Below are 72,089 nucleotides of genomic sequence, written 5' to 3' on the forward strand. Positions count from 1 at the left end.
CTCGAAAGGAACGACGAGAGAGGAAGCTTTGGAAAAAGAGAGGGAAATTACCATGAAGGCCAAAAGAATGAAGTTGGGACAATGTGATACTGTATCCCCAAGTGGCGTCGTAAGCCTTTTCCAGGTCAAAAAGGATGGCAACAACAGAAGTCTTTGCAGCAAAAGCAGTACGAATATAGACCAAGTTCACCAGGACATCTGTTGGGCTGCGGCACTTGCGAAAACCAAATTGAGAAGGGGAGAGGTGGTGATGGTGTTCTAAGAACCACATCAGACGAACGTTAACCATACGTTCAAAGAGCTTACAGACAACTCGTGAGGACAATAGGGCGGAAGTCCTTAGGGGACAGGGCATCACAAGCATAGCTCTCATCCTGTAACTACACTAGAGCAATAAATCTTAAAACTAGAAACTGAGCTGTTTATAAGATTGATGTAAACTAATATTGAATGAAATTATATATCACTACTGTTATAGATAACTCCTAAATTTTTTGTACTATGTTCACATTTCACTTCTACTGAATAAAGAAAGATATGCAAAGAACTGCATGGCAAGTACCCTACAGAGCCACCTGTCACTAAATATGAACAGCAATACTATACTTCTGTAACCCTCAAATATCCAGTGTTGAAAAAGTTATGTAATGCCTAAATGTCCACTCCAATGTGTTATTTCGTTATACTTTGTAGTTTGAGAATGAGTACTTATCAAAAGGCACCAAGCCTGGAAGACTGTTTGCAGTTTGTGGCATACAATTGCAGAATCAACACCATCCAGCACACATTTATAAGTTTCATTATTTATAAGATCACACAAACTGTATTGGAGGGGACCTAAACATTCCCTCTAATGTGTTATGTGTGGTTTCCTACGAGGCTAAGGGAGTCCCCGTCTTCCAGCCAGAGGTGGTACTCCCTTCCCTATTTATACAGTATAAAAAAAAAATTATAAGTTATATCTAAAAATTTCAATCTTGCTTCATACACATGTACACACGGCAAACAAGCTTGCATCAATTTGTTATTTTTAACTCAATAATTTAGGATTTAGAGCGCGTCATCTTCCCAAGAGAATCTGCCAGCAGGTAAACGGTAAATTCCATTTTGACAGTTTTAAAAGAAAGTCAATAGTTAAAAAGTTTTATAGATATATATACAGTAAACTTTCATAGGATGCACACATTAAAACATTAAATATCTTTAAACTTTATTCAAAAAATGACTTATATTTACCTCATCAGTATGATACTGGGTATTCATATCAAAGGCTAGATTAAGAGAATACAACCACCGAGGCTTGCCACTGCACGACTTCTCCGTACAACCTCAGTGCCAATGAGGTGAGCTATATCTATGTCCCCCTGCACTGCTTACATTGCCCCAGATGGATTGATATTTATATATTAAAACTTACTTTCCTGCCAAGACAAATTTAAATACAGTATACTTACTACCACACAAGGCAATAAAGTATATAAATAAATATATGTATGCTGTATGTATATATATTAATATATATATACATACACACATTATATATATATATATTGGTTTCGTGTAAGCTTCTACAAGCATTCAGGTAAGTATTTAAAAAAATAGTTTTAAGTATTTTGATTTATTGTTATACAAGTTCATAAATATTTTGTTATTACAACTATAAAATAATGTAGATATTAACATTATCATTCTTTAAAAAAAAAAAAAAAAAAAAAATGGGTGACTAACAGTCCTAGGTGCTTAGGAATATCTTTATACCAGCAATCTTTTGGATATTATCTTCCTACAAAATGAACTGTGCACGAATATGACTTGCAATAAAAATCCACGACAAGAAATAAATACATCAAAACCTTGTGCACATCCTGCCAAACTCCAAACAGCAACAGTACAATTCAGTGCCATGCAGGATATACTTCTTCACTTTTAATACTTTTTTTTGGTTTAGTACATCAAGAGAAAAGCACCTCGGAACCTTAAGATGATATTTACACAGGCAAGGGAATCTCCGTGATTCTCCGGAGACAAAAGTAAGCATGTACAGGAAGACCTGGGAGGACAGTGAAAGAGGAAGGTTGTTGCATAGGCACTGGCAGCACATACAATCTTGAAAAAAGCAAGAAAGCATCGTTTTGGCTAAATCTTTGTAATGCTTGAAGTTTCATTCCACATAATTAAGAGAAAAACATTAATCACCCCTCAGATCTCTTCAAACTATTAAATAACTGACTTATATATTACAACTATTCAAAAATTTTAGTATTTGCAAACTCAAAATAATATCCAGTATGGTACCACTTGTTCAGATTGGGGAAAAAAAGGTAAAGGTTACTATTCTGAATACAATAAACACAAAAGTGAAATTAAAATGGTGGGAAGACCTATGTAGGAACAAATATTTTGCATCATATATCCTTCCCCTGCCAAAACAATATATATTTATATAGATATATATAATATAAACATTAAAAGACCAGATCTACACCACTGTATCAGGAGCTTCTCAGGGAATCAAACTGTACAACACTAAAAGGGGGGAGGGGGATGAGGGAGGGGGGACTATACTTAGATGGTACAAATACAAATTTCAATATTCAAAATAGACTACCCATCAACCAACATATATTTACATTCGTAACAATGCTTGGCCCTAATTTAATCCAGAGCATTAAAGTGTGTAAAAATCTAATTCTAACTTCATTTCTTTACCTATATAAACTGCAAGAGAAGTAAGGCTTAGGGAAAACAAATTAAACTGGCAATGAAATCATTGTGCAGTTCATGAAAAATATCAATAAACAGCTAATCAAACCTTTACAAGAAAATTGGAATAAAGGCAAAATATCAAATTTCATGTGAATTATCAAGACTTGTTATTGTATGGTTCAGCACCATCTGAAATGGTTTGTATCACATTGTTCACACTAGTTAAAGTGTTTTGTATGCCACAAACTTCATTACAAACAAAATTACAATTAACTATTGCATAAATGGCATGCGAGACCATTCTAATTTCAAATATTCACCACATAAAAAATGCTACAATATACACGTCTATATAATCCAGAACGTGGCTAAAATTTTCTTACCCAAATGAGACACAGACGTCCCTAGATAACTCTCCATATACACTTCAGATTTGTTCATTTAATATTTATTAAACCGAGCTCTGAAATATTTTTAATGTTTCCAGTTAGCTACAATTTAGAATTTTTACTAAGATGTTTACTTTCCTGTTATAAAGCATAACACTGTTTAACATAAGCCTGTATGAAGTAGACAAAGAACTGAAGAGATGATTTCCACAGAAAAACGTGTGTGTGTTTGTATGTGTGTGTGTGTGTATGTGTTTGAGAGAAACTTGGTGTGCTAGTCCTATGGCATGTTTACAAATTTTCAAACTGGTCTACTCGTCGCTTTGTGTTGCCTTTGCGAATTTCCCTCAGCGTCTTGTACTTGTCTCGCCCCTGTCGAACATTCTCTTTGTGAATCTTGTCCATTGTCGTCTCCTTTTCAGTATCCCTCGTAGACTCGAGGTCGTGTTTCAGAGCCTGAGGACAAACATTTATTAAACCTTATAATCAAAGTCTCAACTGCTAGTCTAACACTGATATCCTGATGACGTTTATCAAAGTCATCAAAACAATACACGCAGTTCGGGGCATGACGCCACCACCGTCGCCCATTAATTTTTGCTTATTCATATTAGTGTATGTATAAACATTGCGAGTAAGAGTTTGACATTTGGTTGTGTGCTAAACGGCAAGGCCCGGCCTACCTTGCGGTGCGATGTGGGTGGTCCACCAGGCCCACGAAAGTGTTTATTAATAACTTTGATTCTTAAAATTATATAGATGTATCTTCCCTTTCATTGTATTAAACAAACGATTATTTTAGCCTGCTAGTCTTTACTTTTAAGTTACATTGTCACTTGAAATTAATGAAAGTTTAAAATCTTCCAACATGTCTTTTGTTCAATAATTATTAAACACCGACTTTAATAATTATCTTTTATGTTTTTGTATTCAACCCAAATGACATCACTTACACTCTTTCCTTAATCCACTTGCTGTTCAGCAATATTTTTTTCATGCAAAACCCCACTCCAATTTTTATATGTATGCATTTTCAAGATTGAATGAAAATTAGTCTAGCGAAGTAAATTGATACAGCAAGTAATTTCACATATGACCTTACAAAGGTGAATGAATGAAGCACAAAATATTCACTACCTCCACAAGCATCAATTACTCAGAATACAGACAAATTTAGGAGCCTTCCTTATTTACCTTAAGCTGATTCTGTAGCCGTTCATTCCTTTCAGCTAGAGTCCTCCTCTCCTCAATGGGGTCCTCGATAGGCTCATCACTAGTGTAGAGTTCTTTTGATATGTCTCCATTAGGTATATCATCATTTTCTTCAGTGTCCTCTTGCTCTGCAACATGATGATGCTGAGGTGTTGCCGTAGCGGCGATCAAGGCTGCATCAGCCTCCTCTTGTTTGCGACGTACCTCTTCAACTTCCTCCTACAATAAAACGTGCATGAAAATTTTTAATTATGGCATTGCCTTATTAAAGCTAAGTATTGGTATGGAAAAACCTGGGTCCATAATTTTTTTCATATTGCATTGCAAATACACACACAAAATAATTGGGAAAATAGAAAAATAAATTGAGAAAATACTGCACCGATATATTAAGTACACACAAAGAATGCATGCATTTTTACATATAGAGTAAAAAATGTTTAGAATGAAGTAGTAAGGGTTACGAAAAATAGAGGCGAGAGGAAAGTGTACAAGTTAAGAGGACAATTAAATGCTAATTCACAGCTCCAGATGTTTTGCCACATTTTACAAGCCAAGAAATGGAAGATTAACACAAGGGTAGACATGAGCAAAAGGAGTAAAGTTAGAAGGGAGGAAGAGTAGGGAAGAAATACGGTCTATGGGAGATCGTGGTTTAATGGGCAGTACAAGATATAATGTCATGCTAGACATTACACTTAAGACCCGGCTTTTAGGTGGGCCATTGTGTATTATCCAACATTTGACACGTCAAAACTAAACCAAACATTTTCAACAGTCTAAATCCATTACACTAGTTACCTTACCACCTACGCCTACTCGTGGTTGTCCCTCATGGAGCTCTTGCTTCAGGATCTTATTATGAAAAATTCCACAATAAGTAAGAAAAACAGACAATAAGAATGAAAAACACAGACAATAGCCTGATTATAACTTTTCCTAAACTTCCTAAACTAAGTGTTCAGTCATTAAAAAATCAATCATTATTCCTGGCAAAAACTTAATATTGGTGAAGACAAAAAGAAAATCTTCAGCATTAAAAAAAATGATTTAACAAAAAGGACCAATCCTGGAACACTTTGCTACCATAGTCGAAAAATACTATCACTCAAGATGCCACTATGAGAGCAAACAGGCCCGAGGCGTGCAATACCAAAAACATCTGATTCACAACAGACTCAAAGGGACATTGGAAGAATACTGCATTGAAAAGACCATTCAGTAAATGCACATTCTTCGATATACGGAAAGCCTAAAAGTACACCTCAGAACATTGAAAAGACTTTCTATCATGCCCACTACCATGATGAGACATGGTCCTACACTACTGGTTGTCCTCACAGACCATCTTCCTCATGGAAGGTTCATTACACATTATCCCATCAAACTATATACCTCAGATCATCACACATGTCTGGTGCACTAGTGTAATCTAAGCTCATTGTTGCTCAAATATTAATTTATTGAATTGCACAGAGGAGAGGGAGGAAGAGGGAGGGGAGGGGAGTAAGGGAGGGAAGTAAGGGAGGAGAGGGGAGAAAGGGGAGGGAGGGGAGAAAGGGAGGGAGGGGAGAAAGGGAGGGAGGGGAGGGGGGGGGGGGTAGGAGAAACAACGTACTGTACAGTATAATTCAATATCTAAGTTGTGAATGATAGTCTTTGACTAATGTCCTAGAGGTGTGGGATGTATTATTTTCTGAGGTTAATGCTCTATATTACATGTTATCAACTAGAGATAACTGTAAACAAGAAAAGAGTTCCATTCCTCATCTTAAAATATATTTAAATGTATGGTCACAGCTCTACCCACTTTTCTCTCTCTTACTAATCCTATCCTCTTCCCTAATTCTATCTGCAGTATAATCCTTACCTTTCATCCCTAATGCTACTTCAATTTTCCCTTTGCACTAAAATATCTCATCTCCCTTCCTTATACCTGCCTCTACCCCACTCTCACCCTCCCTCCTCTAGGCTGCTCCTCTTTACTCTTTCTCCTTTCATCCATATTATTCATCCTTCTATGCTTCATTACAATATCATTCCATTTTCTATATCCCCCCCCCCCCTCTGTTACAGAAGGGGTTTCCCATCTTTTATGGGCAGTTTAGATTACCCCATAGCCTTTCTAAGAGGCTATGGAGAAACAAGAACGGAATAACAGAGCAGAGGTAACAATAGCCACAAATAACAAAATTTAAAAATGACTGCAGATCAAGCAAAGAAATTAAACATCTCCACAGAAACATCAGGAAGAATAAAATTAGTCAAGTAACAGGTAACGAAACTGAGAAAAAGATAAGATACATTTAGAGAATGACAAGTATGTATATGAAGAACTTGACAAGAGCTTCTAGATGTTTACAATAGTGCAAGGAAACATGTTCAAAATGAGTGGGACCGTGTCAAAAAACAGAACCAGAGATGAAGTAAGAAGACATCTACTGGAGCTGAACCACTAAAGCTGAGGGTCTAGACAGAATCTTGCTATGGGTACTAAATAACAGCAAAATCCCTATGCTGGCCACTTACTATGATGTATGTACTATATAATTAGACACTGGAAACAAGAGAAAAATGTTGGAAGAAAACACAGATGGTTCTGAACTAGTCTAGTGTCCCTAACTTTAATATCTTGCTAGGAGAAAGAAGATCGTGAGAAAGAGGCTAGCAGTGAGGATATTTACAACACATTATCAGTGACAAATTATACAAGAGAGAAGAGTGGACAAACTGCATATTTGTGCATGTCAAAGCCTTAAACACAGTACTCAAAGACTGTTGTGCACAAGTTAAGTGCATACTACATGCCAGTATGAATAGAAGACTCAGAAGGGATTTCCAGAGTTATACATCACCCTCAGAGCTCCACAATGGTCAGTACTTTGACCACTGTAGACCATCTTAATCCTGATGAGTAAACAAACTTCCATAAGAAACAGACACTACTGTCTTAACATTTGAAAAGGACCAAAAAAGATTAAGATTATTAATAGAGGAAGACAACGGGAAACAAAGTTTACCTGGACAAATCGTACAAATAGTCAAACAAGTTCCTACTACAGTTGAACTTCAGTGCAAATAAATGATACTTAATGCTGGAAACACAAGGCCCATCAAATTGGAGGGAAACCTCTTAAGAATAAGAGAAAAACTGGGGGGGTTGGGGGGAAGAGTTGATATAACAATAACTGGTCTCCCAAATACCACAGTAACACTACAGCATTCCAATGGAGTGCTTTAGAGATGTACAGTGGAACCTCAGTTGGCAAATGTCCCCTATTTACGAGCTCAATTTTTTGTCAAATTTGACTCGGTATACGAGCTTTGCCTCCTGGCAAGTTTGTCAATACATGTATGGGTCGACCAAGAGTATAGTTCCTGGTGGCACTGGCGAGGCGTACTTGTTTCCCAGTGTCTCCCGCCTAGTGATGATCGTGCTTTAATTCTTTGTGAAGCATTTAATTGTTTTTGTGCTTCTGAACATAAAAGTAATTATTATACATCACACCATGAGTCCCAAGAAAGTCAGTGGTAAAGTTCAACCTAAGAAAATAGTTATAAGGAAGATGATAAGAGGAAAATCAAGAGATTCATATTGAATGAATGTGATGTCTCACTACATAAAAGTGTTAAAAATGTAGGAAAACAAGTGTCTTTACGCAGATTCTTAGTAGGAAAAGCAAGCAGTGAGCGGCAACCAGGTCTTAGTGGTATGCCTGCAAAACATAGAGAGTGTACCCCAGAACTGTCATCACTGCTGTTATAACAGAAGGGGACTCCCCTTCCAAACACTAACACCTTTTCTCCTCACCTTCCATAAGCCAACAAGTCATCATTAAAGGTAAGATATACTTGTACATACTGTAGTACAAAATATAAGTATTAGAATGTATAAAATGTGTTTTTAAGTTAATATTTGGGAGGGGGTGGAATGGATTAATTCAATTTATATTATTTCTTAGGAGAAAATTAGTTTCAGTTTATGAATTTTTTTTACGAACCGTCTCTGGAAACGGAATAAATTTGAAAACTGAGGTACCACTGCACATGATTATCCAGTCATCAGACCGATGACGACTAAACATTTCCTCCAATCTTCCGAAGATCACTTCCTTAAGCATATTATTAGCATCTTCAAGATCAAACTCTTTAAATACATAAACATAATAGAGCTTAAGCAACATGTTAGGTATTAGAACAACCCAAGGTCACCTCAGCTGAATACTTAAGACCCAAGTAATATTCCTAAAAATTTCAGGAGTCCTTCTCATCCTCGTCAACACACTGTGCTGGAATCATTTCTGACAGTGTAAATATGGTTATAGTGGATCAGAAAGAGAAACACAGTACAGTATATTGGATCAGTTGTCAAGAATGATAAAGCAATGAGAGCAAGAGGGCACAGCTGTGCTAATATGAGCCAACTCTTCCAAAAAGAAAGAGTTTGATTCCCATAATTTCCATTATAAACAAATTACAACATTTTTAACAATTGGAATGGATCACTAAACCAAATATGTATGCTGTTGTGTTCAACAGATTCCCCCTCTAAATTTCTAAATTTGAATAAAACAAAAGTTCTGATTGAAAGACTGACCTGGAGTTTCCTGGTCTCTTCATCCTTCATATTTACTTCCTCCTGGATTCGCTGTACTTCTTCTTGCTTGGCACGGATCTCTTCCTCAAGTTTGTACTTTTCTTCAGCCTCCATTTCCTTGGCTTGTTCTAAGCGCACCATCATATCATGTAGTTCTGTCTGCTTGGCCTCTAGTTCCTCCTTTGCCGCCTGCAACTGCCTGAGCTGTTCTTCTAAACGTCTAATTGTTTCTTGGGCATCATTAAGTTCCTTTTGCCGTCGCTCCATGTCCTCTTGCATTGACTTCAAGCGTTCCTCATATTCCTTCTGTTTGCGCTCTGCCTCTTCACGAAGAGCAATTTCACGAGCCAACTTCTCTCTGAAATGTATGCCATAGTCATTAATTTTTATTTTTAGGAAGAACCATTTCAAGACTACCAAAGACTTTATAAAGAAAATTATAAAAAAAATGTTATATAGCATCCATACAAAGTCTCTACACGACCTTTTTTCTGAAACAAGTCACCATACCATATCGTGTAACAATTAATTTAATTTTTTCTAACCAGAACATTTATTGTAGCAGGCACTCTAGACAGTAATTTCTTATTTAATTTTATGCACTGAAAAAAATGCAAAGCATTCAAACAAGAAAATGTATTGGAAATTTATAAGTTACAATAGCACATTTAACCTTACCTCTCCTGTTGTTTGGCCAATTTTTCCTCGCGTGCCTGTGCCTTCATTTGCTGGACTTCAATAGTATCTGGTTTTCGACGACGCATATAGAGTTCATGATTACCCATACATAGGGCCAAGATGCGCTTGTTGATGCGCAAGCGTGGAGCAAAGAATACAAAATCTGGAGCTTTCTTGTCAATGGGTTTGATAACAAATTTCCTATCATTGAAGGAAATGTTTCGTATTTCACACCAAGGAAAGCCAATTTTTGGAGTTAATCTGGAAAAAAGAAGTGGTAATACATAAATTCAGTATTTGTTAAACACCATTTTATTTCAGGATTATATAAAAGTGAAGCAGTTGACACTGCCTGACCGGTAACGCATAATGCGTCCATATATGAATATACACAGTACTCAAGTGTGTGCAAAAACGCAAGCTGCGTCCAAAATTAAAATACTGTACAGTATGTTAAAATTCCATTTATTGTTCGATTATTATGGGACTATTTTTAAAATGCGCACCTTTCAAAAATGAATGAAAATTAGCATGAAAATTGAGGTTAGAAACTGGAAAGATTATAAAAAGTTGAGTGCGGGGTGGGTGAACACTGCCTAACTTCGTTTGTGCTGCGGGTGGCGCACCGGGCCATTTGACCTTATATGATACCTGCTTGATGGGGTTCTGGGAGTTCTTCTACTACCCAAGCCCAGCCTGAGGCCAGGCTTGACTCTTAAGAGTTTGGTCCACCAGGCTGTTGCATGGAGCGGCTCTCAGGTTCGCAGGCCCACATACCTACCACAGCCCGGTTGGTCCGGCACTTTTTTTTTTTTTTTTTTTTAGAAAACTACAGTATCTAGTTTTCTCTATGTCCACGGTTGTTCCGGCAATATTTCTTACTCATTGGGAAGGTGTTGAACAATCATGAACCTCTGATTTTTATACAGTGTTCTCTGATTGTGCCTATGGCACCCCCCTGCTCTTCACCGGTTCTATTCTGCATTTTCTTCCATAGGGTTCACTGCGGTTCGTTGTTATTTTACTGTGTAGATTTGGGACCTGGTGCATATGCATACTGTATATCCCTTTAGAGAATTGTATTGCGAACAATTTGGTATCAAAATGAACGACATAGCCAGAAAATTGAGGTGGGAAAAGTGAAGAAAAAAAAAAGTATAAACATTTTAGTGGGGGTGCAAACTTAATGGGAAATGCTCAGTTGACCTTGGGGGTGTGCTGGGGGTCGTGCGCCGGGCCAGGCAAAGTGTTAACATGCCTATTATTAATGACTCTTGGCTGTTGGTAATAATCAAAATGAAACTATTTGCAGACAAGACTTTTCATGTTTACCCATTCATCCAATGTTTACTAAAGCCATTTTTTTAAATACCCAGATGTTAATTCAGATTGTAGGATAATGCCCCCATAGGGTTTATGTGTCAGTATTATTAATAGGTGCAATTTTATCTGGGAGAGGGGGAGAGAGGAGGGGGGAGAGGAGGGGAGAGGGGGGGGGGGGGGAAGAGAAGTGACTTGTTCTTCTAATTATTGGGTTACTGTGTGTTCCTGCTGCCTCTTTCAGTAGCCATGGTTCAATTTTTGGTATGTCCTATAACCTTTTGGTATCTCCTCCACACTCCTCACATCCTCTACTCTTCAGCCTGATGAATTTGCCTTTTAACCATAGACTTTCTTTGTACAGTATATAGCTGTGCATAAAAGGAGCATACTTGGAGGGTTTCAGGAGTTGGTCTACTCCACAAGCCTGGCCTAGAATCAGGCTCAACTTGTGATAACTTGGCCCAACAAGCTGTTACTTCGAGTGGCCCGCAAGCCACTAACTGTTGAAAATGGAAATGAACATTCCTAGTTCATCACCACCCCTTTTCCCCTTGTGCATGTACTGCTTTAGGAAGCACTTCTCTGTAGTGACCACCAATTTTGCTCCCCGTGTCTCTCCTTTTATGGATATCTGTCCCTATCCACTCAATATCTGGACACAATTCCGAAGAAATAGGAGTAGGGCTTTCACGTGCAGACGAGTCAAAGTGACTGAAGATACGATGACCAAGTCACACATCTGTCCAGGACAGACCAAGATAACATTGTCTCCATGAAAAAACCCACAAGAGCTGTGACGAGGATTCGAACCTACGTCCAAGAGCATTCCAGACGCTGCCTTAGTCGACTGAGCTACGACATGATAAAAAAATTGCAACCAGAAGTTCTACTGAACTTACTTGGATCCTGCAGCCTCTCCAAGACACAAACTAGAGTTTCACACAATTCCCCATGCACCCCGAGCTATGTCAATAGGCCGTTCTACCTCTTCGTCTTTACCTCATTACACACAGAAATCACAATAGCGTAATGCATCAAATGAACAAATCCACAAGGACCTGTGACGAGGATTTGAACCTATGTCCGAAAGCATCCCAGACGCTGCCTTAATCGACTGAGCTACAACATGGTCAAAAGAACTGCAACCAGAAGTTCTACTGAACTTACTTGGATCATGCAGCCTCTCCGAGACACAAACCAGGGTTTTACACAATTTCCCCATGCACTCGAGCTATGTCAATAGGCCATTCTACCTCTTCGTCAAATGAAGAGGTAGAATCACAATAGCATCACGCTATTGTAATTTCTTCTAATGATGAAGTCACTCCACCCTACACCTACCCACTCTCCCTCCATTTACTTCTTTAACCCTTAAACTGCACAACACGTCATATAACATGTTGAGTAACTTACCCAAAATTGCGCATCACGTCATATGACGTGTTAGAGTACTAAGCAAGATTTAAACGGCCCGCGGATACACGGGGTTCACCACACCTTCATCAGGGCTCTTGTAAACAGACGCCATTTTAAAAAAAAAATCGTGGGCCAAACTCCTGGGTGTTAGGGGCCTCAGTATTGAGCGAGCTACCAAGCCTGACGCATGCAGCATGAGCTCACAGCACTGCTGTTCAGCTTGTGACCACAGCATCGACTGTGATAAAACTGACCAGGGTTCTGATAATAGGAGGAGTGTGGTGATATTTAGTGCTGTGTGCCATGGAGGGAGGGTGGTGGCGATGTCTTCTGACTGTGTGTGGCCACCTTAGACCTAAAAACCAGCTTAGTGGTTCGCTATGGTGAACACAAATGTAGACACTTATATATAGCATGTGTATAGAGGGTATAAACAGCAAGAGGAGTAGGTTGGGAGCCGCCATTTTGGTGAGGGCGATGGTGTCGTCTGCACAATTTATCATGATGTTTACTGGTTACCACGATGGTCTTTGGGCACCATACCAGTTTACTTGAACAAGTATGGTGAATAAAACAGGTAGATATTTATATATAATGTGTGTATATAGCGTAATAACACCACAAATAGTATTGTTGGAGGAGAAATATTTGTGCATCTGACCTTGAGGGCGGCAGCCATCAGTTGACTGTGTGAGGTCCTACGTCTTTGTGCCTTTACTCACCATACAAGCTTAGATGTACAGTCATGGTGAACAAAACATGTAAATACTTATATATAATGTCTGTATATAAAAGCAAAAACAGTATGGTGGGTGGAGAATGGTGGCAAGTCAGGTGAGGTGAGGGAGGGAGTGGCAGCCAGTGGCGAGCTACCACTGCCACTGAGAATACCAACTTAGTGGTTCGTTATGGGAAACACAAATGTAAATACTTATATATAGCGTCTGTTAATGAATAAAAGCAAAAACAGTATTGTGGGAAGAGAATGTGGGTGAGTCAGGTGGGTGTACCTCACCTGACTCACCTTGAGGGAGGGTGTGAGTGGCTGGCTGGTACATGGCGGTCACTCCGCGTTACTTTTTGACTCTTAATAGCAACTTAGTGGTTCGTTAGGGTGAACAAAACATGCAGATCCTTGTATATAACCTGTGTATAGTGTAATAACAGAAAGTATTTGTTCACTGTTTGATGAACATAATTGAATCAACAATATGCACACCATATTTTTGAGTACAGCGATGATTCACTCATTTTATTATATAAATATATCACACTACACACTATTGAATATTGAATAAATATTACAGCAAAAAAACTACGAAAAATCAATCGGAGACATTGAAATAATTAGGTAATTATCTCTTTGTGGCAACTCTGGCCTGACAGCTGGCGATCAACAGACCGCCTGGGACGCACACCGAGTCAGCGCCTGTTTTTTGCCAGACTTCCCCACCCTATAGCGGGCAATATATGCCACTTACGATTTTTATATTATTTTTCCCATAATCAGTGAACACAAATTAACAGGTTATGAAGAAAAGAATTTTTTTTTTTTCAAAATTACATGCGCCTGTGGGGAACAAAGGATATTATACCCCTAGCATGTTAAGGGTTAATCACCTGACAGCCAATTCCTTCATCTATTCTCATATTCTTTTCAAATGCTATTTAGCGGAATCAAAAGTAAACTAAAGAAATATCACTGCGTGTGCACACAACGTTTGCTACGGGAGAGCAAGGTCAAGATCTTTATGGCCTACCTGGCCTACCTAGTTGTCTAGTTATACCCGTGTGATATTTCTAAATATGTTCATTAGATTACAACACCCTCTTCTTATTGTAAGGTCCATTACTGTGACGATTTTTAATTCCTGTTTGAGATATTGTTAATACATTTGTTTGTATTATTTCAGATGCTATGCTGTGAACCGAGTTTAATGAAGCTGCATAGAATTGTTCAAGAAGTTTATTTTGTCACTCGGTAAACTTGTTACTTTTTTTTTTTTTTACCAGGCCTCACTTTAATATTAAGTTTAATTTGCGCAGTGAAAAATACTTAATAGAATACTCCAGCAGAAGTAAATGCATAAGTTTGAAAAACTTTAAAGCACTGGTAAGGAATTTATGATGAAATATATAAATAAACAAAATTATTTAGCGAAGCAAACTATGCTAGAAAAAAAAGTCTTGCAGGACAAAACTCAAGTTACAAGATATTTCTTAATCTAAGGCATTCTTCAACTGTAAATCTTTAACTTACTTGTCATCTTTCTCGTAAATGTTGAGACCAAGAGCATCCACTCCCAACCAGAGCTCTGTCCCTTTCTTATTCTTGATGTCAAAGTAATTTACTCCATACATTTCCAAGTCCTGAGCCAACTTGAGGTACTCCATCATGGCATCTTCTCTATAAAATAATTAATAATTGCACTTGCATGTAAGAAAATTAAAACAATTTAAAATTATTTAGAACAAAAAAACAAAAATCTATATATAAAATGAACAAATTCTCCTACAGTAGTTTCTCCACACATTGTTAGCTTACCACCTGCCCCACTTGCCATTACCCATGATGTTCATTCTTCCAGTAAGTCCTTTTGTTCGGCTTATGCTACCATTCTCCTCACTTGTTAAACCCAACACCACCACTCACTTGTACAACCCATGTTACTAGCTAACATCTATAGTTTTTCAATTGAAAGTTTTTAATTACAAATTACTTGGTTTTCATTCGTATTGTAATTTTAAGACGATGGTCTACCAAATTTAACGATAGTATAGTACAGTAATTGTAATTTTAATATGCTTGGGCCACCTTTTAACCATTTTAACTACTTGTTCACATTCAAGCCGCCTTTATCTTCCAAGCCAAATCTTGACATCCTTTTCTACCTCACTTTGTAAAATTAGACATGAATCTTAATCTGACCTTAGCATTCCCTTGTGTTCATGGTACCACGTGATGATCCTCTCTTCCCATTCCTCCCGTGTCAGTTTGTGCTGGTCCATCACACGCTGTGGTAGAACTCGGTGATCATTGGCCAGTGACTTGTGGATGTCGGAGCTCTGGTCACCATACTTTGCTTGTACTGCATATGAAGCCAGAAGAACTGATGTTTCAGGGGGGCAGTATATTTCATCGCTAAGGATGGCATTCTTAACTTGCAGATAGAACAACCTCTGTAAATCATTTTAGTTCATTAACTTTTTCATTAGTGTCAGCTAACCAATATTCAAAAGCAAGTCCAGATACTTCATGCTAAAAGCATACATTTTCAAGACATATGTAGCAAAGATGGTAGCTAACAAATAGCAAGCTCATGTTCACTATGTACTTGGGATACACTATTTAGCTTCAATTAAATTTGGGTCATATAGGATTAATCTGATGGCCTACAAAAACATTGAAATATAACATTCAAATATCATTTATCAGTAATATGTAAGGTACTGTACATAGATCTAACAAAATTCAGATTGTGTGTGTACGTGTGTGTACTGTACAATATATTTAATAAAATAAAAAAATGCCTTTTTCCTACATTGATTTGTGTAAATTTCTACCTACAGTATTTCTAATTTACCATTTTTCATATTTACCATTAATCATTATAGCACTCTCGAGGGTCACCGAAGATTGAAATGACATCGAGGCAAAGGCAAGAGAATTTAAATTGTTGCAAAGCCATATACCATACAGAGGACAAAAAAGTATGAAATTATGTGATCAAACTAAAGATGGAGGAATACACTTGGACAAGGAAAGTATCAAACTCATGAAGAGGTTCCAGGAGGTCTACGAACTGAAACCAGATTGGTGTCCAAGGAGAGGTGACAAAAGACGAGTACAAACACCAGACCTTATTGAAATTAATGTAGAAGATGGCAAGACACCTAGAGGAACTGGATGTAGCACAAGCAGTAGGACTGGACCAGATACCATGGTTACTGAAGGAAGCTGTGGGGGGTTGTTTTACCCCTTGACCAAATTGCTCAATATTAGAGATAGGAGTGTTAACAAATATCTGGAGAATGCAAATGCAGTTCCATTACCCAAGAAAGGGGGCAGACATTAATTTAAGCACTTATGTATAGACCAATGTCAAACATGCATTCCATTCAAGATGTTGAAAAAAGTCAGAACTGTAGAACATTTGAGGGCAGTAAAGTTTTATAAGACAACACTAGTTCAGAAAAACACAATCATGATAAACTTACTGACTTCTATGTCAGGGTCTCCAAAATATGATAAGGATGGGTTGACTATCTTCCTAGACTGCCAGAAAGTATTAGATATAGTCCCCTCACAAAAAGTAACACACAAGTGGCAATAACAGAAAAGATATGAGAGTACCTAATGGACATGAAACCAAGTGTCAGAGAGAATGTTAGGTAGCAGAGGTATAGGGTTCCACAGATCTGGCCTGGGACAATTGCTCTTTCTAATTTATGTAAATGGCCCTCCAAGGGGGCGTGCACTCATACATGTCATTGTTTGCAGGTTATGCAATAGTTAATGAGCAAAGAACTGAAGAGAATAGTAGAGTTCTGCATGAAGACCTTGACAAACTTCATCCGTGGACAGAAATGCTGTTGGAATTCAATCCAAATAATTGTAATGAAAATGGGTAAAGGAAATAGTAGCATTGGGAACTAGCCAATAAAAACATCAAACAATCTAAACAAGGAACCTGAACCCTTGAACTGTGCATTGCTATCAGAGTGGTTTCTTCGATGGTGCCCACTGCAACCAGGGGTAAATTTTTAGGTAAAAACAATTCAAAACTCCCGCGGGTGAACAGGGCTGTCATCCTGTTAAGGCTCCACTAAACAGATGCCATCTTGAAAAAAAACAAAAATTATCTGCATCTCTCCTGGCTGTTAGAGCCTCAGTACTGAGAGAGCAACCAAGGTTGGTGCATGCAGCAAGAGCTCATAGCACCCTGTAATAATAATAAATAAAATAGGTAATAGGGATTATTTTGCTTTGATACTGTCATAGATGATCCTAACTGAGGAAGTCTGTGTAAAATGTTCAGATACAAATGAACACAATGCTAGTTATGATGTTCACAGTGTGATTAGGACAACCACAGCACTAAGCCATTGTTTTGTTCATGTACACACCATAGAAGGACCTCATGCTCCTTTAGAATATAACTTTGTGGAAATGCATTCATATTCAGGGTTTAGTGACAGGAATGTAATAGCAATATTCTATTCTGCGATACAAATAATACTGTATTACTAACAGCTCAATGCATCATTACACTTAAAAAAAATATGGTAAAAAATTTGTGAATAAAATATGACATTCAATATGCTCTATATGAGCGTATGTCTCACACGAACAAATGTGGGACTCGGCTGATAACCATTTGTAAGGTTATTACACTCACTAGAAATGCTTATTGGTTCATAATGGTGCATAAAAATATATAGTTATATAAAGTATGTATATAGTGTAATAACAGTACACACACTTATTGTCCAAATGATATGCTATATATATCATTTTTTAGAACTGTATATAAATGTTCCACATACAATACTGTATTTGATAATCTAAATTTCTCAAATTACACACTTTTGAATAATATTACAGAAAGGAAAAAAAATGTAAAACCATTGAGACAAGTGGAATAATAAATTATATTAGCAACAAATTCATTTTAACATCAGAAAGGAAACCTTTTATGGAAGTGGTTTTTCTTGTGCACCATGGGAGGGCCTTATGTGAAGGCTGTGTAGTACCAGGGTTAAGTTCCTATATGGCATATGCAAGACCAGCAGGGAATCCACACCTTGGGAAGCACCAAACTAAAGCAACTTGAAGAAAACTGGATTGTTTTCTTCAAGTGCCAGATCAACTGGGCTATGGTGGATGAGGGGGCCAACCGGCCTGCTGCAAGCAACATCCTGTTGGACCAAGCTTTCAAGTTAATGGGAAGAACCCCCAGAATCACATCCAGGTACAAAAGGAAGTTCGAGGCAGTTTAGAATTTTACAACTATATCAGTACCAGAATTGAGAGAGCTATGCTATGAGAACAGGTTGAGTGAAGTCACCCCTCAGTTTTAGAAGCGAAGAAAAAGCAGAGAGGATATAATCACTACATTCAGGATCCTGAATGGAAATAGACAAAAGTGGACAAATGAAGCTTATTTAAACTAAAAGGAGGTAGAACAAGAAAACACTGAAGAAAACTGGGCATGCATAGAATCTGAGAGGTGCGAAAAAAAAAAAAAAAAAAAAAACTTGTTACTTTATGAGCAGTTGGCAAGAAGAGCACTGAAGGAACAGGTTGTTGAAGACAATTCCATCCACAACTTCAAGAAACAAATGATGATAATGTTAACACTATCGCTTGCTTTGGACACCGATCACGTCCATTTTTTTTTCTCTTGGGTCCTAGCCATGGCCAGGACTCGTGTCCACTACAAAAATATTTGTATAAAATTAATTTTTTATCAGATCGACCTCGGGATAGTTTCAAAAGTAGCGCCTTTAGAATGTGCACAATTTGATATCAAAATGAAAGATGTAACACGAACTTGATGTCAGAACACTTGAAAGATTATAAATACGTTTTGGGTCTAAATTTTAAAATATTTGTTAAAATTTTATTTATTGTGCTATTATTATGGGACTAGTTTTAAAATGCGCGCCCTATATTGCGAACAATTTGATACCAAAATGAGCGATGTAACATGAAAATTGATGTTATCAAACTGAACGAGTATACACATTAGGTTGTGGTGTGTAAATTGGTGCGCATTCACAGGTAATTTTAGGCTTGCTGTGGGGAGTCTGGCCAGGTTTTTGGACATTATATGCATATACATCTGCAGGGAATTTAATTGTGAACACAATGATACCAAAACGAATGACGTAGTATGAGAATTAAGGTGAGAAAACCGAAACGAGTATGCGCATTTAGGCATTGCTGCACGCTCGCCCGCACCATTAGCCTCATGACGTTAAAAGTCTGCGGCGCTCTCGTGGCGCGCGCGATAGTGTTAATGTTTGAGAGAGGTACAGTAGTTAGTGTGCCAGGAATAAACTGCTAGGAGGCTAGGCATGGAGAGCTATGCCTCACTCTTTAGTTACTGCAGACCTACAGTACTGGATGGGGTGAAGTTTTCTTCACTGCCCACCAAATGGCTACAGATACTGTAATGACCCAAATTCCTTAAAGTCAAATGTCTGGACAAACTTAAATAGGATGCATAAACTATTTGAGTCGATTGGTAAAAAAAATCTCTTTCGTCACTATTGAGTATAGTTACCACTAACTGCCTCTAATTTTCCAATTCAAGTATTGATAACTATTGTAAGGAACTTTACGTTTTCATATTCACCTGTTAGCATTTCCCTTCATGCAAAATCTCCCCTTCCATGGTCTCGTTAAATCGATTAACTATTCAGCCTGAACCAAGCACTGTAAATTCAAATCTACTTCTAGTTAAGTGGCAGCCTGCAAGATGCATGTTAACACTTAAGCTTAAGACTGGGTAGTCTGCTCTTTACTCTCCTTAGAGAGAGCCACAACCACCAATCCAAAACTGTTGTGACTGCTTGGGGGGGTTCCTGCATGGCTTCATGCAAACATTGTTGTATTTAGACTTGGGGCATGCTGTACCAAACAACTTGCATGCCTCCCTCCCACTTGCTACACACTAAATGCTGATTTTTTATAGAGTATTATTATACTGTTAACTGATGTTTCTTACCATTACTGAAGCTATTGCATCATGCAAAATGGTTCTGATAGTGGGAGCTTAAAAGATATATAGAGCCTAAGCCCTATTTACCGCACAAAACAGAGTTTGCTTTGCAAAGCCTGACCTCATAATGTCGTGTCAGTGTAAAGTAAGTCTATATTCTTGGTAAATGAAACTAGTGAAAAAAAATTGGGTAAAAACCATCTTTAACAAAGCCTACCTAAAGACTTTCCTGAACATTTTGATCATGCCTATCAACCATAAAATTACACATGCCATTTAAAAGATTAATAACTGTATAGTACCTGTACTGTACACCTAATAGGCTACTTTAAACCTTAGCTTGTGGCTACATTTAAATATATAACCACTCATGTGTGGAAAAAATTAACTTTAAAAGTAGTTCAAAGTTAAATGAATTTAACGCAGTAGTGTATTTTAGAATTGTTATTGTTTCCATAGTGTTGATATGTCTCGTTCATACAATCATCCGGAGACTGATTTCAATTCTTTCCCATACTGTATGTTGTCAGCACGTACGCTGTGACACTTTGTACTAATTATTAAATATAGTTAATCAATGCACAGTACTGTACTGTAGTCAAATATAACATTTTGTTACCATTGAAGAATAACAATGCCATTATATTCACACTAAAGAATTTGAGCTCTGAGCTTTAAGAGCCATCTACAGTATTATATAGTACAGTAATACTGTATTATATCCTGCACCCTTCATAGTAAAAATATATTATGATCCCAGTGGTGTACAGGTTACCTATTCTACTTTAGTTCAGCAGTCTTTCTATTATTCCTTGGACAGCATCGTACTTGATACAAATTATTTTAAATGCAGTATAAAGGCAATTTGTCTGATATTAAATAAATTTCGACTTTAATATAAAAAGGCTGGGACCAAGTTGTTCATGCAGGCTTCTTAGTCCTTCAAATAATACAAGCAGCTTTCCCTATTAATAATGACATTTCCACAGTATAAATCGGTACTGCAAGATCCATTTTATTAACCATTCATTCCTGGCATGACTTATACAATGGCTTTGCAAACTAACAAAATGCTACAAAAATATTACAAGTCAACATTACTCACCAGTGTAATATCTTGTATGATTTCCTCGGCCACATCCTCGGGATAGAATTTGGCTCGGAATTTGAATTGGAGAGGAGTTTCCTTTTTCACATCTTGAGATAAAACCTGCAAAAATAAAAGCACTTAAAAATGAACTAAGAACTAAATAATAATTTAAATAAAAGAATTAATCATATACCAATTTGAGTAACTCATTTAATAAAAATTACTGGAAATTTACAGCTTAAAATGTGGGCAAGTTGCAAGTGCTGAAGTAAAAAACCAGCATTGAATGTAAGGAAACCCCATTTTCTAGGCAATTCCTGATGGCTCCCCGGTGTTATCCAGGCTGAATGGTGTATCTTTCTGGTATCAGTCAATGTATAGAGTTCTTGCTTACCGGGGACCATGAGCCAGAACCTGGCCCCTTTTAGAAAGGCACGAGGGGCAATGGCCTATAGACCCCCCCCCCCTATGGTTGGGAGTATTCTATGTCTGCCATCGACCAGGACAGGCACCCAAAAAGGTAGGTGCCCCAAAACAAAAGGGGAGGCAGAAGGGGAAGCCCCAGACCCACCCACCGGCAACCCAACCTTCAGTTCTTAGCCTGGATGTCAAAAAGCGAGAAAAACATCGCCGACCGGGAGGGAGGGAGGGATGGATGCCGGGGAGCCTCCAGGACTCACCCAGAAAATGGCGTTTCATTGCATTCAGTGCTGGTTTTCTAGGGGAAGCCCCATCGGCTCCCCAGAGCTACCTCACCACAGATAAGGAAAAGAGAGAAGGATACGGGAGGCAGATGCCACGCGCCCTAACATAAAACAAGACCACAGACTAAAAGAAAGGACCTTGCCATCGACCCGGGAGACCCGAACCCCAGAACAGGAAGGAGGGAAGTAAGGGAATCTGGGAAAACCAAAGTGCGTCCACAACCCCAGAGGCAAAGACGCGCAGAGAACAGCGAAGAGCCGCAACCGAACAACAAAAGAAAGCACCCCCAGCCTGACCAACCAAGCAGCAACCCTAGGACCCCTCAGGAAGCAGCAGACTCAAACATCACCCGAGAAGAAGAGTGCATCAAAAGAACCTACCACGAGGACGAAGCTGCCTGCACCTGCACATCATTATCAGTGGCTTGGGTGAACAGGAGCACGTACAGACCCCACACGTCGCACGACTCCGGATCAAAATAATCATCGACCCAACAGGCAGCATGGCGGAGGCAAAACAGGCGAGTGTCACCCTGAGACAAGGGAACAGAGCAACCTTCAAATTCCCAAGACGCGAGGGAGGACTCGGGTCACATCCATCGGACCATGTAGCCCCTGTGGGGTATTCCAGGGCCCTTAGCCATGGTTACACGCTAAGGGAAGCCCAGGCAGGGTACTGCAATCCGGCACCCAAGTCTACCAAACAAATTGCTAAACTGAACCCCCCCCTCCCCCGAGACGTGTCCACTCATGGGGGCCAAGAGGGGAGGACCACTAAACACACAAATACAGGTATACCTGTATAAATATATATACCGTACTCCAAGAATAGCTATGGGGGACCAAAAAGGCAGACCCCCACCGGGAAGAAAACAAAACAAAACATAACCCCTGCAAAAGGACAACGTACCCAGGCGGAACAGAGCCGGCTACTGTCATAGGTGAAAACTAGCTGTGCAGTACCCAATGCCCCTACCAGTGACGAAAACTACCCCCCTACCCAGAGACAAACAAGGGTAAGAAAAACCCCAGCTGACCCCAAGGGTAGCCAAATACCGAGCAGTAAACGGCACAGTGAAGATAGATCCCAAGGTGACTTGTGGAAGAAGGCCCCAAGCCCTAAGGACAGTACTTACAGGGCACCTAGGGAAGGGAACCCTAGGTGCATGCAGCTTGAGTACCATGGAATACGTCTCCCGGCTCACGCACCACCTGTAGAGCGCCCCCACACCACAAGGCACAGAATTTAAACAAACCGGAGCCAGAGGCACGACTGCACCAGACTTCCATCAGCTTAAGAACTGAAGGTTGGGTTGCCAGTGGGTGGGTCTGGGGCTCCCCTTTCCCCCTCCTAGGGAGGGAGGGGAGGGGGTTGGCAGACAGCGGCGCGGCGACATGATGACGTCATGCTAGTTTGCTAATTTTCGTTTTGGGAGTTCTGTCCACTTGTTCGGCCTTCTGTTGCAATAGTTTTACCAGAATAGGGGTTTGTTTTGGGGCGCCTACATTTCTGGGTGCTTGTCCCGGTCAATGGCAGACATGGAATGCTCCCAACCATAGGGGGGGGGGGGGGGGGGTCTCTATAGGCCATTGCTCCTCGTGCCTCTCTAGAGGGGGCTAGGTTACCTGGTTGATACCTGGTTGATGGGGTTCTGGGAGTTCTTCTACTCCCCAAGCCCGGCCCGAGGCCAGGCTTGAATTGAGAGAGTTTGGTCCACTAGGCTGTTGCTTGGAGCGGCCCGCAGGCCCACATACCCACCACAGCCTGGTTGGTCCGGCACTCCTTGGAGGAATAAATCTAGATTCCTCTAAGATGTCCACGGTTGTTCCGGCAATATCTCTTATGCTTACTGGGAGGACGTTGAACAACCGCGGACCTCTGATGTTTATACAGTGTTCTCTGATTGTGCCTATGGCACCTCTGCTCTTCACTGGTTCTATTCTAGGCTCTGGCTCGTGGTCCCCGGTAGGCAAGAACTCCATGCATTAACTGATGCCAGAAAGATATACATATCCATTCAGCCTGGATAGCTCCAGGGAGCTGACTGGGGCTTCCCTCAGAAAGAAATATTAACACTCGCTCGCTTTGGACACCGATCACGTCCACTTTTTTTCTTCCAAGTCCTAGCCGTGGACAGGACTCTCATCCACTCCAAAAATATTTGTATAAAATTCATTTTTTATCCGATCGACCTCGGGATAGTTTCAAAATAAGCACCTTTAGAATGCGCACTATTTGATACCAAAATGAAAGATGTAACATGAAACGATGTCAGAACACTTGAAAGATAATAAATACGTTTTTGGGTCTAAATTTTAAAATATTTGTTAAAATTCTATTGTGCTATTATGGGACTAGTTTTAAAATGCGCACCTTTAGATTGCAAACAATTTGATACCAAAACGAACGACGTAACACGAAAATTGATGTCAGAACACTGGAAAGATATAAATAATTGTGATGAGCGTCCAAAATTAAAACATTTGTTAAAATTCCAGTTATTGCTCTATTATTATGAGACTAATTTTAAAATGCGCGCCTTTATATTGCGAACAATTTGATACCAAAACGGGCGATGTAGCACAAGAATTAAGGTGAGAAAACTGAAACGAGTATACACATTTAGGCGTCGCCGCACGCTCGCCTGCCCATCCGCCCCACGACGTCAAAGTCTGTGGCGCTCATGCGCTACACATGATAGTGTTAATGGGTGTGGTGAATTTGCATGGGATAGTATTACTATCCCATGTAAATTCATACATACTGTACTGTATCGTACTGTCAAAATTTAAAAGTTATTGTGATTGTAACACAATAGAAATAAGATAATATAACAAGCTTAAGAAATAAAAACATTAGTTTAAGTGTAGTGAGCAAAGTATGGCAGGAACAAGGTAGGGCTTCATGGTTAAAATGGGTGTGAATATCAGATATTTCCACCGACACCGAGACGTTGATCCTCGGAACCATCACACAGTAAGATACCGCTCATAAAAAGGAATGGAAGAAAGAATGTAAGGCGTATATGGTATTTCAGGACTTGCAAATATCATTTTACAGTTATAGAGAACAGCACATTGGAAAAAAAAGAGAGTTTTTGGTACCTTGTATGGGGCTGTTACATTTCGTAAAAAGTTTCTACAGAGCATTACACAGTACAGACGGTACAAAAATAATTTTGTCCATTACAAGACCACTTATGAAATGACATGTGATTAATAGGAGTTCTTCATGGTATCAAAGAATATATGTAAAACGTCTAAGGCAGCAATCCTTATTTTTCGATATATTGTTCAAGGTCTTCCCCACCCACACCATGTTTTATAAAGCTTTAAAATCTGCCACCAAAGGTTACACAATCCAACAACAATAGGAAATTTGGGCCCTCTTTGCACCACCGTATGTAAGACTTAAAAGTTTAAAGCTGGCATACAAGTTTGTTTGTGGACACCAACACAAGTTATCCTGACCATGAATACCTAATAAGAAATACAGTACTGTATATACATATGATTATATACTCGTATATACCAGTAATTAACTACAGAATGTACAAGTATATAATTCTATTGAATAAAGGTTACATCTAGGCTTGCAAAAGCAAAATGTAATGCAATAATACAGAGAAGGGTCAACATTTACTACTACAGTACATTAAACTGATATACTGTATTTAGAATCAGTGCAATGCTGTGCAATTCAGATCAACTACTGGCTTACCCAGTGAGTATTAAACTTAGTTTTGAATTTAGTCCTTGGGAATCGCCACAAGTAGTATCCAATACGCCAGGATAAGCTCTGTTGACGAAGACAACTATTAGCACCACACTCTGGTACACGACTCTGAACTTTTAGCTCCTAGAATAGGATTTTACCATGTATATGAAGCCTGGAAAATGTCCATAATGCTGTGGAAGGATCAACAGCATTCATAATTATATTTTAAAATTTGTTTTATTTTTAATCTCTTCAGCGACTAAAGTTCATGGCACTTTGATTACACGCACTAACACACTTTCAATATTAAGATATACTCTGACTGTTGCTGCTAATTACAGTGGTGTGGCTAGTGGAATTAGCTCTGTAAATGTAATGCATTACATTTCAACTCCTATAATCTAAAATGGCAAGCTACAACCATGCTTTTGAGAACTATAGTTTCATATCTAATCAACAAATTTCTTTCGATAACTTCCTTCTTATGATTCAGCCATGACACAAGCCTCCAATGGCCCTACTGAACTTTATCGATATTGTTTCCTTTAAGCCACTCAGCTTTAGGTGGAGCCTTTTTATGTTTAAAGCTAAGGTGCTTTAAGCCACATCTCTCGTTTGCTGCTTCACTCTCCTAAGATTATATGTTGCCTCTTATCAAACTCCCTCATTATTTTACTTATAAAATCATCCATCACTGTTCACATACTCAATTGCAAAGTAAGCCTTCATCTTTTCACCTTAACCTCAATAATTTGTATTATTACTTAGCATTCCTCTAAAAATAAACCCTTTAAATCATAAGGATGCTTAATTTATACAGTGCATACACAGTGCAATAACGTAAGTTCTCTATCTGGTTCTCATAGCTCATGGCTGGAAGGTCTATACTCCGCTCATATTGTTATCAATACTGTCTTTACTATAAAATAGATTTTCTCCATTTTAACTGTTCTCCAGCACAAGAATACAAATTAGGCATTGCTAACACTGCACAGCACTAATCTCAAAGACATAAAATAAATTCTCAGACTTCTATGAATAACTCAGTCAAACTTCCCTGGCAATATTAATCTGCAAGGATGTTACTGGTGACACAGATGCGCAGTCATCACAGACCAGTAATTGATTTGTAGTGCAAGGCCTACTAAATATTTATATTAATTTTGAATTCAATAAGCAAAACATACATTTTTAGTTAATTGAGGTAAAACAGTTAAAACAAGTATCAACAGCTTTTTTTGTTAAGAGATCTGTTAGAATAACTGCCATTTTACGAGGATGTGAATGCAGGCGACTAGAGCAACAGTACACCACAAGTCTCGTTAAGTATGTGTCACATGCTGCTTTGCGAGAGCAAAGCTGGAATATGCAGGGGTATGGTGCCTTTAACTTAAGCACATCAACAAACTGGAAAAGGTGTAAAGACACGTAACTAAGTGGCTCCCGGAACTGAAGGACAAGAGCTACAAGAAGAGGTTAGGGGCATTAAATGTCAAGACTTGAAGATAGAAGAAAAAGACAATATGATCACTACGTACAAAATAGTAACGTGAATCTACAAAATTGAGAAAGAAGAATTCCTGACCTAGAACGTCAAGAACAAGAGGCCATAGATTTAAACCAACTAAACAAAGCTGCCGAAGAAATACTGTATAAGAAAATTAAATTTTGCAAACAGTGGTAGATGGTTGGAACAAGTTAAGCGAGAAGGTGGAGGAGGCCAAAACTGTCAGTAGTTTCAAAGCGTTATATGACAGTACAAGTACTGGGAAGACGGGACACCACGAGTTCATCCTGTAACTACACTTAGGTAATTACAGGGAAGGTGTGGCTAAGATAATAGTTAAGCAATACTGTACAATGAATAAAGGGGTATAAAATCACTTATTGGAGAATGTAGTAGGTTTTCATATCAAGCAAGCATTAAAAATCACATTGGCTATATTCTTTGGAATAGCTGTTAACATTAATTACGTAAGGACACAGGAATTAAAACCGTGATAGCACACCATAAAAAAAGTCTGCTGGAAATCACTTAATGACCAAGATTTCACTAACAGTTTGCAATGCTGATACTTTTTTGTTTTTGTTTTTTTGCTACAAGTTTGAATCTCGGCAAATATCCAGAAGAATGTTGGGTCAGTTAGAGGAATCCATTATACTGTATGGAGATCCAACTTTTATAAGGTGTACTGCTATATTTTTATTTAACCATTATATAACATTCTAGATATCTATCCATCTCATATAGTTTTAGCCTGAACACTATACAAAATTACAGAATAAAGTATAACGGTTATACAGTATTTGGCAATTGAAAGGTTTTTTCTTTGCAATTAAGAATTTTGTGGTTTAGTTTTATCCCAAAAGATTCATGCTACAGTTTTTAAGAGCCAATAACAGACTAGTTGAACCTAACCATTACTACAATATGCTCCTCTGTTTCTACATTACACTGATCACTTGTACATGCCCTGTTCTAGTTGTCTGTTTTAGACAGGAATGTCTTTCGCCAAGGTCCTATTGTGGCTGATGCACCGAGTTGCCCAACTGAGAAACATCATGCTCTTGTTCCTGTGCCTGATGTACAGCATTATGTCCATTATTCACTCATTTTGGGCAATTGCTCTTTTTGTTAATCTTTGGTGACTTGTTCCAAAGTCAAGCCTTCTCTGGTCTGCACTTGGAGGTTTGGCTCAAGCCAGGATATGCTTGGTCCACTAGGCTGTTTCTTGCAGCGGCCTGCAGACCCACATATCCACCACAGCCCTGTTGGTCCAGCACTCCTTGGAGAAAATGATCTAGTTCTCTCTTGAAGGTGTCCACGGTTGTTCCGACAATATTTCTAATACACGCTGGGAGGATGTTGAAAAAACGTGGACCTCTGATGTTTAAACAGTGTTCTCTGATTGTGCCTATGGGGCACCCCTGCTCTTCACAGGTTCTATTCTGCATTTTCTTCCATATCGTTCACTCCAGTATGTTGTTATTTTACTGTGTAGATTTGGCACTTGGCCCCTCCAGTATTTTCCATGGGTATATTATTTAATCTCTCTCTCATCTCCTTTCTAGATGAGTACATTTGGTGAGCTTTAGACTATCCCAATAATTTAGGAGCTATATTGCATCTATGTATGCCATGTGTGTTCTCTGTATTCCCTCCATTTCAGCAATCTCTCCTGCTTTGAAGGGGAAAGTGTGTACTGAGCAGTACTCAAGACAGGACAGTACAAGTGATTTGTATAGTACAACCATTATGATGGGATCCCTGGATTTGAAAGTCCTCGTAATCCATCCTATCATTTTTCTGGCTGACAATATTTGCTTGGTTATGCTCCCTAAATGTTAGGTCGTCAGATATCATTATTCCCGAATCCTTCACATGCTGTTTTCCTACTATGGGCAGATTTGATTGTGTTTTGTACCCTGTATTATATTGAAGATCCTCATTTTACCGTACCTGAGTACCTGGAATTTATCACTGTTAAACATCATGTTATTTTCTGTTGCCCAGTCAAAAACTTTAATAATATCTGCTTGAATTTTTCAATGTCTTCAGCAGAGGTAATTTTCAAGCTGATTTTTGTGTCATCTGCAAAGGATGATACGAAACTATGATTTGTATTTGTCTATATCTGATATCAGAATAAGGAAAAGCAGTGGTGCAAGGACTGTACCCTGAGGTACAGAGCTTTTAACTGCGCTTGGACTTTTATATGGTTGATGCGCCTACATACTATACTGCTTTCTCCTAGTATGCCAATGGTTAATATTCGTGCTTTTGGTTTCTGGCACTAACGGGACTTTTTTTATGTTCCTCATCCTTGCCAGGTCTATGTTACCCTGGGGTGTATATTCATTAATTTTTTCCTTGAGCCCTGGGTTTCCTGTCCTCTTCACCCATTGTCAGCCATGTCTTTGGGTATTTTCTTATTTAACCCTTTAACTGCGCAATGCGCCTGCAGGCCCAGGCTTCGGGTGTTTTTATTTTTCACGTTTCATTCAAAACTCCCGCGGCTACATGGGGTTCACATCAGCTTCCTCAGGGCTCTTGTAAACAGATGCCATCTTTAAAAAAAATCATGGTCCACATTGCCGGGTGTCAGAGCCTCAGTAGTGAGTGAGCAACCAAGGCTGGAGCTCGCAGCATGAGCGCACAGCACTGCTGTTCAGCATGTGACCACAGCATCACCTAATATTGTCAAAATATATATATAATCTGTTTTATTTAGCCATGATAGTATTATAGATGAGCCCGAGTGCAATAATGACTGGGTACAATGTTCAAATATCAGTGATTCAATGCTGTCACGATGTTCACAGCGCTAGCCACAGCACCACAGCATTATTTCGTCCATCTAGAAATCTTCAAACGACTTTTTAGGTTCCTTTTCAAAATAAACTTGTGGTCAATTATTTACAGGTATTAGTGACCAGGATTGTGGTTATAATTAGCGTTGTGCGTAGGAAGGAGGAAGGGAGAGAATTGAGGTAGCCTCACTGTGTGGCAATAACTCTTGTTTTGCTTACCATACTAGCTTCGTGGTTCGCTATGGGGAACACACATGTACACGAGTATATACAGTGTGTGTGAATAGTGTAATAACAGCACCAGAAGTATGTTGTGAGGAGCTATTTTGGTGAGGGAGGTGACGTCGTAATCGTGGCGTCGTCTGCTGTGTGATTTGTCATGCAGTATGTTAACCTAGTTATGTTTTGCGGGGTTGAGCTTTGCTCTTTCGGCCCGCCTCAACTGTCAATCAACTGTTTACTAACTACTATTTTTTTTTTTCCACGCCACACACACACACACACCCCCTAGGAAACAGCCCGTGACAGCTGACTAACTCCCAGGTACCTATTTACTGTTAGGTGACAGGGGCATTCAGGGTGAAAGAAACTTTGCCCATTTGTTTCTGCCTCGTGCGGGAATCGAACCCGCGCCACAGAATTACGAGTCCTGCGCGCTATCCACCAGGCTACGAAGTCTCTTTGTATGGTAGTGTATGGTAGCCACTGTACTGTTTGGACACAATACTAGCTTACTTGCATAGTTCTGGTAAATTAAACATGTAGATAGGTATATATAACGTGTAAATAGTGTAATAAGTACAATAACAGTATGGTGGGAGGAGCAATGTTGGCGAGTAAGATGTTGGAGTGAGGGAGGGCTGACTGGCTGGGTGTGGCTGCTCACACGCGCGGTGTTCTGAATGTGTTGATGGTGAATGTATATAGTGTGTGACAGTGTATAGTTTGTACATATGTTGTAAATATACATAAATTAACATGAAACATTGGTGTAAATAATTGTATGATTTGGAAGAGCAATGTTGGTGAATACAATGTTGGAGGAGTAAGAGAGGGCTGGCTGAGTGTGGCTGCTCACACTCGCGGCGTTCTGAATGTGTTGATGGTGAATGTATATAGTGTGTACATATGTTGTAAATATACATAAATGAACATGAAACATTGGTGTGAATAACTGTATGATTTGGAGGAGTAATGTTGGTGAATACAATGTTGGAGGAGTGAGGGAGACTAGCTGGGTGTGACAGCTCACACTCGCAGTGTTCTGAATGTGTTGATGGTGAATGTATATAGTGTGTGACAGTGTATAGTCTGTAAATATTGTATATATACATAAATTAGCATGATACATGGTAAATATGTGCAACATATATGTACACAAGTGTCATGCATGTAACAGTGTCCTCAGACAGTACGGATGTTTTACTGCCATAATATAGTGTACGTGTTCATTATACATAGGAAAAGCACGTAAAACAAATAAAATGTATTTGGAACTGTGCGCAAAAAGTGAACAAAAATATATTCGCGGCAACTTGCGCGCCCCGCCCCGGGAGCTTACGGCACGGGCGGAGAATGATGCTGTCACGCGCCAACTTACGGACCCCATAGCAGCCAAAGCAAGTACAAGTTCGAAATTTTTTTGACATGCCCATACTGGGGGAAGGGTTTTTGAGAAAAAAAAAAAAATCAAGAGAATTTACTTCCTGCGCACTAGGGGGGGGGGGGGGGGGGTCATTTATAGGCCGCACAGTTAAAGGGTTAAGGGTTACAGGGCATGACAATCTTCTAAGTTTCTTATCTTCCTTATTATCTTAGCATCATCAGCTAACATATTTATATAATTCTGTATTCCAACTGGTAGATCGTTTATGTAGACAATGAACATTACCGGTGCAAGAACTGAACCCTGTGGTACTCCACCCGTGACATTTCTCCAGTCCAATACATTGCCTCCGATTACTGCCCCGCATTGTATCTATCCTTTTTTTGCCACATTGGCACCACCATATTACTGCCCCGCATTGTATCTCTTTTTTTTTGCTTTTTCTCCCTGTGGGTCTCGGGGGCACCATGTACATGAGCTGGGCGGGCAGGTGGAACACTTCTGTGACCTGAGCCACTATCTTGACATGTGCCGAGATACTAGCACTGGTTACATCACGTATGCCATGTTTCCCTTGTTTCCATCTTTTCCTTCCTTCATCAAGATATGGCCAAAATGCTTTGCATACTAGTGGCTTTATTAAATATGGAAATGCATAGCTATTTCAACTAAAGGTGCCTCAACACCCGTCCTCCGACATGAGAGGCAAATGCTCTACTGACTGTACTGTATGCGGATGCTCAATTCATCTTTCACGTTAGAGGTCGAGGTGTTCGAGACACCTATAGCCCAATGTGAATGAAATGTTATATTCATGGTAATGTGGTATACGGTTTATATCTAAGTACAGTATGCAGTTTACATTACTATTCATCCACTGTACAATGTTCTGAATATTTTTAAAATGAAAATGATTACCAGTTTTGTTGTTATTACATATGTGGTTTGTTTTCATTTGCCTGTACAGAACTTTATTGGCAGTTCTATTTTTAAGAAGCTGTATGCTGCTAACCCAGACTCCTCTCATCTCTATAAGCACATCAGATTGATTCCGGTGTTTGGTAAGCCTGTGGAAATCCATAAGCCTGGAAATTGTGGCTGACCAGGAGGCCTGGTCAGAGACCAGACTGTGGGGATGTTGATCCTCAGAACCACCACAAGATGGTTATAGCACCAGTCGGTGCACTGGGAAGGTTTCATCCACAAAGGAGCATTTCTTTACACTGTGCTAATTTTTGTCAAGAATCAGTCCACTGGTATTCATCAGTCCTATCTGACTGGGATAGGGGAGGGAGGAGGGCGAGTATTAAGCCCTCTGCTGCAATATTTCCTTGATATTCAAGCATCTCAAACTGTAGCTATCTTTGTCAATCCCATTTCACTGGTGCCTTGCTCCAAGGTAAGGCACTCAGACCGAGTGTGCTGTTACTACCTTCTTTGTTAACACGTCTACAGCTAATATTCGGGCTGTTTCTGCCAGTTGGCTGCTCATTACCTGTTTAACGTTCCCTAGCCTCACCAGGTCGGTATGGCAATTGGGCACCTTGCCATTTGCCGAGTACATCCATTCCAGAGCCCAGGATTTCTGGCTTCCTCACCCCAATGGTCAGTCCATTCCTTTGGTCCTTTTAATACCATGAACAGTTTCATCTTAAAGACTGTTTTCTCTCTGAAGTATCATTAAGTGCATGAATCGGGTAGCTGCTGAGTCGGCCCAGAAACCAAGCATTCAATGTAAAGAAATGCCATTTTCTGGTTGGCCTCTGTAGCTCCCATTACCTACCCATAGGGAATTGTTAGTGCCTTGGGGGTGGGACATTAGTGAGAAGGCAGATAGGATGGACCCCTAGGTGACCCCGAGCTGCTACCTCGACATGCACTTGATTACCAGGGGGCCCATCCAGAGATCACATTGTCCTAACTACCTACCACTTAAAACAATAATTGCTCAGCTAGTGAATATTTTCACTATTACAGTATTTGCAAATTACCAGCTGCAAAAATGTGAAAGTTTTTTTTTTTTTAATTACTGATAGACCAATCATGTGCACACATTTCAATATTTATTTGTGTTGAAAAATATGAGGAACATTGGTTGAAATTTTCATACCAATTTAAATATTGAGCACCGACACACTATTACAATACAGTGTTAAGACATTTTGTATGGCATCTATACTTTAGCAAATTAATTTGTGAAGGTTTTAGTTATAACTAAAATTAACTTAAAGAAAAAAAATACTCCACAGAACAACAATTGAGGCGTTACTGAGCGAACCCCGAGACGCCCGGAAAGGTAAAGTGAAAACAAAGGTGCAACATTTTTTTGTTTTGCCAGCATGTTCTTGGATGGTGCTACTACTCAGTTTTGGGTTGATCTTGGATCAACATGTACCTCTTGCCTCTATAAGCACACCAGATTCTGATCTTGGCAGTTTGGTAGGCCTAGGCAAGTCCAGTGGCCTGAAAGGTCTGTCTGTGGTACCAAAGCTAATGTACATACCAGGAAGCTACCTAGGACCAGCCCCCAAAAAACTACAGCACTTGCACCAGTCTACAGAATGAAACTATATAAATCCCAAAAACTATCTGAATATACCTTTACTATATAGTACTGTACTCCAAAAAACAAACATTAATTTATTTTTAATTTTCCCCTAAGTGCACAGCTCTTACAGAAGCAAGTTATTGTTTATTGACAGACTTAAGGGGTTACAGTTATATCAATTATATCTTTTGAGGTAGATGTATGATTCCAAGACTATAGAATGACACTAGTGCACACCTAGAATAGTAAATTATGGGTAATAAAGGGCGTCTGGAGACTAGTACAGGAAACTTACCCTGTTTCCGGTCTAAGAAAAAACAAAAAATACAGTACTGTACAGTACAGTATGTATTTACAAATGAACAGAAAATGCTACCAACACATACATCACAACCATGATACCTTGCATATTATAATAAAATCTTAACAGTCATATGATTCCCTAAATATTAGTCCTCAAACATGTGAGTAAAGTTCCTAGTCTCCAGCACAAACTGATCTGGTTGCAAATTTACAAGCCCACTAAAATAGTGTTCTAAATACATAAATTAAAAAGGAAAGCTTCAAACTTACTCGTTTGTTCAGCTTCAGCCATGTGGTGTAACCCTTGGAATCAACATATTGTAGTCCAAAGAACCAGATCTCACGAAGGCCAATGGTTTTGACCACCTGGATCAAATAATTGCTTGCCTGTTGTGTTGGGCTGGATCGCGAATTCCAGCTCCGCGTCCATGGTGGTGACCCGAACATTTACCTATGGACAGAGATGCAAACTTTTATTTTCTCAAGATATAGTACACTTATTTGCACATACAGTACATTTAAACAAGTTGTGAAAGTATTGCTGGTGTTTAAGCTAAAAGTAAATTTCATCATTGCTGAAATGAATATAAACAACAAGGTTAGAAATGTTTCAATGACAAGCAAAGGTCAACCCCCTAGCTCCAATATTTTCAGATACAAACAGGATGCCTTTTGTGGTGGTGGTGGTACGAGCATGGGGGTTGCTTCCACAACTTTACAATGCATTCCACATTCTGACAACTTGTCTAGTATGATTATTTCCCTGCATTTCTTAAGACATATCTGCACTACATCTTTTAGTTATACTTTCTCTTGTTCCTTCCCTTCCAATTGTCCACCATTGTCTATTCAAGAATTTTGTATTAAGTAATAATATGCTCTTGTAAATTTTCTCCTCAAAGTGATGTTCCTTAACCTCGCCAAGTTGCCTAGTCCTCTTATATCGGGCACTTGCTGCAAACCCACGAACTTTTTCAAGTTATGTCTTGCGCTTCACGAGGGGTGTGTTCCATACCAGAAATATGTATTTAGTAATACAATACCTCACATATAGGTTGCAAAAGTGTATCGAGTCATTATTTAAGTTGTAAATGTCTGGGAGAGGCTAATGGTGACTGGTGCGAGTGTGGGGGTACAGGTGGTGGTAGTGGGGCAAGTGTGGGGGTACAGGTGGTGGTAGTGGGGCAAGTGTGGGGGTACAGGTGGTGGTAGTGGGGCAAGTGTGGGGGTACAGGTGGTGGTAGTGGGGCAAGTGTGGGGGTACAGGTGGTGGTAGTGTGGGGGTACAGGTGGTGGTAGTGGGGCAAGTGTGGGGGTACAGGTGGTGGTAGTGTGGGGGTACAGGTGGTGGTAGTGGGGCAAGTGTGGGGGTACAGGTGGTGGTAGTGGGGCAAGTGTGGGGGTACAGGTGGTGGTAGTGGGGCAAGTGTGGGGGTACAGGTGGTGGTAGTGGGGCAAGTGTGGGGGTACAGGTGGTGGTAGTGGGGCAAGTGTGGGGGTACAGGTGGTGGTAGTGGGGCAAGTGTGGGGGAGAGGGTGGGGGGGGGGGAAGAGAGTGGGGGGGAAGAGGGTGGGGGGGGGAAGAGGGTGGGGGGGGGGAAGAGGGTGGGGGGGGAGAGGGTGGGGGGGAAGAGGGTGGGGGGAAGAGGGTGGGGGGAAGAGGGTGGGGGGGGAAGAGGGTGGGGGGGAAGAGGGTGGGGGGGAAGAGGGTGGGGGGGGGAAGAGGGTGGGGGGGGAAGAAGGTGGGGGTGGGGGTGAAGAGGGTGGGGGTGGGGGGAAGAGGGTGGAGGTGGGGGGGAAGAGGGTGGGGGGGAAGAGGGTGGGGGGGAAGAGGGTGGGGGGGGAAGAGGGTGGGGGTGGGGGGAAGAGGGTGGGGGTGGGGGTGGGGGGGAAGAGGGTGGGGGGAAGAGGGTGGGGGTGGGGGGGAAGAGGGTGGCGTGGGGGGGAAGAGGGTGGCGTGGGGGGAAGAGGGTGGCGTGGGGGGGAAGAGGGTGGCGTGGGGGGGGGGGGAAGAGGGTGGCGTGGGGGGGGGGGGGGGAAGAGGGTGGCGTGGGGGGGGGGGGGGGAAGAGGGTGGCGTGGGGGGGGGAAGAGGGTGGCGTGGGGGGGGGGAAGAGGGTGGCGTGGGGGGGGGGAGAAGAGGGTGGCGTGGGGGGGGGAAGAGGGTGGCGTGGGGGGGGGGGAAGAGGGTGGCGTGGGGGGGGGGGGAAGAGGGTGGCGTGGGGGGGGGGGGAAGAGGGTGGCGTGGGGGGGGGGGGAAGAGGGTGGCGTGGGGGGGGGGGGGGAAGAGGGTGGCAGTGGGGTGGGGGAAGAGGGTGGCGTGGGGGAAGAGGGCCTCCCCCCTGGCACCCTCTGTGCCAGGGTGTGTGTGGGGGAGAGAGGGTGGTGGGGAGTGTGGGAGGGGCATGACAACAAAGGTGATCAGGGTTCAACAAGACAGCCAGCCAGCCACCAGTATCTGGTGGTGGATGTGGGCTGCGAATGTGTGTCAACAGGTGAGTTGCACAGCTGCATACACAGCCTGTGTGCCAATCAACCGGTACCATGTTATGTGCCACACTTACATGCAAGATCAACTGAGCAACTTAATATGCCTTAAAATTGAGGCATATAACACAAGCAGTTGCCTCATTATCTCAACCTAGAATTTTGTCGACACAGGACACTTCGTGACCTTTGTGTGTGAAGGTTTATCATACCACAACCATTAGTCTTCTCCAGGTAGGAAGGAAACCTTTCGCCCACCTCATTAGCCCTCGGATGGTGAAAGACCAGAGATTCTGTTCATATGGTGTACAGGACAGTAATTTATATGATGACTTCACACACTACAGAAATTATTAGGCTATGTTATATGAAAATATACAAGTTATTATCATTAATTCGCACGCACGCGACCGCACGCGCACGGTTGGAACAAGTTAAATTGTCAAGGTGGAGACCAAAACTGTCGGTGGTTACAAAGCGTTAAATGACAGTGCTGGGAAGACGGGACACCATGAGGTCGGGAGTCAGTACATTAGACAACCGACGGTTAGAAAACGGGGTCCAGGAGCTAAAAGCTTTATCCTGCATCTGCAAATAATTTATAAAGAAAAAATTATTAGAGGAATTGACAGGGTAGATAAAGATAGATTATTTAACACGGGTGGTACGTGAACAAGGGTACAACAAGTGGAAACAGTACCCAAATGAGCCACAGGGACATTAGAAAGAATTTTTTTCAGTGTCAGCGTAGTTAACGGATGGAATGCATTAGGCAGTGATGTGGAGGAGGCAGAATCCATACACAGTTTCAAATGTAGATGATAGAGTAAGCAAGGCAGTAAGCTCAGGAATCTGTACACCAGTTGATTGATGGTTGAGAGGCGGGACCAAAGAGCCTGAGCTCAACCCCCGCAAGCACAACTTGAGTACAAAGGCGCACAGCTGGAGTACCCAGGTTGTTTAATCGAATCCTCGCATGGCTAAAGTGACCAGCGGAGTCCCACGGGGCTCTAAGTACCCATCCTGTTTCTGATATATGTAAACGATCTTCTAGAGGGTATAGACTCCTTGCTCTCAATGTTCACTGATGATGTAAAAATGATGAGAATAATCACGACAGATAAGATACAGACGACCTGGAAAAACTGGAGGAATGGTCTAGAAAATGGCTACTAAAGTTTAACTCGGGCACGTGTAAAGTAATAAAATTAGCGGAAAGGAGGCCGAACACAAGGTACCGTCTGGGAGTTGAAATCCCTACACGTCAAATAGAGAAAGATATGGGGGTTGATATCACACCAAACCTGTCCCCAGAAGCCCACATCAAAATTATACCTGTATCAGCAGCAGTATATGCTAGATTGGTCAACTATTGCCTTTAGAAACTTGTGTAAGGAATCGTTCAGAACCTTGTATACCACTCAGATCAATGGTATCAATCCTGGAGTCCTAACCTAGTTAAACACAGGACAAAAAGAGAAGATTCAGATGTAAGCCATCAGACTGGTTCCAGAACCGAGAGGTATGAGTTACGAGGAAAGGATACAGGAGCTAAACCTCACATCCCTCGACAGACAGAAAAGCAAGGGAAAACACGATCACTACCTACAAAATTCTTAAGAGGAATTGGCAGATGCCCAGTCTGACCAGGCCAGGCCAGGCCTCCTGGCCGACAGTCTGACCCACCACACTTGGACGGTGTTGTACACACTGACTTATGAATCACTGCATAATTCATCACGCATATTTTGGAGGTGTACAATTGGTTCCCTGGTGAACGATTAGAGGTCTGTTACTAATGCCACTAGTATTTAGTATTTAGAGGAGAGGGTGGGAGAGGCTGGTTTAAAAGTCTTGTCAGGTCCATACTCCACACTACCTAAACTTGTCTGATCTAATTCTGTACCTGGATGGAGTTCTGGGAGTTGTTCTACTCTCTAAGCCCGGTCCGCGGCCAGGCTTGACCTGTGAGAGCTTGGTCCAACAGGCTGTTGCTTGGAGCGGCCAGCAGGTCCACTTCTTACCCCAATACTGTACGCATTTTTTTTTTTTAAATACCGGTTGGCCTACTGCATCGACAAGAACTTGTACTGGCTTAATTCAGCTAAAATTATGATATTCCCTTTAGAAGATAAGAGGCAAAGGATTAAGTTTAAGATTAGCCACAATTTAAGTCTTCATTTTCCCTTATACAGTACTGAGCAAAATTTGAGTCAGCTCAAACAAAAAGCTCGAGACAAATTAAACGCCTACAATACCATAACAAATGTACAGTACACCAAAATGTGAAGGTATCCCCAGCGAGGCTACCTAGCCTAATGAGGGTAGAGGCTCCTGCGAGTCACTCGCCACAGCCACCACTGTACATGTGTACATGGCCTTCGTACCTCCATGACTGGTGTTGCTGAAAAGATTAAGCAACCGGCAACCCGGAGGTAACCCCCCCCCCCCCCCCCCACACACACACCCACCTACACAAACACTTGAGGGAGCGCCCATTACCTGCCACGCCAAGCATTTCCGCCCTCCAAGGCCACCATACCGACCCCTACACTCAAGAGCTATTTGTTCATGTGCCTTAATATCTTCACGGTGCCCTACTCATTTGAATTAGAACCAATTATTTTGAAAATTGGAAAAAAATATGAACCAATTGAATCTTTGCAATAGTATGCAGAGTATGATAGTAACTATAATTAATAGTAACAATGTTGTGTGGCCACTCAACAACCAGCTGTTGCCTGCAGCATACCTGGAGAGGGTTCCGGGAACTGTTCTACTCCCGGAGCCCGGTCGAGGCCAGGCTTGACCTGTGATAACTTGGTCAACAGGCTGTTGCTTGGATCAGCCCGCAGGCCAACATATCCACTACAACTCGTTTGGTCCGGCAAGTCTTGCAAGATCTAAATGCTTCTTGCAGACATCTAAGGAGTTGTATGGCACCTCGACACGTCTCTAAATTAATTTATCTTTGAGCACTTCTAAAATACGTCACTGCTCCACCCGCGCGACGGCCTACCAACACAGGGGACACGGGTGGAAATTTACTACCCAAATGAGCCAGACATTTGAAAGATTTTTTCAGTATCACGGTAGTTAAATGAAATGCATTAAGCAGTGATGTGGTGGAGGCTGACTCCATAGAGTTTGAAATGTAAATTTAATAGAGCTCAAGAATCTGTTCCCCATTAGATTGACTTGACTATTGAGAGGCGGGAACAAAGAGCCAAAGCTCAACCCCCGCAAGCACAACTAGGCGACTACCAATATATAACTGTACGCATCCCTGTAGTAAGTGATAATTCAACTAGATACAATTTCATTATAGGAGGGATAGTAGAAGCAGCAGCAACGGCGGCGATAGTAGTAGTACTGATAGCAGTAGTAGTACTACTAGTAGTAACGATTGTGGTGGCAGTAGCAGCTATTTAACCCTAACCGTTACTACTAACAATGAGCAAGGGGAAGCGAAATCTAGCTCTATACGCCTCGCCTAATTCACAATTGTCTTTGTACCTGATGATAATGGTGCTTGGATATTGTATGATAATTATGTGGGAGTTATAAACATTAACGTCGGCAAAAATGTTAATTTCCTAGTAGATGCACAAAGGCATTCTCCACATAGTCACCTTAAACATTAAACTGTTAAACAGTAATTCAGTAAAAACTACAATACAAAAGGGGGGGGGGTGCATATTGGTGACAGGTCTACGATCATAAAACTTAAGCCTATGTGGCAAGGTTTTAGGAAGTTTATTTGTTCTGATACTATTATCTAACTTTGTGATACAGGCAATAAAACCCGGCTTTAGCCTATGGAAAACTTCCCACAGTAAAATTTTGAAACATTATTTGGTTCATCACCTTGCATCATGTGTAGTAAATATTGAGGTTTTGCACAAGAGTTAATAAAACTTCCTCCTATCATCATAGGCTTAATTAAACAAGTGATACAAGTTGGTTGAGTTGCCAATGAAGATTCGGCTGCCACTCATTTATGTCTGCAAATATTTGTATTTTATACATACTGTACAGGAGTACCACCTCTGGTGCAAGTGTAGGGACCCATAGCCTCGGAGAAGAAAATAATGAGTACTCAGAGAAGACCTTGTGGATCCTCACTGAACACGTGATATTTTCTTCCCCTGCCACCCTATTCTTTTAGTGTGTAGTGCCATACTGTATATGTATTCAAATGCATGGCTGTGTATATTTTGGTGATTAAATACTCCTACAAAGCCACTAAGGCACTCAATAACAAGAGCAAGAGGCGCGGACGTGTTAGTGGGTCAAGAAGCAGTGCGCGCGCGTTTGGGGCGGGGTGGTGGGTAATTACCGCCGTCTGTCTGCCTCGGTAACTAACACTGCGGCCACCACCCGAGGAACATCATGAGTCACGACCACGGAACACATGCTACTCATCCATCAACTTCAAGACAGGAATTGGACAGAGCACAAGTGACTCATCTCCTCAACTAAAAAAAACATTAACTCGTTATACAGTATTTATCTTTACCAGTACAGTATACAGAACGTCCAGAGACCATTTCCTATCAAAAGGGTTATTCCACTTCGTCCAGACCTGCCTACTCTGCTTACCTAACGCGACTTCAGGTGTAATTTTTGTGTACCTGGCGTGTTGTATTTGTAAACTTTCACGTTCGAATTCTTTTGATTGTAAATGGCATTTGCGTTAATAATGGAGCACGACAACCTCCGCCTATTATATTTTCTTTAGTTCATTGAGTTCATTAATTCACTTTGGCTATTTCACTCAATACTTTGGACATCGTCAAATATAAAACCTTGTATGTATGTATTTTTATGTGCATCCACTTCATTACCTTAAGAGACGATCTTGAGATGATTTCGAGGCTTAGCGTCCCCGCGGCCCGGTCTTCGGCCAGGCCTCCTTTTTGTTACACCCCCCCCAGGAAGCAGCCAGTAGCAGCTGTAACTCCCTGGTACCTATTTACTGCTAGATGAACAGGAGCATCAGGGTGAAAGAAACTGACCATTTTTTTTCGCCTCCACCAGGGATCGAATCCGGAACCTCAGGACTACGAATCCGAAGCTCTGTCCACTCAGGTGTCAGACGCCCTAACTGTCTTGAGTTACTGGCCCTTACCGCCTTAACTGGCCTGAGACGTGTCAGTCAGGTGTCCAGTCTCCACACCAGCTAACTTGTGTGCTATCTGATATGGTAGCTAAAATATCGAGGCTCACTCAAGTTATTCCCAACACTTGACGCGGGGAAAGACTTCTAGTGATGGTGTCACTGGCTTTATATTGCCTTGCACGCAATCCCTTAATACTTGTCGAATTCATATTGCACTTGCATTTCATATTACCACTTTGCCGGGATCAGTTTGTTCAAACCCCAGAAGATAACCCTAGTGTGACGTGCTTTTGTGGGGTTTTCGGCGAATTACTTTGTTAACCAGTTTCCTGACTTTGTAACCAGCTCAATCCTCCTCTTTAGGTAGTACTGAGCAGTAACGATGAGGACCATTAATATACATAATGACGTAAAAGAAAAATAAACAGAAGAACTCTGTACTATTGAATTAAGACAAACCGGAAAAAGGTTTGTATTTGCAGACGATGAGTCTCAATAACGTGGCTGAAGTATGTTGACCAGACCACACACTAGAAGGTGAAGGGACGACGATGTATCTGTCCGTCCTGGACCATTCTCAAGTCGATTGAGAATGGTCCAGGACGGGCCGAAATGTCGTCGTCCCTCCATTTTCCAGTGTGTGGTCTGGTCTGGTCAACAGGGTTTGTATTTGTTGCAAAGATAACCTAAACTAATTTAACGATCCTAGGCCTAATAACAGTATATTGTGCTATACTAGGCTTAGGAATATTTAATTTTTTTATTTATTTTTTCGAACTGTTATACGTGAATAGTACCAAGTTCTACCATCTGCTTGCATTTCACGTCAGGTTGTACGATGGTCCATAGTTACATAATGTACTACCTAAACAGGAAAATGGGCTGTGTTTTGAATTATTTATCGCATCCCATGAGCGCACCTCCAAACCCCTAGTCTCGCCCAAGGCAGTTTGCCAACGGATTAAAAACTCTACCTAATCATACCTTCTTGAGGTTATCTTGAGATGATTTCGGGGCTTTAGTGTCCCCTGCGGCCCGGTCCTCGACCAGGCCTCCACCCCCAGGAAGCAGCCCGTGACAGCTGACTAACTCCCAGGTACCTATTTACTGCTAGGTAACAGGGGCATTCAGGGTGAAAGAAACTTTGCCCATTTGTTTCTGCCTCGTGCGGGAATCGAACCCGCGCCACAGAATTACGAGTCCTGCGCGCTATCCACCAGGCTACGAGGCCCCCCTAGTCCAAATACGGTAAACCTAATCAAGTATTATCAACCTAATCAAGCCAAACTCATCCTAACATTACAATATATACCGTTTTGACAAATTAGATTTTGAGCTTTGTCGAAACGCCTGTACATGACAACCATATACCCCCACCCCCCGTTTATCCTTGTATCGTCAATGACGACGTTTTACGTGTAAATGTCTGCCTAGTTAAAAAAAAATTACGGTGTTAGGGGCCAGTCTAAGCCTGTTGCAGTTACTTTCTAAGGGCCTCTGAGTCGCGCCTATTGTGAAATTCTCAGAATGAGGCGAGTAGCCTATCAAGAGTTAAGAGGTGGAGGACAATTTCCTGCACTGATCACACAACTCGTCAACTTCAATAGTACATCCCATTTTGACGAAAAACTCAAAGACCAAAAACAAATGTATTAAAAATCACAGTGGCTCGCAAATTGACAGATGACCCACTTCATTACACACACAAATCACAATTGCGTGATGCATCAAATGCCGTAGCTCAGTCGATTTAGGCAGCGTCTGGGATGCTCTCTGACGCAGGTTCGAATCCTCGTCACGGCCCTTGTGGATTTGTTCATTTGACACGTGTTCCATTTTATATTTGTGGGTCCTGTTATGGTTTGGTTCGGGCAATTTTACTACAGCCTTATTCAACCCGTTCTCGCAAATTTAATAAGTCAATATTGACTTATTAAATATGTGCACAGGTGACATACTTAACATAATAGTTTCCCTTGAAAAGCTTCATAGAAAACACCGACCTTACCTAACCTTAGTATGTTAAGATAAGCATCTTATTGCTTCGTAATTACAATTATTACCGAACCTATAATAGGTATAGGTTAAGTAATAATTGTAATTACGAAGCAATAAGATGCTTATCTTAAGATACTAACAAGGTTAGGTAAGGTCGGTGTTTTCTATGAATCTTTTTAAGGGTATCTATTATGTTTAGTATATCACCTATGCACGTAGTTAATAAGTCAATATTGACTTTACGAATTTGCGAGAACGGGTTGCCTTATTATAGGTTTAATGACGCTGGGAACGCTAGAGGGGACGGGCTGAACCATGTGCTGTTTGCATCATTGGTTCGAAACGTCAATACTCAACAACAGTGTGTTTGCGTTATGTTCAGAGCGCGATGTGCCAGCTACCTCCCCCCAGTGAGAGTGACAACCCAAACTTCACATTGTGCTTACCCAAGGATAAGAAAATACCCGTTAAGCGTCACGACGCTCACCCAAATGATTCTACCTACCACGATTTCCATATTACGGGTTGCTAGGTACACCGCAAGGTGAACCTAACTCACCGATCATATAACAGATATAAGGGAGGTTATTAGACTAACATGACGGTGGTTGCCTGTCCGTTACGTCGCAGGAAAACTTTGTGCGCACTTATAATTTAATATTCAAACCTAGAACTGGAACCAGTATTTAATATATATATATATATATATATATATATATATATATATATATATATATATATATATATATATATATATATATATATATATATATATATATATAATGGTTAAAGATTAGAGTGGTTCAAGAACCGGGTACGCCATGGTGCAACTCGTCCTCGACTCTAGTCCATCCAGCGGTCGACCCCACAGATGCATTCATACATTTTTACATGCTGTTCATACAAAACGGGAATTTTCTCAAATATAAATTAATATTATATGTTAGCATATTGTGCATATATAGGCATAGGTTAGGTTAGGTGTTTAGGTTCTGTTGGCGATTATTTGTAGTACGTGGGTGAAGCATTTACAGCGTTGTGGTTCGAACAAAATTCGTCAGCAAAGCACTTGCTCCGGTTTGGAGGATGGGGTGCATAGTACTCCTGGCTGTCTGGGTTCGAATCCTTCTGGGGTGTGGAGTTTTCAGTTGCATATTGTAACACCCATGACCCCCCCCCCCGCCCCTAGAGTTCACCCAGGGAAGCCTTCTCCCAGAGGTCAGCCCAGATGACCTCTGGATTATCTTGTATGTTGATTAAAAATTCCTGGGTTAGTCTTAGTCAGCTAGTTTCAAGTATGTAATATTTCATAATACTCTTGTCAAACATTGTAATGGAATTAGACCCCAGATTCTTATGTGTAAACATCCATGGATCTCCCCCTTTTAGCCAGGTCAGAGGTCAGCCACGCTCGTAATTAATAATTTCTCTTGAAGAGGGTATAGTGAATGTCAAACAAGCTTAATGGAATAATTCTTGAGTGTTTGTGCATGTGTGGCCCGACCTCTTGCATCTTCGTTGTAGGTAGCAACAGCAAATCCCCCCCCCCCTTTTGTGTGTATATATACCTCTGTATGATAGTTAGGAGTGTGCCGGACACCAGGGTCCAAAGTGGGTCTGTAAAGAACATCACACAGCCAGGGAGGGACAGAGTGAATCCACCGGATGGAGAGACAGAGGTCTTAAGGTAAAGTGTGATCTCTGAGGGTTTTGTTCCATGTCTAAATTTCTTAACAATTGGCCAGTGTTAGAGTAGGATTTATAGTGGTGAATAGCATAATTGGTTCTCAATAAACTCGTGTTAAACTTTCCGTCTGTGTCAATTGTTGGATCCTCTTAGCCACTGGATATAGTTTGCTAACAACCGTCCCATAATTAATAACAAATAAAGAGGACTCCCCAAGTCAAGCAATGTTTCTTGCCTCCTTGCTTGATATAGTGAATGGACAAGGCAGATGGTGGCAGCGTAGTTAATCCTGTGTAGCATTTCCTTGGAAGGGTACCTTTGGTTCTGATATAACCATTAGTGGTACTTTGTGGTGTTACAAATGAGTAGTAGTGTTACATTATTAGTTTATATTTATAGTGGTGTTACAATATTGGCTTGGGGACCATTCAAGGCTTGTTTGCATTTGTGTTGCTCACGTGGCCCCACAAAGTGAGGCGATTCAATGAAATATCTATGCCCAAGCTTACCACCAAGTGCTGTCGGGATGTTGGGGAAATAGCCTCGGCTACCAATGTATTTTGTAGTCACGGTTGGTCGAGTGGTTGAGGAACCTGGTACGCCATGGTGCATAGTGCTTCTGGCTATGTTCAAATCCTTCTGGGGTGTGGAGTTTTCAGTTGCATATTGGCTGGGGGACCATTCAAGCTTGTTCGCATATTATATAATATATAAGCTTCTTTTTTGGGAGCATGAAATAGACTCCTGTGAAGGTGTCCAACAAGGTGATGATCCCTTAGCCCCCCTCCTTTTCTGCTTAGCTATCAAAGAGGTCACCTGATAGTCAGACAAGCGAGCTAAACATCTGGTACCTGGATGATTGAAATCTCGCCGGCACTCCGGATACCATTTTGGAGGATACAAGGAAAATCCAGGAGCAAGGAGCAGCCTTGGGCCTCATTCTCAATGCATCCATATGCATAATAGTCTCCTTGTCTGGGTTGTCCGCAACCCAGACATCAATGTCCAAATAAAAAATGTTCTTCCAGACATTCTCGTTGTCGAGCCACCTGACTGCACCCTCCTGGGTGCCCCCATTGGCCCACAAGCAATCAAGGAGGTCCTGGATGCAAAAATCACTGATCTATGGAGAATGCACAACAGGATTGACAAGATTGATGCCCATGATGCTCTCTTCCTCCTCACAAGATACTTAGTCTATCCCTAAGTTGACTTACTTTCTGAAGTGTTCTCCATCCTACAACAGCCCTAAATTAAATGTGTATGACACCCTTCTGAGGTCCATGCTGGTGAAAGTCCTGAACCTGCCATTGAGCGACTCAGTGGGAGCAAGCAACCCTCCCTGTAAGACATTGCAGCCTTGGTATCCACACAGCCTCCCAGATTGCTCTACCAGGGGGCCTCGTAGCCTGGTGGATAGCGCGCAGGACTCTTAATTCTGTGGCGCGGGTTCGATTCCCGCACGAGGCAGAAACAAATGGACAAAGTTTCTTTCACCCTAAATGCCCCTGTTACCTAGCAGTAAATATGTACCTGGGAGTTAGTCAGCTGTCACGGGCTGCTTCCTGGGGGTGGAGGCCTGGTCGAGGACCGGGCCGCGGGGACACTAAAGCCCCGAAATCATCTCAAGATAACCTCAAGATAACAAGCCTTCATTTCCTCCTCTCATGCATTGCACGACCTCGTAAGAGATATCCTACCTGAACCCTTGAATGATTCAGCAGGAATACACGATCCTGCTTTCACTTTATGTTCAAATCAATGGGATGCTCTTGCAGCACCCATTATAGAGTCAACAAAACACAAACAGTCCAGCTGGGACCACCCACTAGTGGAAAAAGTAGCTGATGCCATGCTCAGCACCGCAACATCAGACAAGGAGAAAGCCTGTCCGATGCAGGAGTTCTTCCTAACAGTACCCATGTCGGCAATGGCCACGCGTCTAGAACCAGAATCCCTTCGTGTAGCAGTGGCCCTCCGCTTTGGTGCCCCAGGTCACACTGAATACAAGTGTATTTGCAACAGGGTGGAAGCAGACCAATATGGACTGCATGGGTTGCATTGCGGAAGCACAAAGGGCTGGCATGCAAGACACAACGAGGTCAATGACAATCAAGAGGAGCCTCGTCTCAGCTCAGTGCCCAGCAAAGAGAGAACCTCGCATCCTAGGGGACCAAAACCCGGATGACCCCGCACTTCACCCTGATGGCATTACTGTATACCCCTGGAAAAGGGGCAAACAGTTAGTGTGGGACTACACATGTGTATCCACCCTGGCTGACACCAATGTACACTTCGGTGCTGATCAAGCAGGTGGGGCGGCCAACCACAGGGAAATAACAAAATCAGTCAAATACAGGCGATTGGAAGGTCAATACACCTTTGTTCTCATAGCATCTGAGACGCATGGCCCCTGGGGTAAGGGTGCCTTGGGATTTAAGGAATTGGGCTCCAGACTCATTGACATCATTGACCCAAGGGCTGCCAGTTTTTTTTTCGGGGGGGGGGGGGGGGGGGGTTCAGCGCCTTAGTGTGGCGATCCAGAGGGGAAATGCCTGCTGCATCCTCTGTTCCTGTCCGGAAGCGAAGGAGCTTCAAGAGATCCATAACCTTTAAGCATTCATTGTATCAATTTTTAACTTTCAAATATATAATAAAACAAAAAAACACAAAAGGGGTGGTAGAAAAAAGCACAAACAGTATTGAAGAGGACCTAAACATTCCCTCTAATGTGTTATGTGTGGTTTCCTCCGAGGCTAAGGGTCCCCTTCTTCCAGCCAGAGGTGGTACTCCTTTCCATATTTTATACATACATATACACAAACACACTGTATATATAATTTTTTTTACTGAAACCCAATAATGCTTACCAATTGCACCATCTTGGAGTTTGCTCAAGCAATGTGAGAATTAAGCGATATGGAGTAGATCCTGAAACGACAAGTGATAGTTGAGGCGTGGCAGGGTGAGGGAGGCCGCAGGGTGAGGGGGGTTAAGGAGGCCGCAGGGTGGAGAGGGGGGTTGAGGGAGGCCGCAGGGTGGGGGGTATTCTCCCTTCCCACTTCTTTGCTTCCCTTCACCAATGCCTCTTCTTCCTCTTTTTTTTTTTGGGGGGGGGGAGTAAAAAGTGAGGGTGAGAGAGGCGGCAGGGTGGGGGGGTGAGGGAGGCCGCTGGGTGGGGGGGGGGGTGAGGGAGGCCGCTGGGTGGGGGGGGTGAGGGAGGCCGCTGGGTGGGGGGGGGGGTGAGGGAGGCCGCAGGGTGAGGGTATAGTGAGGGACGTAGGGTGTGGTGAGGGAGGCCGCAGGGTGAGGGTGTGAGGCAGGGTGTGGTGAGGGAGGGTGAGTCACAGAGGGAACACACACACCACCCAGCGGAAGACTGTTGGGAACACCAACGCCACCAGCCGGCCACCAGCCCCACCACCCTCACACACCCACAACCACCTCCCACACTACACTATATATATACATATTTCCATCCTAAAGCGATATTATCACACCGAACACTAGAGCGCTGATACAGTCCGTCAGCAAATAAGACTTGACAGTCAAGAGATACGCATACTATATAGATCCGTTAACACCGCAGTCACAACGTTCCACTGTGTTCCATTCAAATTCAAACTTAATTACATTATCCAAATACCAGCAAAAGTGACTCGATATTTCAGCGCTATACGACACACGTGTTAAAAACAAGGAACGCTAACACAGTTGCAAATGTAAACGTGGATGTGGAAGGAGACAAGGAGCGGCCCGTGTGCCCACCACAAGCGCTGCTTCGAAAGTGGTGTGAAGGGCGGGGGGCCGAGGGAAGAGCCGGCCGGCCGGCTGCCTGCCTGCCCGGCCCACCCAAACCCCCCACCTTCCTGCCTCTCTTTCACCTCTACCTCACTCCCACTCAACAGGATACAACGCTTCACGACAAGTACTCATCACCATTACACCAAACATTCTACAGATACCAGGTCGTTATGATCAAGCGGCCTTTTTTGTAATAAAAATTAATACGAGTTGCCAGCGCGTGGGCAAGAGTAAATGTAGGAGGGTTGGGAGGGGGTTGGGGGGTTGGAGAAGGGCTGAGGAGAAAGGGGGGGGGGGGAGAACGGAGGAACCCGGGAGAGGGAAGGAGTAGAATGGAAGAAGAAAGGTGGTGAAGACTGAAATGCTGGTGGTAATGGAGAGGTGAAAACCAACGCTGAAGGATGATTGGTATATTCCTACAAGTGTGGGTTAAGGAAGGAGTCAAATTGTTAGGGAATGCATGGTTAGGGGGGACGGGGGGGGAAGAGTTGCTGCATTCACAGGGATGAATTCTCTTGCATCGTGCATACCCTTAAAACCTGATAAACTGGCTTAGAGCGAGGGTTCGCTCGCTTCAACCCTATTTAATATTACTCCAGTAGATAATTTATGCCCGTCCACATTCATCACTGTCACTTTCCACTTTCATGGGGGTTGGGGAGGCAGTAACCCAAATAAATAGAGTAACATATAGTTACAGAAAATAGGCACGCAATCCATTCCCCGTGTGGATTGCATAATTAACATAATGCAGATCATGTACAGCCAGCAACGCCACCCACACCAGCACCTGGGTGGGGTTCTGGGAGTTGTTCTACTCCCCAAGCCCGTGACTTGTGAGTCACAATCAAATGTTAAAGTCTCTCTCTCGAGTTATTTAAAAATGTTAAACTTGAGTGGGATTGGGTGGTTATAAATAGGAGCTGCCTCGTATGGGCCAATAGGCCTTCTGCAGTTACCTTCGTTCTTATGTTCTCTATTTTAACAAACTGATTCCATGTTGTGTTTTGCTTTCTTCTACATCTTGTGTGGCGGCGTTGGCAATCACCACGTCCTTGCCTACCGTATACTTAACTCCTGTACACGTGTCCAGCATCTTGGCCTCTCTCTCTCTCTCTCTCTCTCTCTCTCCTACCTAAAGATCCACTCTAATAAACACCTTAACCACTTTATTCTCAACCATTCTCTCATCATGACCCAACCATCTGAATAAAACCTCATTTGTCTTATGATTTATAGACATTCTCAACACCTAACATCATCATATTCTTAAATTGCTCAATTCAACAGCTTTAACTTTTGATTATTCATGTTTATGCAACCTACCTTGAGGTTACCTTGAGGTGCTTCCGGGGCTTAGCGTCCCCGCGGCCCGGTTGTCGACCAGGCCTCCTGGTTGCTGGGCTGGTCAACCAGGCTGTTGGACGCGGCTGCTCGCAGCCTGACGTATGAGTCACAGCCTGGTTGATCAGGTCTCCTTTGGAGGTGCTTGTCAAGTTCTCTCTTGAACACTGTGAGGGGTCGGCCAGTTATGCCCCTTATGTGTAGTGGAAGCGTGTTGAACAATCTCGGGCCTCTGATGTTGATAGAGTTCTCTCTCAGAGTACCTGTTGCACCTCTGCTCTTCAACGGGGGTATTCTGCACATCCTGCTATGCATTCTGGTCTTATGTGATGTTATTTCTGTGTGCAGGTTTGGGACCAGCTCCTCTACTATTTTCCCAGGTGTAGATTATTATGTATATCTCCCCCCTGCGCTCAAGATAAAATCCCTGATAAAGCAAGTTAACGAAATTTTACTAACCACGATTTTGTGGATTCGATTGTATATGACGTGATTAAAGCCGTGGAATACGTCCAGATGCTGCCCTGGTAAATTTTTTAATTTTTGCCCCGAGGGGTGAGTTTATTGGGCAGCGCCACTCATCCTGTGAGTGGACATTCCGCCATAGCAGCATGTACATCACCCCACAATAGAAAGAAACCCCACTGGGTTGTTCATCCTGTCGATACTGATGTTCCAGGAAAAGTATGACTTAGACTGAATGGCCACGATATTCAATCCTTCCTTATTATCAGCATCTGGTCATTTCACCCGCTCACACCCGAACGTGACTTTTGCAACAGAGATCACCACTCAACTACTGATGAAACTGAAATATTATTACGGAACATGAACCCATCCAAACAAATGTATATAAGGACATGACCAGAGAGAAAGCGCTAGAGTCAGGCAAAGGAACGAATATTACCCCGCAGAGGGACCAGGAACAGAGGAGAGTATCACCTCATACTAGCCTGAGGAACAGCAGGCAAGAGAGAGACACAATACAGCGTTTAGCATATCTGGACACAAGGGACCCAATGGCACATGATCCAGCCCCGTCTCCCTCCATCCCAAACCAGTCTTATCCCACCTCAACCCATTCCATCCCCTTAGCAACTTGCTAAGGGAGTACACTCCCTTAGCAACACTGCTCCTCCCTTAACTCCAGCCACACACCATTAAAAGCCAACACTAGACCCCAGGCAATCTTACGGGCTATTCATGCTCGTGCCACTTTTTGGGTAGCTTAATCTTTATCAATCAATCATTCAATCAACCAGGCAATCAGTTACAGCGCCGCTCCTGTGCCGGGTAAGTCCACTACGGGCTCACCATAGCCCGTGCTACTTGGAACATTTGTTCCGAGAAACTAAATCTAAAAACACCACCACCAACCATAAGACTATTGATATATACATTACACTGTATAACTAGCTTATCAAGATCAATCAACTCGCAGCCCTCGTACCCACAACCCTAACACCAATGTCTCCGTAGTGACCCTTCCCAACCCCACCTCGATATCCCAGCTCTCTCAACCTCCCCTCACACACAAGATCAAGTCTCGATATATTAAATAAAATGCGGTACGCGTATGATGACGGACTTTCTAATAAAGAAAATGAAATGAAGGGAAAAAAACGAGCGGAAATCAGACGAGGGTCAAGTGACGGCAGTGACCCGGGCGGTCTTGGTCACTGGAATACCTAGGGATGAGACCCGTTATAAGGAGATGGGAGAAAAAGAAAGTAGGATTGAATACACAAAATCACAGGTGGAGTGCCACACGAGTCGGCACTGGGGGCCTACTTTGCGGTTACTTTGCGATGATTTCGGGGCTCAACGTCCCCGCGGCCCGGTCCCTAACCAGGCCTCTTGGTTGCTGGACTGGTCAACCAGGCTCTTGAACGCGGCTGCTTATTACTATATGGACCTATACTATTCCTAACATGTGACAATAACCTGAACGAGATAATCGTGTTCATATCACTGTGGGTGATGCTAGTAGGTTTCATGTGTTAGCTTGCTTGCTAAAACATTTAGGACAACCTGTTGACCAGACCACACACTAGAAGGTGAAGGGACGACGACGTTTCGGTCCGTCTTGGATGATTCTCAAGTCGATCGACTTGAGAATGGTCCAGGACGGACCGAAACATCGTCGTCCCTTCACCTTCTAGTGTGTGGTCTGGTCAACATACTTTAGCCACGTTATTGTGACTCATCGCCTGCATTTAGGACAACCTGGTTGTGCTTCAATGATGGTCAGAGATATGGCGACTGGATTTCAACCCAGATAAATGTAACGTAATGAGAAATGAGAAGGCAGCAAGAATAACTATTTAACAGCATGAAATGAGATGGAGACGACGATCTGAAACTGCAAGAGAGAGAGAGATGGGTCTGGGAAATAATGCAACCCCTCATAGCCCCAGATGCATAATAACATGTGCAACATATGTGACACTCAAATATACGGATAGTTTTCAATAAGTTGCTTCAAAAGTAGATATAACAAGAACCATTTGTATTTAAGGATTTACGTACCAAACAACTGGTAATGTGAGGCTCAGGAGCGGACGAAAGCGCGCACACATTGTATAAAATATGGATATAAGAGTCCAGTTGGCTCAGGATTTGTCCCACAGGCCCACACACACTTCATGATGTCACATCACCAAACACCACATTCACTCCAAACATCTACCACCTACAGGCTACTCATGCCCGTGCCACCTCTTGAGGTGGCTTAATCTTCATCAATCACGTTTTATCCACCCGTTGACTGACAGTTGAGAGGCGGGACCAAAGAGCCGAAGCCCAACCTCCCACAAGCACAATTAGGGGAGCACCTAAAAGTACTCCCCTACCCTTGATACACACATCCACACCTCTAAGAAAAATGGAGAAAATATACGAAAAGAGAGTTGTTGTAGATAACATACTAGTATATAATGACCAGACCACACACTAGAATGTGAGGGGACGACGACGTTTCGGTCCGTCCTGGACCATTCTCAAATCAATGGACTTGAGAATGGTCCAGGACGGACCGAAACGTCGTTATCCCTTCATATTCTAGTGTGTGGTCTCGTCATCATACTTTAGCCACGTTATTGTGACTCATCGCCTGCATACTAATATATATTTTGCAATGATACACAGATGGAGCCAGTTACGAGAGGGCGTGTCTCTTCAGCACTGGAACCTTCAAAACTAAGTGATGGGTGCACGATACACTAGCGGTCGTTGCTGGCAACACTCACTATCTCTATGATAAAAGATTATAAGGTGGACAGGACACCACAAGCTTAGTTTTCCTGTAACTATACTAGTTAATTACAAACCTCAATACCTCCATATTAATTTTAAATTTGCCAGGAGGGTTTGTTTATTAGGCAGCGTCAATCACGGGGTGAGTGAACATTCCGCCATAGTGAGTTCATTGTATCCTTGTATTAGACAGCACAACTCGTCCTGATTGAACACACCGCCATAGTGACAGTATTGGACAGCGTCACTCATCCTGTGAGTGAACATACCGCCATAATGACAGTATTGGACAGCGTCACTCATCCTGTGAGTGAACATACCGCCATAATGACAGTATTGGGCAGCGCCACTCCCGATACATTCCTGTGAGTGCAAACCGTCCTCCTAATAGAACATCGCATTTTGGGTCAAAAACTGTTGTACAAAATGGTAGCGGCTCGCGAAATTGACAATGTCCTGTTTTGTGTTCGTGGATACTCTGGTAGGTTAAGGCGTTTTAGCACGTCAGTTTCTTGACGTTGGGAACGCTCGCGAGATGGCTCACTCATGGCCCAGTGAGTGAACATACGGCCACAGCAGAATGTACAACTACAGACCTTAAACGTACAAAACAACTGTTGCTTCTTTCAAATTCAAGCCTTCAGACAATTTTCTAAACCCAATTTTGGGTTTTTGCTTCCCGACTTTCAAATGTCCCCCTCTACACCACTGACGTATAACAATTTGTGTAACCGAAAGCAACTGCATTAGGCTAATAACTGTAAATAACTTTTTTCTTACATAAGACTAGTTGAATTTTTTACATTTCATAAAATTATTGATCCCTATTGAAGTAGGCTATCGGTGACTACCAATGTGTGTGTGTTGAAATAAACAAAAAACTACAGCACCACTGGTTATGTCACTGTGCTTTCATAGCAGCCCATGTTATCGTCCATATTATGTGATGAATGAGTACACAGGCGAGTGTGAGAGTGCATGAGCACAGCATGTTCCTGCCAGCCCCCCATGGCCCGCCCTCCTGGCGCCATGCTAGGCTGCAACGGTCCTCTAGGGCGTATCTCCAGCGACAGACTTTCCTGCTCTGCTCTGTTATAAGCATCTCTGCCAGTTGTACCATGACCTCAAAAGTAATTACAACTGTGCATTTGAAAGCAGTGAAATTTGAATTCCTCTAGGTGCCCAAAGAGTTTGATTTTGTGAATCTCAAAGAGCTTCGTGATTTTGAAAATCAAAAATTTTCAATAATGTCCAGATACTTAAGTCAAAATAACATATTACTTGAAATAATACTCCAATTGCATACACGTTATTTCACAAGTTTAACTTGCTCATATAACATTCCTGTAGCTAATTGGTGTACTAATTAGTTTCCTGTTTTGACGTTACTGATGCAACGTCATCAGTAACCTTTCGTTCGTGCCCCCTTCGTGTCCCTCTCATTTCCAGCAGCATGTCTTTGAAGAGTTTGCAAATCTGTACCTTCCCCCCTGAACGTTTGCTGTCTAGTGATGATGTCTAACACGTTTGTTCTCTCCTCTACTGACGTGAGATTTAATGGTCCTCGGTACACACGGTCGTCAGAACCTTAAATGTTCGCGAGTCTCTCACACAGCGTTCTCGGATTGTGCTTATGTATACTGGAGTGTGCTCCAATATCTTATGTTTTATTGTGCATAGATTACGGACCTGAGTTTGAGTATCTTATTTGTATATTATATGGCATCTCTCGTCTGCGGTGCAAACCGTGTTTTGAATACTTGTAGACAATCCTACTAATGTGTATTTTGCTGTGTTCATACTGCGCATCTGATGTTAATCCCCCAGGTCTGTTCTTCGGTCGATTCGTGTTTAAATTTCCCCGATTATAATTTAGATCAAGCCTTAAAATTTCGTTTTCCGTCACCTTGCAGCCTCTTGCCTCTTATTCTAACTTTGGTAAATGCTTTCTGACAGTACATAAAGAGGGGCAGTTTGCCCACTCTTCTGTCCTGCCTCATTTCTACCGTCATAGAATTTTGGTAAGCTCATGGGATGGAAATTTACATTCTGAACTTTGTTAGCGTGTTTATATATAAAAATTGCTCTACTAGTCTCTTTCTCAAAATCTTGTATAATAGAGACATTAGCTCTCTACTAGTCTCTTTCTCAAAATCTTGTATAATAGAGACATTAGCTTTGAATGGCATGTAATTAAACATCACCTGTATGCCCTACTTTTTTTTTCTACAAACTTGCACCAAGTTGGCTGTCTTCCAACCTTCTGGTAGTTTAGTTTATCGGCATCTTCTTGTACATCTTAATAAGTCTTATCTAGTCCCATCGAGTTTGTAGTGTTCAACTTCACAAGTGTTTCCTTACTGTATATCTGATACTCTCACAGTCATCCACTGCTGCCAAGTTTGAGGCCCAGTTTCAGTTTACGTAGCGACACTTTTCACTTTACTGTGAATATCTCTTGAAACAGTTTGTGTTCTGCACACGTCCTTATTCCTTGAGAACTGTTTCCCCCCCCCCCCCCCCGAAGTGTTATTAGTGTCACCATCTGTCTTTGAACTGTTGTATTCCTCCTGGCGTGGGTGTGGAGGAGGTTCAAGTGGGTCTTGACTTTATGTGTTGGGATTTATAACACAGTATTTCCTAGTTGCCTCTGTTCTCACTCCCATGTACACGTCCTTGGCTCTCATTACCACTCTGTCGTGCATAGGTGATATACTAAACATAATAGATACCCCTAAAAAGATTCATAGAAAACACTGACCTTACCTAACCTTGTTAGTATCTTAAGATAAGCATCTTGTTGCTTCGTAATTACAATTATTACTTAACCTATACCTATTATAGGTTAGGTAATAATTGTAATTACGAAGCAATAAGATGCTTATCTTAAGATACTAACAAGGTTAGGTAAGGTCGGTGTTTTCTATGAATCTTTTTAAGGGTATCTATTATGTTAAGTATGTCACCTATGCACATATTTAATAAGTCAATATTGACTTATTAAATTTGCGAGAACGGGTTGCTTTCTGAGTCAGAAATTCCATCATTCCCTACGGGGATTTTCTGCTGATTTATATGTCCAATGGCATCCTCCAGAGGGGGTTTCGGGAGTCCTCGGGAGGCCCGAGCCCGGCCCCAGGCCAGGTCGGCCCCAGGCCAGGTCGGTCCCAGGTTGGTATATATATGTATATTAATTTTATCTAGTCTCCCTACTTTGTGCCTCAGCATCCATTCCGCTCCCTGCCTTAATCTATTTAACTTTTTAAGTACTCAAGAGGTCAATATACTGAACTTCCTCTTGATTGGTGCCTTTTTCCACCACTCGTGTGGGGGGGGGGGCGAAAGCAAATTCCGTGTTCCTGCTTCTGTGCAACCGTTCTATATACAAAAATCCTAATGACTACCTAAAATATTCAAATATGCCAACTTTGCCCGTTGTAGTAATTCATTACTACCATATTTGAGTAGGCAAATACTGTGGATGACTATGTAGCTCTGTAACCCTTGAGGTGCTCCCTAAGCCCACGTGTAGGGTACAACTGTAAAACATGCGTGTAACTGTCCGTACCTCCCTCCTTCCAGCGACCACCCCACTAATTAACCCCCCTACAACACACACCACCACTCCTATAACTCCGGGTAAGGCCAATGGTTATTTGTTCTCAAAACTAAATACGTCACCACAGTGTACCAGGCTATGGTTGATGCGTAACAATATAACTTTAAGGAAAGACATTAAGGTCACATGATGCAAAGACACAAATAGCAGCAGACGTCATTGTTGATACAGGCCAGTAGATGACGTCAACAACTGGGATGTAAGTTTGGGGGGGAATTGTTCTGCTAAATGGTGACATCTGCTTGTTGCTGATGGGCTACAACTCTCTTATGCACAAGTTAAGTAACACGATCAGTAATACCGCACCTAGTAGCAGGTAGCTTTCACATACGTCAGATAAACTGCCTTGTCCCAGTAGCAACAAAGGGGTGGATGACCATAGATAAGGTAAGCTTCTTTATCAGCCTACTGCTATAACAATATTTCTGGCGTTAGAATAATGACAAAACAAAGAAGTTAACGGTAACCATTAACTAACATTCACTAAAATCAGACTTCTAAATTAAATACATGACAATTTCGCATAATACCAAAGTACTGCCATTCCGGTACAGACAATTGATTAAATCAAAAGATATATGAGAGGGAGGTGGCAATGACGGTGTGTGGGTGGTAAGAGCAGCAGGTGGGGGGTCAGTGGAAGGGGGTGGGGGTGAAGGGATGGGGGGTCAGTGGAAGGGGGTGGTGGTGAAGGGATGGGGACCAGGCCACGCGGGAGACCAAGGTGGCGACCGTTGGGGCCGTTGCTGACTCAACCCCTCATCCTACACCCCCCTCCCGCACCTTTCTTCCCCCAGGACCATCCCCCCCCCCTCCGTGCTCCCCCCCCCTCTTCTAACCCCACCCTTGCTTCCTACTTTCGACGCAGCCGCATCCTCCTTTGTCCGTCATATACACATGCTGCTGTTGTCCAAGTGTTGCTCATATAATTTTGCGTAAAATGACTTCATTGATCAGTGTCACGGTCCTAGCCTATCATCAACACAGACTCACCAGGAGAGGATATCAAGATATTAACAAGATTCACGCAAAATTATATGAATACTTAAATTACGCTTTGGGTTAGGCTTCTATTGTAGTGCGCACCAAATCGAAGGCCTTACCAAAGCCTTCTAAAAGTATTACGCATGAGAAATAAAAAGTTCCAGATATGAATTTCAATCACCTGTTCCAAATCATTCTTCAGTTGGGTAAGTAGTAGGGGAAAGTATTTAAGGTTTGTCATCAAATATACTTCTAAGTATCGAGATTATGTTTGTTTTAAAAGTCTACAAGAAATACCTCTGGAGCATAACACACGCGTTGTTCTCTAAATAACTTATTATTATTAACATCTTTATTGACAAAACTAATTACAATTTTGCCTAATCTGAGGATTTTGATTAGTCTTATTAAAGTGAGGATAATGCTAGTATTCACTGTCTCTGAATAGCAACATTTTCCAGTCAGTTGTAAACAACGGCCAACAATCTTGGGGCTCTACCACATATGGGGGGCCTGGTGGCTGAGTGGACAGCGCTAGAGATTCATAATAATAGGGACCGGGGATTGCTCCCCGGCAATTTAGGAAACAAATGGGCAGTTTCTTTCACCCTGATTGCCTTTCTTACCTTTCGTTCACCTAGCAGTAAATAGGTACCTGGGAGTTAGACACGTGTTACGGGCTGCTTCCTGGGGGGGGGGGGGGATAGTGTGATTGACAGTTGAGAGGCGGGCCGAAAGAGCCAGAGCTCAACCCCGCAAGCACAACTAGGTGAATACACAATTAGTTAACGAGGAGTCTTTCAAATTTCTAATGCGCTTTATTTTAGTATAGCTTCATGCAGGTCGGCGTTCAATCCCCGACCGTCCAAGTGGTTGTGCCCAACCACTTGGACGATCCAGCCTAGCCTAAAATCCTTATTCTTTCCAAGTGCTATATAGTCGTAATGGTTTAGCGCTTTCTCCTGCTAATTACCTTACCACACACAGGACAGTCCTGCGAATCATCTCTGATTTGTTTCTTTTCTACCTGAAATGTTCTTTCTTACCTACCTGAAATGTTGTGATCCAATTTATTATTTAACCAATACAGTGGGGCCTGACAGCTGAGTGGACACCGCTCGGGATTCGTAGTCCTAAGGTTCCACGTTCGATCCCCGCTGGAGGCGGAAATAAATGGGCAGTGTCTTTCACTTCAATGCCCCTATTCACCTAATAGTAAATAGGTACCTGAGAGACAGCTGCTAGGGGCTGCTTCCTGGGGATGTGTAACAAAAAGGAGGCCTGGTCGAGGACCGGGCCGCGGGGACGCTAAGCCCCGAACTCATCTCTAGATAACCTACATACATAAATAAAAGACTTCACGTTTAACAGTACCTAAAATAATAAAATAAATTTCTGCTATGTAAATCAATAAATTGACACTTTAATGACTATTCATCTGAGATCCCAAGTGTATGAGTTATGAATGAGTGGTTATGAATGAGTGGTTATGAATGAGTGGTTATGAATGAGTGGTTATGAATGAGTGGTTATGAATGAGTGGTTATGAATGAGTGGTTATGAATGAGTGGTTATGAATGTCTATTAAGACAAAATACAAAGAAGAGTCGAATTATATAGCAGGTAAGTAGACATTTTAAGAGGTGGGTTGTATTAATAATGTAATACCTGTGCTGGTGATTGGGCTTCCATACGTTAAATAGTAACAAAACGGCATTGATGTCCCCCCTCGTATTGTGGGATGAGTAAGCAGGGGCCAGATTCACGAAGCAGTTACGCAAGCACTTACCAACCTGTACACCTCTTCTCAATCTTTGGCGGCTTTGTTTACAATAATTAAACAGTAATGAGCTCCGAATCACCAGGAGACTGTCTATAACAATAACAACAGTTGATTGGGAAGTTTTGATACTTGTAAACTGTTTAATAAATGTAACCAAAGGCGTTAAAGATAGAGGAAAGATGTACACGTTCGTAAGTACTTGCCTAACTGCTTCGTAAATCTGGCTCCAGGTTGGTAGTGGTGATTGGTGATGACGCAGTGCCAAAAGACACCAAATTTTCCTGATTTGCCACAACATACAAAATAAGGCGCACTAAAAAGCACGAACCCGAGCCATCCACCTTACTTTTGTACGCACAGAAAACGTGGATATTTAGCGAGCCGCTACTTTTTATAGTACCCCTTATTGTGTACGTCGGGGACCATAGCGTACACAATGAGACGCATTCGGTTAGATATAGGAGGGAGGGGGTAAGAGGGAATTATCAGACGAAAGCGCCAAGCCAAGTTCAAGTATGATTATTGAGACAAGAAGGAACTACATCTCAAAGGACCAAGCCATGACGACTATATAGCACTTGAAAAGGGTAAGGATAAGGATTTGGGATGGCGGGGAGGGGGGGGGGGAATGGTGGGGGCGAGGCAAGTGGCAGAAGAGGGAGGGTATCAAAGTGAAAGTGTTCGCGAGAGGACTTTGGAATGAACAAATCCACAAGGGCCGTGATGAGGGTTCGAACCTCCGCACGGGATGTTCCCAGCTGCGCCTTTGTCATTTGATATATCATGCTATTGTGATTTGTGTGTGTAAAGACTTTTGTAGGTTTGCCGACAGTTGCTAATCAACACTGTCTTAGAAGAAAGACAGTGAAGACATCTTAGAAAGAACTTTTTTCAGTGTCAGAGTAGTTAACAGAAGGAACGCATTAGGCAGTGATGTGGTGGAGGCTGACTCCATACACAGTTTCAAATGTAGATATGATAGAGCCCAGTAGGCTCAGGAATCTGTACACCAGTTGATTGATAGTTGAGAGGCGGGACCAAAGAGCCAAAGCTCAACCCCCGCAAGCACAACTAGGCGAGTACTGTCAGTGTGCACATAGCCACGCCCCCTTTGTTCAAACGTATAATGAATTGACTAAATCGTGATAATCTGGACACGTTAAATTGACCGATTATCACGCAACATTTGCCTAGCCTAGTGACCTGTGACGGCTCTCTCTCTCCTGTGGTACTGTGCCCGACACCACCCTCCTGACACTTCCCCCCTGACACCCTCCTGACACCACCCTCAGACACCCCCTCCTCCCCCACAGTTAAGCTAAAGCCTCGACTAAACAACAGATGTGGTCTGCTCGCAGAAAACTCTCCAGAACCATCAGGCAGTCAACATGATTCTCTCTAATAAATCTGAAATTTGCAGATTTATTTTTAAATAAGAATTTATGTAACGAGTTCTTAACATTAAATGCCCTTCGTAATATACACGTTTTATTGACAGTGTTCGCTCTAAGAATGGATTAATATTAACAAATAAGAAGGTGAAGGAAAGATCGCATATATATATGCAAGTAATCCTTTTATATGGGCTTCTGGGAACTGGTTGGGTGTGAGATCAACCCCAGATCTTTCTACTTGACTCTTGAAGGACTTCACCTCTCAAATGGTATCTTGTGTTCGGCCTTCTGCTCCCATCACCAGATTTCATTACTTTACACTTTATTTAAACTTTAGTAGCCCTTTTCTAAGCCATTCCCCCAGTTTGTGCAGGTCTTCATGTAATCTTTCTGTCTTGATTCTTCTCATATTTTTTGCATCAACAGCAAACATTGAGAGGAATGAGTCTATACCCTCTGGAAGATCGGTTACATATATCAGAATCAGGATGGGTCCAAGTACAGAGCCCTGTGGGACTCCGCTGGAGACATCTCGCTACGCTGAGGTTTCCTTCCCTCGCGGTAACTGTATGAGTTACCCGAAACGCTACGCGTACTAGTGGCTGTACAAGAATGTAACAACTCTTGTATATATTACAAAAAAGTAAAATAAGTACACGGTAAAATAAATGTATTATAATAATTATTTACAGCTGTAACATTGTATAAGCCATAAAGTGTATGGTTTTTAATACACTTACACATATAGTGGGTCTTTCTTCACCGTCATTCACACACTACGGCATTATAGTGCGTTTCTCCATTAACAGATATCATATACACAAGATAATAGCGTCCTTTAAATACATTATTATTTTACTGTTGCGTTAAACAGAGGCTACAGTTAAGGAATTGCGCCCATTAAATCCTCCCCGGCCAGGATACGAACCCATGACATAGCGCTCGCGGAACGCCAGGCGAGTGTCTTACCACTACACCACGGAGACTGCCTAAACTGAGACTTAGAACTGTTCGAGGTGGAAGCTTACCATGCCAGGTATGATACTGGCATAATACTCGAAGTCCGAGTGCCTCTCGAGGGCGAGTATTCTCTCCTGCAATGCACCGAGGACATGTTGGTCTCTGGCAGACCACTGCCTTAACAGTCTGGCCCAACGTCCTCTCCTGCCTAAACAGGCAGTCGTGGAGGAGCAGCGGCGAGCAACACAAGATCACATGCGGAGCATCTCGGGACCAAAGAGCCAAAGCTCAACCCCCGCTAGCACATCTAGGTGAGTACGGGTGCAGTGAGGTCCACGGATCCCTTGCTGAGTGATGAGACAACTTGCAGGTAGTGGGCGTACCCCTGCACCGCTCTCCACCTGCTCTCCGTCAACGTCCTTCGCCATCTGGTAGCTTCGGCGGGTAGCCACAAACCGCTGCATCATGCGGTGGACCATGTCTTCTGCTATCCGAGACGAAGCCAAGTGTCTAATAAACTTTCCTCCGCCGGGGGACCCCAGTCACAACGCCGCGTCTTCAGGTGGCAACCTCGCTTACAGACAACACCATGAAAACTCACCAGGCTTTAAATACAGTAGAGGCGCTGCGATATTGGCCCTTCCGCTGCCTACGTTTCTGGTAGGCACAACCACTTCACATTTGACCCTTATTATATTGTGAGAACTGGCCGAGGTCTTGTGCCTTAGCCAGGACGACGGCCCCGGGCTCACACCGTAATGGTCACTTATGACATACTTAGGCCACACACACACACACAACCAAGTGTACACAAGTGACACACTTAGGCCACACACACACACACACACACACACACACACAGTGTACACAAGTGATACACACATATATACACCCACACACTGTACACGAGTGACAGAGGCCAGAGAGGGGTGACTGGGATGTGGGTGGGTGATGTGTCACTGGAGGAGTGGGGGCGACGAGGACGACCCCTGGGGTAAGCCTCCCGTTACAAGTCACACACCCACCCACCCACCCACACACACACACACACACACACCCACCCACACACACACACACACCCCCACCCACACACACACACACCTGACAGTTGAGACCCGGGACCAAAGAGCCAAAGCTCAACCCCCGCAAGCACAAATAGGTGAGTACACACACACACACAAATGTAATGAAGATAGGGGGTAGGAAGCAGGAGACCAGATACAAGGTATCATTTGGGAGATGAAATACTTCAAGAGTCAGAGAGAGAGAAAGACCTGGGGGTTGATATCACGCCAGACCTGTCCCCTGAAGCTCATATCAAGAGGATAACATCAGCAGCATATGCCAGGTTGGCTAACATAAGAACGGTCTTTAGAAACTTGTGTAAGGAATCTTTCAGAACATTATATACCACATATGTCAGACCAATCCTGGAGTATGCGGCACCAGCATGGAGTCCATATCTAGTCAAGCATAAGACTAAACTGGAAAAGGTTCAAAGGTTTGCCACCAGACTAGTACCCGAGCTCAGAGGTATGAGCTACGAGGAGAGACTACGGGAATTAAACCTCACTTCGTTGGAAGACAAAAGAGTTAGGGGGGACATGATCACCACATTCAAGATTCTGAAGGGAATTGATAGGGTAGATAAAGACAGGCTATTTAACACAAGGGGCACACGCACAAGGGGACACAGGTGGAAACTGAGTGTCCAAATGAGCCACAGAGATATTAGAAAGAACTTTTTTAGTGTCAAAGTGGTTGACAAATGGAATGCATTAGGAAGTGATGTGGTGGAGGCTGACTCCATACACAGTTTCAAGTGTAGATATGATAGAGCCCAATAGGCTCAGGAATCTGTACACCTGTTGATTGACGGTTGAGAGGCGGGACCAAAGAGCCAGAGCTCAACCCCCGCAAACACAACTAGGTGAGTACACTTGGGGAGCCGGTGGCCGAGCGGACAGCACGCTGGGCACGTGATCCTGTGGTCCTGGGTTCGATCCCGGGCGCCGGCGAGAAACGATGGGCAGAGTTTCTTTCACCCTATGCCCCTGTTACCTAGCAGTAAATAGGTACCTGGGAGTTAGTCAGCTGTCACGGGCTGCTTCCTGGGGTGTGTGGGTGTGGTGTGAAAAAAATGTAGTAATAGTAGAAACAGTTGATTGACAGTTGAGAGGCGGGCCGAAAGGGCAGAGCTCAACCCCAGCAAGCACAACTAGGTGTAACCAGACAGATCCAGCCGTAGGGGAAGGGGAAAGCGCCAAGACACTAAGACTATATAGCACTTGGAAGGGGGTCAGGATAAGGATTTGGGATGGGACGGGGGTACCTGCTTGATGGGGTCAGGGGAGTTCTACTCCCTAGACCGGCCCGAGGCCAGGCTTGACTTGTGAGAGTTTGGTCCACTAGGCTGTTACTTGGAGCGGCCCGCAGGCCCACATATCCACCACAGCCCGGCTCGTCCGGCACTCCTTGTATCTATATTTCGCCTCATATAGATATACGACATATGAGATTCAGAAACAAGTAGTGTATTGTGAAGACTAATAATAAACAGAAGCTCCCTTATGACTCTGTAATATCCCCATTGGTCAAACTATTATGTATTAGCGATAAGACCTACCATTAATGTATAATGACTTACTGTAAATATATAGCTCTTGAAATAGCACTTTCTCTGTAACTAGCTGACATTGTAACTATAAGGTGTAAAGGATAGATGAAATTGTTTATGTAATAATCTAAGATGAGGTCTGATAAAGACCTTTTGTGCCCTCTGTAATGCTTTTTGCGCTACCGCTCACAGGATGAGTATGGGGTGCACAATAAACTAGCCGCCTCCGGCGGCGACAATCAAAAATTAAATCCTTGGAGAAAATTATCTAGTTTTCTCTTGAAGATGTCCACGGTTGTTCCGGCAATATTTCTTATGCTTGCTGGGAGGACGTTGAACAACCGCGGACCTCTGATGTTTACACAGTGTTCTCTGATTGTGCCTATGGCACCTCTGCTCTTCACTGGTTCTATTCTGCATTTTGTTCCATATCGTTAACTCCAGTACGTTGTTATTTTACTGTGTAGATTTGGTACTTGGCCCTCCAGTATCTTCCAGGTGTATATTATTTGATCTCTCTCTCGTCTCCTTTCTATTGAGTACATTTGGAGAGCTTTGAGACGATCCCAATAATTTAGGTGCTTTATCGCGTCTATGCGTGCCGTATATGTTCTCTGTATTCCCTCTATTTCAGCAATCTCTCCTGCTCTGAAGGGGGAAGTGAGTACTGAGCAGTACTCAAGACGGGACAGAACAAGTGACTTGAAGAGTACAACCATTGTGATGGGATCCCTGGATTTGAAAGTTCTCGTAATCCATTCTATAATTTTTCTTGCTGTCGCAATATTTGCTTGGTTATGCTCCCTAAACGTTAGGTCGTCAGACATCATTATTCCCAAATCCTTTACATGCTGCTTTAAGGAATGTAAAGAATGTGCTTTAAGGAATTTAAGGAATACTATCACTGAATAAGGTAAGGAATGGTGCCCAGCTACTTGGACGCCGCCCTGCATGAAGACGATCGTCGCTCTACCGTCCAGGGCAAGTGGTTGGGCAGCCCCAGCCGCGGGTACACGGACACATGTATCCACTGGTGGTGTGTGGTGGCTTCTGTTTTTGTGGCGCAGACGTGTGTCCTCACACTCACCTCACATGCACTGGGAGAGTGACATCTGCTGGGAGAGTGGCAGAGAGCGTCCCACCACTCTCCCTGACCCTCAAGTCACCGGGCCATGGCAGCCCCACAAAGCCCACATTATTTACTACAACACAAGCCCAAGCCACGTGACTGTGATTCAGAGCTGTATTCAGTACACAGCTTATTGTCAATCAGACCTTGAGACACCTTAGAGCAACACAACCTGGCTCTCTACACCTACACCTACACCTACACCTACACACACACACACACACACACACACACACACACACACACACACACACACACACACACACACACACACACACAGTCTCTAAACCCCACTCCCGGACAAGGGTCTATAAGACTCTACAATGCTTAATAATCCGATACTAAAATCACGGTGAAATAATACACACAATGGGTTCAGCAACTGCATCCCAAATGAACTATGGTGTTTCAGTCCCTGAGCCCATTATGTGCCGCTATAACCCTTTCCACCACCGCCCACGGGGTGGGTTATAGGGTGCATGGTAAATGAGTCAATAGTAATCATGGGTCAAATATAATATACACTATTTTATACCACCATTATTTTGGCCGAGTACCATTAGTACACACTACAGTAAGTCGAACAACTGCAGGGAAGTTCTTGCGTCCCGTTCGGGTCGTCCGTAAGTACTCACCTAGTTTGTGCTTGTGGGGGTTGAGCTTCGGCTCTTTGGTCCCGCCTCTCAACCGTCAATCTACCGATGTACAGATTCGTACACAAGTAGATTGACACTAGTCCATAAGTGGAACACTCAAGATCCTATCTACTTTTTTTTTACAGGTTGGTGTATGAACAGACGACTGCTTTAATGCCGTCGCCTACAAAGAATAGTACTCGACAAAGAATAGTACTCGACAAAGAATATTACTCGACAAGGAATAGTACTCGACAAAGAATAGTACTCGACAAAGAATAGTACTCGACAAAGAATAGTACTCGACAAAGAATAGAACTAGACAAAGAATAGTACTCGACAAAGAATAGTACTCGACAAAGAATAGTACTCGACAAAGAATAGTACTCGACAAAGAATAGAACTAGACAAAGAATAGTACTCGACAAAGAATAGAACTAGACAAAGAATAGTACTCGACAAAGAATAGTACTCGACAAAGAATAGTACTCGACAAAGAATAGTACTCGACAAAGAATAGTACTCGACAAAGAATAGAACTAGACAAAGAATAGAACTAGACAAAGAATAGAACTAGACAAAGAAAACGCTAGAATAGTTAAATTATAAGGCCACAGTTTCAACAAGGCTAGCAGTGGGGGGGGGGGGGGGGAACTGAGCCAGACCTCACTTCCATGTAACCAATAACAGGTACGGCACAGTGCCAACCACCACAATAGGTTATCCTGAGAGCATTTCGGGGCTTAGCGTCCCTGCGGCCCGTTCCTCGACCAGGCCTCCTTTTTGTTACACCCCTCCCCCCCCCAGGAAGCAGCCCGTAGCAGCTGTCTAACTCCCAGGTACCTATTTACTACTAGGTAACAGGGGCATCAGGGTGAAAGAAACTGCTCATTTCTTTCCGCCTCCACCGGGGATCGAAGCCAGGACCTTAGGACTACGAATCCCTAGCGCTGTCCACTCAGCTGTCAGGCCCCTTAGAGAAGAGCTATAATACTGGAATATAACATGTAGTAAACGCCTGGCACCACTCATACCACCACCACCAAAGAGCCGACTACGGGCTCACCATAGCCCGTGCTACATGGACACTTGGTTCAGAGTAGCCGACTCTAAAACAACAAGAACAAAGAGCCGAAGCTCAACCCCCGCAAGCACAACCCGTGACAGCTGACTAACACCCAGGTACCTATTTTACTGCTAGGTAACAGGGGCATAGGGTGAAAGAAACTCTGCCGCGCCTCGCCGTTTCTCGCCGGCGCCTGGGATCGAACCCAGAACCACAGGATCACAAGTCTAGTGTGCTGTCCGCTCGGCCGACCGGCTCCCCTTACCTGTAGGTGAGTACAGACGTGGCTCCCAGACGTTACATGAAGAAACAATAAATACAAGTATTAAACAACTTGAGTGTATTCTGCAGCTGAAGATAAACCAGTCGGGCATCTTGTGTTGGGCCGTCCTCTACTTGGCTAACACTCTCATATATTCATTTAACAACACAAAAACAAAAGTAAGATTTGTATACAAAATAAAACTAGAGAGTTATATGGCAGCACCAATGTAGGACAAAAACTTGGTTTTACGTAACTTGTGCAGCTAAATTGTTCACACACACACACACACACACACACACACACACACACACACACACACACACACACACACACACACACACACACACACACACACACACACACAGACCTCAACACCAAATGTAATAAGAAACTCGTTGGAAAATGCAACAGATTGGGTACTGGACGAAAAGACGGAATCACACACAATCTGTACACCAGTTGATTGTCAGTTGAGGCGGGACCAAAGAGCCTGAACTCAACCCTCGCAAGCACAACTAGGTGGGTACAACCAGGTGAGTATTCTTAATTTCCCATCCTCCAGGAGAGTAGAATAATGTTATTCAGTTGCCTCAAGGAGCCTTCTGATGAGAGCTGTATATAGCAAAGTTTGCTGCTAACTTCCCCAGGCAAACGAACGCAGTTGAGCAATTATTGGATGGATTACGAGAACTTTCAAATCCAGGGATCCCATCACAATGGTTGTACTCTTCAAGTCACTTGTGTTGTCCCGTCTTGAGTACTGCTCGGTACTTCACTTCGCCCTTCAGAGCAGGAGAGACCGCTGAAATAGAGGGAGTACAGACAACATATACGGCATACACAAGATACGATAAAACACACAAATTATTGGGATGGTCTCAAAGCTCTCAAAATTTACTCTAAAGAAACGAGAAGAGAGGAGTATCAAATAATACCCATGGAAAACACTAGAGGGCCAGTTCGCAAATTTACACAGTAAAATACATTATACTGGAGTGAACGATATGGAAGGACATACAGAATACAGCCAATGAAGAACAGGGGTGCCATAGGCACAACCAGAGAACATCGACATCAGAGGTCCATGGTTGTTCATCCTCCCGGTGAGTATAAGAAATATGGCCGGAACAAACGAGAACATCTTCAAGAGAAAACTAGACAGTTTAGAAGTGCCGGATGAAGCTGGCTGTGGCGGATATGTGGGCCTGTGGGCCCCTCCAAACAATAGCCTGTTGGACCAAGCTCTCAAGTCAGCCCTAGCCCCAGGCTTGACTAAGCTATTATGTCTCTCAGAACCCCCATCTAAGACTGGCGAGAGAGACAAGTGTGAGCGTATAAGGGATATAGAAGGGTGTACACACACTTACAAAACTTACAAAAGTAGTATCAACGTGTTAGCTACGAATGAACGGTTGGGCCGAGGTCCAGAGCATACGAGAACGTGCCTACAGTGTCGCTACTCTAACACCGCCATTTATATAACACGCGGCAGCGGTTAGAAGCCGCTCTTATGACACGAGGGAGTGACCCATGAGCCGCCACCACCACCAGTGACATCAGCAGAGCAGCGCCACAGGACAGGATGTCACCCCGCCAGAAACCCCCCCCCCCCAACACACGCCCAGGACACGTGGTCCCAGTCGTCACCCGTCAATTTAGCGCCCCGCTAGGATTTATAACACATCATATTTTGACGTTGGGGATTGTTATTACGTCAAGGAAGGGTGCATCATACGGGAGGACAGGTTGGCTAGGCCACCAGGCTCGGTAATACCACGTGATATATGGATAGTTAGTCTCCAGCAGCTGATTAATACAGTATACCCAGCCCCCACAAGAGTATACCCAACCCTCACAAGAGTATACCCAACCCTCACAAGAGTATACCCAACCCTCACAAGAGTATACCCAGCCCCCACAAGAATATACCCAGCCCTCACAAGAGTATACCCAACCCTCACAAGAGTATACCCAGCCCTCACAAGAGTATACCCAGCCCTCACAAGAGTATACCCAAGCCCTCACAAGAGTATACCCAGCCCTCACAAGAGTATACCCAACCCTCACAAGAGTATACCCAACCCTCACAAGAGTATACCCAGCCCTCACAAGAGTATACCCAGCCCTCACAAGAGTATACCCAACCCTCACAAGAGTATACCCAAGCCCTCACAAGAGTATACCCAGCCCTCACAAGAGTATACCCAGCCCTCACAAGAGTATACCCAGCCCTCACAAGAGTATACCTAGCCCTCACAAGAGTATACCCAGCCCTCACAAGAGTATACCAAGCCCTCACAAGAGTATACCCAGCCCCGACAAGAGTATACCCAGCCCCGACAAGAGTATACCCAGCCCCGACAAGAGTATATCCAGCCCCCACAGGAGTATATCCAGCCCTCACAAGAGTATACCCAGCCCCCACAAGAGTATACCCAGCCCATACAAGAGTATATCCAGCCCCCACAGGAGTATATCCAGCCTCCACAAGAGTATATCCCGGCCCCCACAAGAGTATATCCAGCCCCCCACAGGAGTATATCCAGCCCCCACAGGAGTATACCCAGCCCCCACAAGAGTATACCCAGCCCTCACACGAGTATACCCAGCCCCCACAAGAGCTATACCCAGCCCCCACAAGAGTATATCCAGCCCCCACAAGAGTATACCCAGCCCCCACAAGAGTATACCAGCCCAAGAGTATCCACCCCACAGAGTATATCCAGCACTCACAGGAGTATACAGCCCCCACAAGAGTATACCCACCCTACAGAGTATACCCACCCCTCACAGGAGTATACCCAGCCCCACAAGAGTATACCCAGCCCTCACAGAGTTATACCCAGCCCCACAGGAGTATACCCAGCCCTCACAAGAGTATACCCAGCCCTCACAGGAGTATACCCAGCCCTCACAGGAGTATACCCAGCCCTCACAAGAGTATACCCAGCCCTCAAGAGTATACCAGCCCCACAGAGTATTACCCAGCCCTCACAGGAGTATACCCAGCCCCACAAGAGTATACCACCCCCACAAGAGTATACCCAGCCCTCACAAGAGTATACCCAGCCCTCACAAGAGTATACCCAGCCCCACAGAGTATACCCAGCCCCACAGAGTATACTCAGCCCCACAGAGTATACCCAGCCCCCACAGGTGTATACCCAGCCCCCACAGGAGTATACCCAAACTCACAAGAGTATACCCAGCCCCCACAATAGTATACCCAGCCCTCACAAGAGTATACCCAGCCCCCACAAGAGTATACCCAGCCCCCACAAGAGTATATAAAGCCCCCACAAGAGTATATAAAGCCCCTACAAGAGTATACCCAGCCCTCACAAGAGTATACCCAGCCCTAACAAGAGTATACCCAGCCCCCACAGGAGTATACCCAGCCCCACAGGAGTATACCTAGCCCCCACAAGAGTATACCCAGCCCCCTCAAGAGTATACCCAGCCCCCACAAGAGTATAACCCAGCCCCCACAGGAGTATACCCAGCCTCCACAAGAGTATACCCAGCCCCCACAAGAGTATACCCAGCCCCCACAAGAGTATACCCAGCACTCACAAGAGTATACTCGGCCCTCACAGGAGTATACCCAGCCCTC

The 72,089-nt window shown here is 42.9% G+C and overlaps 1 protein-coding gene across 1 annotated transcript; it reads right to left on the reverse strand.

Moving 5' to 3' along the window:
- Positions 1 to 1,198: 1,198 nt before the first annotated feature.
- Positions 1,199 to 49,467, reverse strand: LOC123762013 (moesin/ezrin/radixin homolog 1). The gene is given in 12 exon segments (XM_045748178.2): positions 1,199 to 3,551; positions 4,290 to 4,526; positions 5,109 to 5,162; positions 8,905 to 9,262; positions 9,583 to 9,843; positions 14,582 to 14,728; positions 15,251 to 15,501; positions 21,154 to 21,258; positions 34,599 to 34,697; positions 34,699 to 34,779; positions 48,492 to 48,552; positions 49,332 to 49,467. Coding segments are annotated over 11 exon segments (1,770 nt in total). The 5' UTR covers positions 48,504 to 48,552; positions 49,332 to 49,467; the 3' UTR covers positions 1,199 to 3,386.
- Positions 49,468 to 72,089: the final 22,622 nt, after the last annotated feature.

Source organism: Procambarus clarkii, chromosome 34 (genome assembly GCF_040958095.1).
Source record: "Procambarus clarkii isolate CNS0578487 chromosome 34, FALCON_Pclarkii_2.0, whole genome shotgun sequence".
Classification (NCBI taxonomy): Eukaryota; Metazoa; Arthropoda; class Malacostraca; order Decapoda; family Cambaridae; genus Procambarus; species Procambarus clarkii.